Consider the following 70,463-nt stretch of genomic DNA (forward strand, 5'->3'; position numbering starts at 1 on the left):
TCCTTGATGTGGGTATTTTTAGCTTAGGGAAACAATTTGCCTGCTCGATGACAAAGGACTTATCCCCAAATGGGGTTGGGGCCAAGCCACTGAAAACTCTGTTGGTATTACAGGTAACAGATGGAGAAGCTGTCACTGACATAATAACCAAAACCTTTTTAGGTTCAAGAATGCATTCTCAAAGGACCTCTGGGATTTGAAAGAGTGACTCGGTGCACCTCAACCCACTTCCAGTTTGGGGTAGGAATCCACACACCCCAAGCGCAGAACAAAGGTCTACAGGAAGGCTCGTGGTGGTAAACACATAGGAAGGGGATTTTTATATCACCAGATAATCACATTTGCTGGCTCTTAGCTCTTTCCCCCATGGAGCTCAAAGCTCTGTGCAGAGCCTTTCATCTTTCTTCTGCAAGTAGGCGGCAGGCAATTGTCGCCCTGCTCCTCGCAAGGGTGAATGCCAGTGATCAGGAGCTCCTATTGAGTGAGGCCAGGCCAGACCTCCTCACTGAGACATCCACGTGTGCCCACTTGCCTCCCAGAGGGATGCTGAGGGAGAAAACCAATCTAGCCTTAAAGGAGCCACAAATTCAAAAACAAAAACAAAACAATACTAGCCTATAACCTTCATCCCCCCCCCATCCCAGTAGCCAATGGGAAGACAGGTGTCAATGTGCCCTCTTCCTCAGCAGCAGGTCCTCCTGGAAAATACAGAAGACTGACTTCCTGCTCTTGGAGAGGCATGGGGTATAATCAAGGCTGGGGATGTAACTCAGTTGGTTGAATGCTTGCCTAGCATGCCCAAAGCCCTGAATTCACTCCCTAGCATCTCAGAAGCCAGACATGGTGGTGAACACCTGTAATCCTAGCACTGGGTAGGGGGGGGGGAGCAGGAAGATCAGAATTTCCAGATCATCCTGAGGCTGACCTGGGCTACACAAGATTCTGTTTCAAAAAACAAAACAAAACAAACAAACAAACAAAAAAAAACAAAACCCAAGAAAAATAAACCACCACCACAAGTGAGTGGCCTGCCAAGGCACAGGGGTCTCCAGGAAAGGGAATCCTGACCTGTCAGCTTACAGGTGGCTAGGAGGGAGGTACTTCAATCCAGTCTGGCCTTGGCTACATTCTGGAAGATCCAAACTACCCTTGCTCAGGAAAGTGGAGAAGAGCTACCCCACAGTGCAGTCAGCAAGGGAAGGTTTCAGCTGGGCCCCTGGGAACACCACTTTTGTCCTTTCCCCTTTAGGAGAGTCTGAGAATGAGGTCTGCAAGTGGACCCCAGGGAAATGGTCTTATAGACTGTGGGGATGGGGACAATCATCAGGTGGTCCTGGCACCAACCCGGGCACAAGCAGCGAGCAGGCAGGCTCACCAGGCAGTCTGGGTCCACTGCCGGCAAAGGATCCTTCGAAAGGCACGTCGGAAGTCCTGGTTGAAGATGGTATAGATAACAGGATTCAGAGAGCTGTTGCAGTAGCCAATCCAGAAGAAGAACTGGAAAAGGCCATGTGGTACCTTGCAATGCTGTGGGCAGATGGCCCCCAGGCTATAGCTAAAGAAGAAAGGAAACCAGCAGACCACAAAAACGCCAATGACCACTGCCAGCACAAAGGTGAACCTCTTCTCCCGGCTCAGCTGTGCCCGTCGTCGCCACCACTGCCCACTGGCTGCACCCACAGTCCTGCCCAGAAGCACCTGGCCACGAAGAGTGGCCAACACCCGGGAAGCCTGCGGCTGCTGCAAAGGTGGGCTGCATACCGAGGCAGGAGATGCTGGCAGTGTTTGGGGTTCACGTTCTTCCACCTCCTCTTCATCCTCCTCTTCAGCTCCCTCCTCTGCAGTTGCCCGACCAATGCCCTTCTTCTGGCCCTGGTCTGATCTTGGAAGGGCAGACCAGTTGGGTGGCAGATCCCCGGACTCAGGATCTTCAGGGGTCTCCCCCTCCTCCTCCCTTGGAGACTTGGGGTGTCCATTGGCCTCTCCCATAGAAGACAGAGGAGAGGCCAGGGTTGGCACCTTAGCTGAGGTTGGAGCTCCCCCAGCGACAGGACGGGGCTGCTTGGACTCACCCTCCCCAGAGCCCCTTTTGGCCCTGGCACCTCGGCAGTGGCTGCGTTTGGCAATTACATAGATTCGCAGGTAGACGAGAATCATGATGAGGCAGGGAGCAAAGAAAGATCCGATGCTGGAAGCCAAGATGTACCAGGCCTCTTGGTTGAGCTCACACTGGGGGAGCCCGTGGGGCTCCGGGCGCTGATCTTCCTTGTAGATAAGGGGCGGCAGAGAAATGACGGCTGCAATGAGCCACACAGTGAGGATGATGCATTTGATGCGGCGCGGGGTGCGCTTGGAGTTGTACTCCAATGCTCGGCTCACTGCCCAGTATCGGTCCAGGCTGATAGCACACAGGTGCACGATGGAGGAGGTACAGAAGAGCACATCTAGCGCCAGGTAGACCTCGCACCATGTGCGCCAGAAGTACCAGTAACCCAGTAGCTCGTTGGCCAGAGAGAAGGGGATGATAAGGGTGGCCACTAGGATGTCCGCGGCTGCCAGCGACACCAAAAACAGGTTTTGTGGTGCACGGAGTGAGCGGCTGGTCAACACAGCCAGAATAACCAGTGCGTTGCCGAAAATGGTGAAAAGGATGAGGAAGGTGATGGCCGACGCGATGGCGGCGGTGGCTTGCACCGAGTAGGGCTCTTGGTAGTCCATGGCGGGGCCGGACACGTCCATAGGGATCGCTGCTGGCCAAACCCACGGTCCGCAGGAGATAACGCCACTCTGGCTCCGCTACAGGAGGGGGTTGTTCCCCCGGCCGTGAGGATGGCTCTGGAGCCCCTTAGCCTGACCGAAAGCAGCCTAGGAGGTCCGGGGACACTCGGGACCAGCCATGGATCTCCTACATCCTTTTCCACAGGTGCCCAGCGTCCCTGCAGTCCGTCCCAAAGAAGTTTTCCAAGTTGTCCCACTGCCGTCCCGGACCGGAGGAAAGTCGCGCCTTTGCGCTGCACAAGTGCAGGACGCACAGAACCGACTAGGGAAGCGCAGCCGGTGCTTGGAAAAGGCGCTCTCTCTCTCTTGCGCCTCGCCTGCAGTCAGCCCGCCGCACAGGGGCGTGGGGAGAAGAGCACCGCGGGGAGGAGGGAGGAGACTGGGGGCGGGAACTGGAGGAGGGAAGGAGGCGGGGCTGGAGGTCCGACCGAAGGTGGGTGGAAGGTGTGCTTTGGGGGAAACTGGACCTGCGACACTCACCCTCACTCACCGGTCCCCGCCGCCTTTCTCCTTCCTCCCCGTCGCTGCGCGGACCAAGTCCAGGAAGCCAGGTTTCTGGGGTCTTCGACGTTTTTGGAAGGGTTCTAACAGAAGAGGATCAGGCCGGGAGCTGAGACTTTGGTCTGTCCTAAGGGTCCTTTTGCCTTCTGTCTGCGAGTCTGGTACAGAGCACCCAGATCGGTGGTGGTAGGAGAGAGCTGTGTCGCCTGCAGCAGCCCAACAGCTCTGAGAAACGTGTAGGGGAATGTTGGGTTACAGTAAGCCACATCTCCATCTAGCAACTGAGCCACACTCCAGCGACTGAGAACCTTAGGGGCTGGACCAGAGTGGAGAGTTCCGAACCTCTTTTCCTAAAGCTTCCCCACCCAAGCTCCACTCTGTCAGACTTGAAAGACGCAAGGAGTGCGTCGTGCATCTCTGTGTTGCGGGCGCCCTCTGCTGACCGCAGAGACTGGATACGGGAGTCCTCGCAGGTCACAGAGGCACCAAAAGAGCTGATTAACTCCTGGAGGGAAGCAACTGGTTGCTGGCTCAGTTTCCACCTACTAAAGACAAAGGAGCTAAAGGGGAGAGGGGCAACTGTAGAGACGGCTCAGCGGTTAAGACCGGCTCTTGTAGAGGACCTGAGTTCGGTTCCAGCAACCATAGCAGGAGACTCAAAACTAACTCCAGTTCCAGGGAATGACATGCCTCTCTGTTCTCCATCAGTACCTACACTCACATGCACATACCCAAACAGAGACCACACTTTAAAACCAGTCTTAAAGAAGGAAAATGGTAGAGCCAGGCGGTGGTGGTGCAGGCCTTTAATCTGAGCACTCGGGAGGCAGAGGCAGGAGGGGTCTCTGTGAGTTTCAGGACAGCTAGAGCAAAGGTACAGAGTTTGGAGAGGAGTCTCTTGGTCAATGGAACATGAGAATCAAGAGACCTGGGTCAGGGTTGAGACTTTCCTGAGACTTTCCTCTCCGTAGCTCAGACAAAGCAGATGTTGGTGGCTATGGTGTAGGAAGGAGCTGGCCTTGACTGCTCCAGACATTCATGCAGCCTCTCTGGGTGTCAGTGGGGAGAGAGCTAGGTAAGAAGAAATGAGGGCTGGAGAGTTGGCTCAGCAGTTAAGAGCACTTGTTGCTCTTGCAGAGGACAGATTTCAGTTCCAAGCACCAATATATCGGCTCATAACTGTCTGTAATTCTACATCCAGGGCATTGAACAACCTCACCTGCACAGGCACCTGGCACACACATGATGCATATAAATACATGCAGGCAAAACACTCAAACACATAAAAATTTTTTTAAAAAGACCAACTTTGAACCAGGCCCTCCCCTAACCCCTAGCCTCAAGGAAGTTTTTCCACAGCCTTGTAGTTCCCTTGTGTGTAAAGAGCCAGGCTCCCAGTTCTGAAGGGCACTGTAGAAATGTACATAAATCAATCCCTGAAAATGGAGTCTGTTGTAGAATATTAGTTAAAGATGTGTCACATTTGTTTATGCTGTGGGATATTTGTTCAATGATGCCAAGGTGAGTTGCATTATTTTATGTTGCATTTGTTTAACTCTGTGAAGCTGTTACTTTGCCTGCCTAAAACACCTGATTGATCCAATAAAGAGCAGGATGGCCACTAGCAAGGCAGGAGAAAGGATAGGCAGGGCTGGCAGGGCAGAGAGAATAAATAGGAGGAGAAATCGGGGGAGAAAAGAGTGAGTGAAAAAGGAGAAGGAAGAAAGACTCCAGGGGCAGCCACCCAGCTGCACAGCCAGCCACAGAGTAAGAAGTAAAGAAAGGTATATAGAATAGAGAAAGATAAAAGCCCAGAGGCAAAAGATAGATGGGATAATTAAAAAAAAAAAAAAAGCTGGCTAGTAACAAGCTAAGCTAAGGTCAGGCATTCATAAGTAAGGATAAGTCTCCATGTGATTTATTTGGAAGCTGGGTGGCCGGGCCCCCAAAGAGCAAAGAGTAAAAACAACAACCAACTACAGGGGTCCACTCTCAATCCCCACCTCAGGTGAGTCTACTGGACCTACACTCCTCATGACCACCACTGTGAGAGCTGGCATGTGACCTCTGTGACCCCACAGACCAGGCTTTCACCAGTTCAGACTCAGACCACCACACCCAGCCATTTGAGGCACTTAGAGCAATGCCTCCTCATCTCAGGCTGCCCTAACACCCAGCCCTCCAGTTAGGTGGGACTACCACAACCAGAGAGGGTGGTGACATGTAGGCCAGGTTAAAAAGGAGATCCAGCTTCACCTGTCCCTTTGAGACAGCAATCTTGAGGCAGGTCTTACTGATACACACTTCCCATATGTTGGGTTGGGCTTGGGCCCACAACCACAGGGGATGAAGAGGTCCTAGTAGCCCCTTCGCTGAGAAAGGGCTGAGGGTAGCCATGGGAGCTTGGGAAATAGCTACTGAGACAAATTCCTGCTAGTCCCAAGGAGACATGGATGACCTGCCTTTCCATGTTCTCCAGCCACACTCAAACCAAGAGACTTCCCAGACAGCTATGGGCATCCGATGGGATGTTTTATGGCCCATTATTTTTAAAGGGCCAGGTCTTTAGGATGCTGCAGGAACAGTAACCATGGTTACCCTTAACCCCACTTTACCTCATTTCCACTGAGAAACATTCATCTGGTTCTCCCCTGAAGGGCAAATCTAAGTCTACCAAGTGTCAGGCCATGCCGGGCACTTATTGACCAGTCAGGCATCAGCCCAAGATGGCCACAACCGGGGAAAGATGTCCTTCCACCCTACAGCTAGGAGGGCAGTAACTTGTCTCAGCACCAGGGAATTCCCCAGGATGCATATGCAACCAGCCCTTTCCTGGGCTTTGTTCAGCCAGAGACCCACCATTCCTCAGTAGGCCCAGCTCACCCTTCAAGCTCTGTGCACAGGTTCACACTTGGCTGTGGTCTAGGGATTTGCTGCCTCACCCCCACCCCTTGTTGTTGGTGAGGAATGGGGGAAGCCTGTCAGTGCATGGCAGACACACAAATATGCTCAGACCCAGTGTGCCTATGGTGCCCCAGAGTGACATTCTTGGAAAAACAGATTACAGGGACATATAGGTGACATTTTTTTTGAGAAGGGCAAGATGATTGTACCCAACTGGCCATGAGAACCTAGGGAGATGTGTGACATCTCAGAGCTGAGATGGTGGCCCTGAATCTCCTGGGTGGGGCCTAGCAGCTTCTAGCACTGCCCTCCCTGACCTAAAGATCCCTGGGGGACTGATCAGACCCCCTTGTTGAGCTACACACTCTCCCTTCCAAGAGACCTTATTTCCAGAACACTCTATGTGGTGACCCTCCCTCCAGACTCCATTCCTCCAGCCACTTCCTCACACTGCTCACACAGCCTTTGCTCCCACTTGGACAGCCTTCCTGCCACCCCACCATACCCTCCGGCTGCTCCCAGCTCCTGGTCCCACACACATACTCTTGTTGATGCATCTGCAGCCTGACCTGCAGAGCCCACTCCTGTGACTGACCAGGTGCCAGGCCCCTTTCTGTGTCCTCTTAGGCGAGGAGCATGAACCACACGGTGAATGTGATCCTGCTCACCCCACGTGGACTATGTGGCAATGCCACTGACAGTCACAGCACAGCGAGATTGCTGTGGATGTCTAGCATATACTGCTCAGCCACCACAGCCAAAGGCCAGCAGGTGAAGGGCTGATGGTGCTGAGCTCTAGAACCATAGTTTTAACATACAACACTGTCCAGTCCTGTCTCCCTCCTTTCCTGCATCTAAGTTCTGCATGAGTTCCACCAAATAATGGCACCCCCCAGATGCTATGGCACATCTATCCTGCTATCCCCCTGAGCCCCAGGACCTTTGCGCTTACCCCTTCATTGGCCCACCCATGTGATATAGTTGACTCGGACCTAACACATCCATTTCCCCCAGCCCTACCTCTCCCTAGGTTCAACTTTCAGGGTTGCTGATCACCTGGCTTCCCTCCTCATTCCTGCTGCCTCAAACCCAAAAATATGCCCAAGGTACCCACCTTTGTCCAATCCCATAGCCCCCTTCACTCTCTTTCATGACTACCATGGCCAAGTCTCTTTGCTTCCAATCTATGTCCCATGGAACATCTAGAATGCTTTCTTAAGCCTTAAGTTACATTTTGTTACTCCTTAAGTTACATTTTGTTGCTCCAGGCTGTTCTTAGGAGAAAAACCTGCCTCGTCACTCCCTGGTGTGTCCTTGCCTGCCTCACTCTACTTAATATGCTGGTGGCCAGAAACCCCTTGCTTCTTCCTGCCCCAGGACCTTTGCACTGGTGGCCCTACCCTAGCATTTTCACAGGTAATCCCTAGGCCTGTGCACACATTCTTACAGGGGCTCTTCCTAACCAACAGCCTCTAAGTGTTCCCCAGTCCCTGCCATTTATCAATTCAAGATGGCTACCTATTGGCAAGTTATTTTCTATCCCTCTCCCTACCTTGTTCATGGTATCCCTGGTGCCTAATGGACATTCTAAGTACCTGTTGAATAGGTGAATCCAGTAATGAGCAACACCACATAGCTATGTTAGGGAGGTGGCTAAGCCACTCTGATTAGCCTCCAGGCTAATGAGCTTCAAGGCCTGGACCACTGTGCACGCTGCAGAATGGATCTTGTGGAACATGCCATTACTCAGAGCTGGCATGAAGACCAGGCTCTCATGGACATGTGGCTTCCTGTGGTGAGGAAGCAAAGGACAACTTTGTCCCTGATCCCCCCCCCCAGAGAGATTCTGAAAACTGGATTTGGAGATCAAGAGCTACAACTTAGAGAGGCTCATGACAGCCTTGTGTTGGGAATCTTAGAGTAGATCCCCTCCTCTGCCAGTGGGGTCCTTGGGAACCCTAGTCCAGTGCCATATGCCTGGTTTGGACACTGGGTGTCTCAAGGCAGCTGTATTTTTGATGCTGTCTGATCTCCTACTGGGGCTATTGCCCTTCTGAGAAACTCTCCCAAGGCCCCAATTTCCTATCACAGCCAGACCTCACCACCTCCTATAACCAAGGCCAATAAAATGACAGCATGATCCTTTCACAAGATTGATAGATGCCCAGCACTGGTCCTCAGATTCAGGAACCAGACTCAGTTCTGAAGCCTCAGCTAGACTGGGCACACAGCAGCAGAGTCCTCATGGCCCCTGAGGCAATCTCAGCATGTGACTTCTCCAGGAAGATGGCAAAGGCCAACCTTCAGGATGCTAAACTGCTGTCTCTGCTGCCTGCTCTCATCTTGAGCCAGTCTACATGCCTCTGAAGGCTGGCTGGTTCTCGAGAGTGGAGTGTGACCTTCCTGTGACTCCATATAGGCACTTGGGGTAAAAAGACCCTTAGTTGTTTTTGTTTTGTGTGGGCAGTTCCAGACAGGGTTTCTCTGTGTAGCCCTGGCTGTCCTGGAACTCACTATATAGACCAGGTTGGTCTCAAACTCAAGAGATCTGCCCGCCTTCTGCCTCCAGAATGCTAGGATTAAAGGTGTGAACCACCACCCAGCTAAAGGCCCTTGTACACAATCAGCAGAACACATTGCATGAATCAAACACCCAACTTTATTTCTGCCTTCTGCCATATGAATGAGGCTTGCTTCCCCACTAGTTCAGAGTTTTAGTTCCCCTCTCATCCCAAGCAGGGCTTCCCTGAACTCCCAACAGTCTCCTGGAGAATGGGGGGCTCCTGGCCCACACCCTAGTATCTACACACTTTCCTTGGTCCTAGAAACCTCATGGAAGACCGAGGAGTGAGGCATGGCTGAAGGACAAGTGGTGTGACACACCCCCCTCCTCAACCCAGTGTCTTCTACGCAGCACCTTGTGGGCAAAGCAGCAGAAATGGTGATCTGATGTGGGACTGAGGTTCCAGTCTGCTGTGCAGGGACTGGTGGCCTTGCCAAGGCCCCCATCATGAAGACCTAAGGAGCCACCTCTGCTAGTCCAGTTTAGCAGGAAAACAACTTGGCTCTTTGCCTCCTGGATACCAGGGATGAATCCCAGATCTTCAGGACATCCTTAAAAGCCAAGGCTTAGTGGACAGGAGGGTATTCATAGACCCAGTCACAGGGCCTTGCACTGAGACCATGCCCAAGGCAACACTGGAGCCCATGATGGGAACTAGTCCTCAGCTGTAGAATTCCCAGAGGCCCTTCAGAACTGGAACCTTGCTCTTCCCCACCACTCCCAGGATCCTGCCTCCATCCCCAGCTTCTTCCAGGGTTAAGGACAGACCTTGGGGGCCTCTCTATCTCTAGAAACTTCACAGGGGATGAGATGTGGTGGAGAAAAGACCATGGGAGTGACCTGAGTCTTCAAAAGTGACCAGTGCAGGGGATAGGAGGCAGGGATGATGCCCAGAGGGGTCAAGGACTGGACAGAATATCCCCTCCCCACCTGGGGGCAGGTGCTCAGTGTCTGGGCACCTCTCTGAAGGGAGTTCCAGGTGCGCAACCTCCTGGAAGCAGAGCTAGGCTCTCCATGGCATCTTGGATAGGTGCTGGCTGGTCTCTGGTTTGGGGAGATGGAGTGGGAAGTACAGTGGGCACTTGGGCTGCCTGAAACTGCTCTAGAGAAATACCGTCTGCACCTGCTCCACGCCCTGACCTTGGAGAGACATCTAGCATTTGGGGTGGTCTTGCCAAGGCCTCCATACTGAACTTGCTCTGAGCAGGGTGCTCCCATCCTTGATGGCTGTCTACAAGCCCAGGAATAATACCCTGGCCTTCAGTCCTGGAGCCACTGGGGGCAGAGCTTCTAGATTCTTCTGACAGTGCCTCCAGAAGTCTTTGTAGATGTGATAGAGAAGCAGGAGTGAGGCTTCTTCCATAACTGTAGGCCTCAGACCCTGAAGCAGGAGAGAGAAGTTAGGTTCCAGAATCACAGAAAGCACATAGAGCATGGCCACAAGAATTAATGCTGGTTTGGCTCTATGTAAGGGGATATGGAGCCAGACTCCCTGAGATGATAGCCCATGAGGTCTCCGCTAAGGCACAAACTCTTACATTCCTACCACACACCAGTACAACTGTTGGGTGTGATGGTCTATGCCTGTATCTTTGTATTTGAGAGGCTGAAGCATGAGGGTTGTGAATTTGTGGTCAAGCCTAGGCTGTGCAGAAAAACCTTGTCTTGAAAATGAATAGGAAAAACAAGGACAATGGAGATGTGTCATTTCTTCCTTACTGGGCCCCTTGGGTCACTACTCAAAGATCCACCTGGCCTCCTACCCACATCCCAGCAGCCCAGTTGGGTTGCTCTGTTATCCTACTGACCCAAGCACTACACTACAGCCTTCTCCTACCAGGTCCTTCTTTGGGTCACTCTACAGCCACCTCCCACCCCCACATCTTAGACATCCTCTGGAACCCTTCCGTTAAAACCAAGGGAGAGGACATCAGAAGCTCTGAATGGTCTCAGATCTGCACACTGCCAGGAAGAGCCTCTTTGCTTTCTCTTTGCTACCACACCAGACCATGACTGGCACACTACTTTGTGGGAGAACACTTGAGCTTCACGGCTCCCCTTATCTGCTCTGGTAGACCCCACTGCTGCCTCCTTGCCCGGTCTTTCCTGCTCACACATCACAACCTCACATTCCTCCACCAGTGTGCAGTGACCAATCCATGCTGACTCCTTTAACCAGTGATCCTCCGGCTGCCTGGCTCTGCTGGTCTCACAGCCCATGCCCTCTCTCTGAACACATCAGCGCCAGAAGCCACAAGAGATGAAGCCTTCATTCCTAACAACGCACCTTCAAACAACAGTGTCTCTCCCCTCTCCCGGCTTTGCTGCCTACCCCAGTCGCCACCATCCCTTTGGACACATCCCCCGCCACCATCCCTGTCACAAATCCTTGCCACACCCCAGTCCCAGCACCATCCTAAGTCCTGCCATCTCTACCAGGTTCATGTCCCTCCCACTGCCCCACCAGCAGCCTCACTTCACTGTGGACCCAAGGCCACACTCGGTATCTTCAGACCCGCATGTGGACTCAGGTCCACCTCTGTTGTCTTCCTTTACCTTATGTCCCTGTCTGACCTCCCTCCAAGGGCAGACCCTCTCAAGTTCTAGCTGAGCTTCTTTTCTCTTCCAGCACCTGCCCCTTCTCCACTGTTTGGGCCACTATTTAAACACCCAGACTTGGACCAGTCCTAATTGTGTCCCAATTTTCCACTGTTTGTGATAGAGCTGCAGATTGACCTGCAATCCTCTCACCACAGCATCTCATTCTCTAGTTTTAACAAAAATTAGGAAACATTTGATATATGCATGTATACACACACTCACACACATATATATGAAAATGACATTAAGAATGATGTGAGCTGGGCATGGTGGCACATGCTTTTAATCTCAGCACTGGCCAAGGCTGGCAGATGTCTATAAGTTTGAGGCTAGCCTGGTCTATATATTGAGTTCCAAGCCAGCCACCACTTTAGTGAGACCCTGTCTCAAAATAAAGAGGTGTGTGTGTGTGTGTGTGTGTGTGTGTGTGTGTGTGTGTGTGCGCGCGCGCGCGCCCGTGCACGCGTAGCAGCGGCGGTGGGGTCCTATTACTAAGAATCTAAATATTTCCAAATGATGTGAGGAAATATTTCCAAATGATATAACCAACTAAGAGATATCATTGAGTATTTTTTTTTAAATCCAGGCATTGTGGCACATGTCCTTGATCCCAGCACTCAGGAAGCAGGGGCAGAGAGACCCGAGTTTGAGGCCAGCCAGGTCTACAGAGTTCCAAGATAGCCAGGACTACAGAGAAATCTTCACAAAAAGGATTTCTAAGTCTAATTCAGCAAGGAAAACCCAATTCAACTGAAAATGAGGTTAAGGATCTGGGTAGACACTTGCCCAAAAAGGTGTACAGAGGACCAACCATCTCACAGAGGCTGGATATGGTTAGCCATTAGAGAAACACCAACTGGAGCAATTGAGATACTTCCACACCCACTGGAATAGTCATAATCAAAAGCATAGACTATATGCTTTGGCAGTTATGCAGAAACATCAGTAGCCACCTACATAGCTAATGGAGTTTTTAAGTGACTCAACTGCTTTGGAAGACAGCTGAGTATAGAGTTACCATGGAGCCCAGAAACTTTATGCCCAAGGAAGATACCGACTGACAATAGCATATTCATAGTAGCCCCAAAGCAGGAACTGCTCAAATGTTCATCAGCTAATGAATAAATAAGGAATGTCATTTGGCAGAAAAGAACTGAGGTTCCATGGGTGCTATAGCAGAGATGAAGAGGAAGGTCATGTTAAGGGCAGTAAGCCAGACACAAAAGTCACGTAGCTCCATTTATATGAATGTCTAGACAAGGTAAATCCACAGAGGCAGGAGGTAGATTAGTGATTAACTGGGGCTGGTGGGGAAAGAGGGTGGGACCCGGGTGTAGAATGACCTAAAAATAAAATCTGGGTCACAGGCACACAGCAGCTTCACAGGGTATCACACGGTCTTCCAGAGGGTCACAGCAATTTGCGGCCCTGTCAGTGGGACACAAGCATCACTCTTTGCCCTGTAGCAGTATTTGATATTATCAATTATCACTGACATTGTGGACTTCCGCTGAGTTAGAGAGAGGGAATGGTGTTGTAATTGCTTCTCATTTGGTTTCTTCTGGGATTCCGGTTAACCACCTCACACATTTTTCTAGCTGGTATTTTGACTTTCTGTTTACAGTTCTTTCTGAATTCAGAACAATACTAGCCATGCCCAGAAGCATCTCAACTTTGTATTTTAGGTTTGCTTGTGGTGTCACTTGATATTATGGTTAAGGTTACTGAACGTTTATTAATCTTGTAGTGTTAGGGCTATGTGTGAAGAAATTCTTCCCCATCCCAATGTTATACAGACTTCTCACTGTGTGTCTTGCTAAACTTTCTAAAGTTTCTCCATGCACATACAAATCTTCCGTACCCTTATGGTGTGTGGCGGTAGATATCCAGATACCATCTAGTGCAGTGGTTCTCAACTTTCCTAAGTCTGTGACCCTATAATATAGTTCCTCATGGTTGGGGGTCACCACAACATAAAATTATTTCATTGCTACTTCATAACTAATTTTGCTGTTATTAATCATAATGTAAATATCTGAAAGGATTGTTCAACCCCAAATGGGTCATGAGCCACAGGTTGAGAGCTACTACGCCATCCTTTCATAATCAAGGTCCTTCTTTGGAGGATTTGCTTTATTTATTATTTATGTATTGAGATAGGGTCTCACTATGTAGCTGTGACTGTCCCAGGACAGTCTCACTGTGTAGACCAGACTAGTCTCCAACTCAGAGATCCACACCTACCTCTGCCTCTCCAGTGCTGGGAATGGATTAAAGGCATGCACCACCATGCCCACTAGGTTTCACACTTGAGTAGGATCCATCTTACAACTTTGCACTCTGTTCCCACAGAACTTTTGTATCTCTGCACCCATCCCATGCACTTAGAGCTACTTTATATGCCCTGCATTCAGAACGCATACAGGTATTTATACATTTGTGTGCCCATTTCTGTACAGTGTTTGCTTGTTACTGATCTATGCCTAGTGACAGTTTTTGGCTTCTGTTTTCTAAGCACCAGAACTTTGTGTCGTCTTCTTGCCTTACCACAATGGCTAAGACCTCCATTTCAACACTGAATAGATATACAATAGTGGGAAACTTATCTTGGTCCTAGATTTAATATTTTGTCATTAAAAGTTGTTTCTACTCCAAGATTTGGTAGGTGTCCATTGTCTAGGTTATTTCTGTTTGCTGAAGGGTTTTTGTCACTAGTGGGCATTAACTCTTTTTCAAATGTGTTTCCAAACTCAGTTATGATGAAGGCATGGGGTCTGACCACCTCTCCTTACCTACTCACCATCTCTTTACCCTCACACTTCAGCACCATTCCCTAAATCAAGTCTCTCCCCCTGTCCTTACCTCTCCTGTGGGAGTCAGGAACACTCTGGGTGCAGTTATATAGCCTGCAGACTCGGGTGATGTCTGAGGCACTCAGGTTCCATCGCTGGCCAATGGCCACACTGGGGGTCCAGAGTGGTATGATGGTGGGTTGCCCACGCCAGCTGAAGGCAAACCTGGAACCCAGGGGCAAGGCCTATGTCAGGATCACGGGGGGTGGGAGGGGAGCTAGGAGGGTAATGCAAGGACAATGGGTGGGGGTGGAGGGCAGGGAGAGGTGGTGGGAGCAGGAGGAAGGGGCAAGAGGGGAAAGGGAGGGTGCTCACCTCCCATAATGCATCACTGACGAGTAGTCATAAGGTACTAACATATTGCTACTCCGAGACTTGATGAAGTTGATTTCAAAGCCTTAAAACACAGACATACACACACCTTTGTAGATACATAAAAGGAAGACAGGCAGGCAAAGAATAGACAAGAGAGAGAAGTGGGCAACTTCTAGAGTCACAACCCATGTAAATGGAAGAGTCCGACTACCCTGCGGAGCCTTCTTGGCTGCCCCTGTTTTAGGCACACCCTTGCTACCTACCCTACTTGACTCTGGCAGGAATCCAGATCTATACCAAGTGACATGGAAGCAGGGGGCACCTTGTGGCCAGGCAACCATGACATCCTACAGGCTCTGACTCCTTCTCAATTCACCAATCTTTGCAAACCTGCAGCACCCACAAAGTTATGGCTCCTACCTAGCCCTTGAGCTAGCTTCAAAGATATGCTGTCCTCTCCACTCAGGAGTGTGGTGCCTGACCCCTCAGTAGCCAGACCATCTTCATCTTCCTGTCTTAAACTGCAAAGCTGCAGACATGGAGTCCAGGAGTCCTGTCATCTTGGCCACCCCTGAAAGGGCCGCTGATCCTTACACCTTTGCTCCCCAACCCCTTTCCACACCCAGCAGGCCATGTCCACACTGTCTTCTTCCCCCAAGATCAATGCAGCCTCCTTACCCTAATCAGAGCCCCAAGGAGTGCCAATATCTATCTTCTCTTAAAGAACCTTTATTAGCTAACATAACAAGTGTCTAGCTGGGCATAGTGGCACTTGGGAGACAGTGGTAGGAGAATTTCTGAGTTTGAGGTCAGCCTTATTTACCATAGTGAGTTCCAGGACAGCTAAACTACATAGTAAGCCCAGGTCTCAAAAAACAAAACAAAACAAAACACAAAATATGATGTATCTAACCTGCCAAGGCTCTGGGCTCAGTCCTCAGCACTATGGAAATACAATATATACATATATTAAAAGAACATACATAAAAAGATGATAGTGAGTCTCCTACACAACTCACTTCCTTGAATTTCTACCTCACAATCTCCACAAAAGTTAATCATGGGTTAATTTTTATGCCCTGGCAGAATTTATGCCCATTAGTGCAAGTATATTCTCACTTTCCTATCTCTGAGGGAACCATATTTATCCCATTAGGATAGCTGAGCTTTTGTAGGCACTAGGAAAGAAACCCCCAGTTAAAAATCAAACAAGTGCCTTACCACTTTGCTACATTCCCTAGTAGTTTTGTTTTTGGAGCCAATTTGATTGTTAGAACAGGTTGAGTCAATTTGTGCCGTTTTCTAACTCTAACTTATGCTTTTACCTTAAACAAAACAAAACCTTAAATGGGCATGTTTGTTCTCTTTGCTTTTATGGATGCCATCAATGCCTCCATACTTTCCCTGAGCCCACCCTTACCCTATTTAAACCACTGGTTTTAAAAATAGTGCTTGATTCATTATTTATTTGGTTTTTCTAAGACAGGGTTTCCCTGTGTAGCTTTGAAGCCTGTCCTGGAGCTAGCTCTTTTAGACCAGGCTGGTCTTGAACTCAGATCCACCTGCCTCTGCCTCCAGCGTGCTGGGATTAAAGGCATGTGCCACCACCGCTTGGTGATGATGGCTTATTTAAAGTCAGAGTCCATGTAGACCTGCCCAGTCTCACACTTGGAATCTTTTGCCTCAGTCTCCCGAGTGCTAAGATTACATAGTTTTCTTTTCCTTTATTTTTTGAGAAGCCCTGAAGTTCCTTTAACCCCCAGAACTAAAAGTATTTGACTGCATCTCCTGAGGGGAGTAGTCTGGGGGGTGGGTTGTGCGGGTGGTCCATTATTGGCTTCTGCTTTATGTCATGATCAGGTGTTTGTATTGGCCTGAGTTTCCAAAGCTAGTGTTTCTCACAGCCTGTCATAGGATGAGTGCTTACAAACACCCAGGAGAACCTGGAATCATGGTCACCCGCTCTACCTCCCCAATCCCATCTGTTTGTCATTAGTTACCCAGCTACCTCCAAAGCATCACCTCTGGGGCAAGTGTCCCACTTATCACCTGGCCAACCCCAGAGCAGCGGAAGCGGCCCCTCCAGCTCCCCACTGGCAGGTGGCGCTGACTCCTCCAAACACACTGTGGAATTTGCCCCTCCACAGCTTCCCTCCTGCCCAAGGCACTTGTTCTCGCCACTGACCTGAGCCCCACCTGCATCCCTGCCATCTGATCCCTGCACCATGCCCAGCACATGTGCTGACACTGGCATCAGAGCCCCTCCCTCCATCAGCCTTGGTTCTGCAGCTTCCGGGGCACTCAGCCACATGCCCACTGATGCCCATCTTATGCACCTCAGCCTTTCACTGTTGTCCCCTTGCTACCCACCCCCATCTTTCTTGGCTCAGGATCCCCAACTGACATGTAGCTCCTGCCCCAGGATCACACACTAACATCTGCAACATGGCAGGTCGCTGGGCACTCTGAACAAGTCATAGGACACTGTGGACCTCACACCCAGATGATTGACAGTGGCAGAGAGAAGTGAGACACAAAGGAACTGACTGATGTCCTTCCTTGGATACAACTATAGAGGCCCAGAGCAACAGCCACAGGTCCACTCTCCAATGCCAGAGAGGCAGGAATCCCACACTTGCCTCATGAGAAAAGGACAGAGAGTGTGGGATGGACTCTTCCAGGGGAGGTAAGCAACTCAACTCCAGCCCTAGCCTGAGGCCTCTGTCCCTCGGGGTCCCCTGGGCCCAGTCTAGCCTGGACACCAGCTAACTTACCTGGGAGGATCTCATTCCAGTTGACTCGGATGTAACGGTCCCGGTCTGCCCGTGAATGCTCATGCCAGAAGCCAAGCACATGCATGAGCTCATGTAGGACAATGCCCCGGCCCTTCTGGAGACAAGTGGGTGCCAGAGACACCACCTGCATCCCCCCGCTGCGACCCACACCAGAGAAGCACCTGCAAGACCGTGAAAGGGAGTGGCTTGGTGTGAGAGAGATGGGTATCAGTCTAGAAAAGCTAGCCGAATAGATGTTTCCTGTGCTCTAGAACCCAGGATGGATTAGTCCCAGACTTACTGTCCCATCTCCCAGGTCACCTGACTGCTTGGCCTGTAAAGAGGGTGTCACCTGCAGCTTTGTTACTACCTGAGCTGCCAAAAGGTGGGACCTGACATTCAGGCATGATAGAGCAGGTCATTATATGAGCAGACCTATGTCACTAGCTTCCAGCCACACCTTGTCAGGCTCCACGAAAGTAGGATATAGATATTATCACTACTCCTACCTCAGAAGGAAGACAGAAAAGGCTAAATTAGGTGACTGATCTGGACTCAAGTTTAGCACATGAGTGGCAGAACTAGTACCCCAACATTTGCCCAGACTCATACCACAAGACCTCCAGGAGATGAGGGCTTTGTAGAGGAGGGTCCTGTGCCCAGTGGTTATCCCCCACCCACCTACCATGAACGAACCATTCAGGGTAGACTGGGGTTAAACCCAAGAAAACAGTCCCAGAAATAGGCTTAATAGCACTATGCACACTAAGGGATGAACAGACCCTTCCCACACACGCCACACACCAGGAGCATTTACCCTGACATGGGAAGGATGGAAATGAAGTCTCTGTGGCCCTGGTAGGCAACAAACCGGATGCACGTGAAACGTTCAAATTCAGCAAAGGCCTCCATAATGACTCGGCGGCTGGACTCATCTGGGAAAGACACACACCATGGCTAACCCCCTATGGAGGTCCCATAGCTCTTGAGGACCTTTGAAGTCTGCATGGGGCCTGGGACCCTTCCAAAACAGTATTCAGAGAGGAGGAGAGGGGGGAGAGGGCAGAGAGGGCGGAGAGGGTGGAGAGAGTTCAGGATTGTGGGGATAGTAGCTTTGCATAGCACTCTCGGTGCAAGAGAGGGAGTATGGTGTTGCAGGAGGCGAGGGGCTGAAACTCCCTACAGCATCCCTGCTACATACAGGAGGCGGCCAGGAAATCCCAACTCAGCTCTCACTCACCATACTTGCTGGAGAGCAAGAAGGGGATCTCCACAACGCCACCAATACTCTTGGGCCATTTGTTGTTGGTCACTGACAACAGGTGGAAGGGACTCTGAGGCGAGAAGGCAGCTCAGAGTTAGTGGAGGACACAGGCCACCTAAGTGTCTGCTCCCTAGGGTGCCATGCTTCAGACTCTATAAAGATGTGAGAGGCAGGACACTGAGGTCTTGGGAGTGAGAAAACCATTAGAAGAGTGATGGGAAGTCAATGGACTGAGAATTCAGATAACAGAAGTTGCAACGTATCCTACGGAGTAGATAAAGAGTATCTAAGGTTGGTACCCCAGGAGGCCTGGCTCAGAAGCACCTCCTCAGAACAGGAGTATGGCTAAGCTTCCCCTAAGAACAGGAAGGGTCCTATTCAGGGTGACACCCTCACAAATCTTCCCATCTTCCATGAACCAAACTGGCAGAAGGCCCTACCCACTCTAGATACCAACATGATTTAATTCTGCTCTAAGGGTTTCAAATGCCAGGTGTATATTCATCTCTAATGGATAATCTAAACTGCCATGCCTATGAACTCCAGCACAGCCTCAGTAGCTGTCAATCACATCTAAACAAGAGAAATAGTCTTGCTTTCCACAGCTCATTGTCATATTCAGCAGCCTTCTGCCCATACAATATGGTGCTACCTCTCCTAAACAATGTGTCTTCTTTCTGCAATGCCATTACCATTCCCATCAGCCTCCTCCCTTCTGACTCAGCCCTCTGTTCGTCTCTCCATGTTCCTCCTTGCTCTGGCTTCCCTAGGGGGATCTTGACAGCCATCCAGGACTCCCATGTACAAGTCGTTCTGGGCTCACATCTCCAGCCAGCCAAGTGCTTCCTAAGCACTCCCCCCTGGGCAGGCTGTCAAGTGGGGGTTTAAGAGCTTGAGTCCCCTCTTCCAAAGAGTCCTATTAGGAAGACTAGGTTGTCATTTCAGCTGTCATCACTGTCAAATTCATGACCTTGAAAGTGGCACCTAACCACTCATACAGACCTAGAAGGTTTTGAGTGTTCTCTCTCAGCTCTGTGGCTGATCATGCCACATGTGCACAACTCACCGGCCGAATGATGTCACCTTCAACCAGGAAGCTGCTTTCTGGTGTCTCCTCTGAGATAAGCCCTGGGAGGGAAAGGAAGGGATGTGTGTCACCTGTGACTTCCAGAACACAGACAGACCCAGCAATATCAGCCTCTATGCCTTCTACTTTAGAGCTAAGCTTCCGTAAGTACCAAGGCTAGGTGACTGCTGAGTTCCCGCCTACAAATGTGTGTGAGGCTTCTGTGTGAGGCTTCTCAACCTGCTGGCATCCTCGACCCCTGTTCCAACACAAGGCATGGCTCCCTCAGCACCGGTGATCCAGTCCCAGCTCCAAGTCCTCTGCTGTCAGGATCAGCCTTCTCTTCCATCCAGGCTCACTCCAGCCCAAGCCACACTCCCCAGAACATGTCCTGGTCTCTCCTGTCTTATCTTGCCCCCGCCCACCAACCACTTCCCATTATTTATGTCACATTCTGGACCCTTGAAATAAAGGAACTAAAATTACAAGTCATAACCACAGGAGGAAGTTGAGGAGGGTAAATACTTTGTCTCAATTTGCTTTGGCTTCTTGTCTTTCCTCTAGTCAGGGAGCCTTCTGTAGCTGACTGCTGGCAAGAGAAATCTCAGGGAGACCCATGAGGCAATGAAGAAACCACAGAAGGCTTGAGAGGTGTGCAGGAGCACTGCCTGATCTCAGAGCTTCAGACCACAGATGGCAACACAGACTAGTCGCACCCCTTATGAGTCCTCCTCAGGTAAGAAGAGTTACCTCAAGATGACCTCTAACCAAGGCTGCATTCTTAAATCTAAAATGCCACTCTCCAGGACAGTGGTTCTCAACCTGTGGGTCACGACTCCTTTGGGAGTCAAATGACCCTTTCACAGGGGTCACCAAATACCTTCCGAAAACACATATTTGCATTATGATTCATAATTGTAGCAACGTTATAGTTATGAAGAAGCAACAAAAATAATTTTGTGGTTGGGGTCACCACAACATGAGGAATTGTATCAAGGGGAAGCAGCATTAGGAAGGTTGAGAACTTTCCAGAATGATCCAAACCTGGTATAGTTGTATGATATTAACAGCCATCATAGCCATCACTCAGCAGAACAGCTGGGGATAGCAGCATTTCCCAATAAGCATCAGATAGGTAGGGGCAGCTGTTAGCAACTACTGTAAACCCCAGCATGGGAGAAACTTCTCCATGGCATTGAAAGTGACAATAACTGAGTAAGGGTTGGTGGCCATTTGAGCTTCTAACCAGCTCACCAATAATAGGAGCAGATCACACTGGCCACCACTTACCCTAAGCCAAGGTTACCTCTGTTCCCCCATTCAGCCCATGATGTCTCCAATATCCAAATTCATCTTCATTGCTACCAGCTTCAGCCCAATGGTCTATATTCCTCACTGTTTTAAGACTCCTAGACAGGGAGGCCCTGAGCCACTGGCTTCTTTAATTTCTCTCTCTCTCTCTCTCTCTCTCTCTCTCTCTCTCTCTCTCTCTCTCACACACACACACACACACACACACACACACACATACACACATACAGGCTAGGTCACACCTATACACTGGCCCTCTCAAGAGTAACCGACATGAACTGACATGTTCTCAAATATCTACCGATAATTTTGCTCAACTCCTAAGCTGAGAGCTCTCTCTCTCATCTGTGTTTTTAGAGACAGGATTTCACTGTATAGCCCTCGCTGTCCTAGAACTCAACTCATGCACCAGGTAGTGACAATGAGGGAGGGCTGGCAGGCTACCCAGGCCCAGAACCAGGGCTATGAGCTGGCCCACCTCAGCATCTACTTCATCAATGAACTGTTGGAGCAGGTGAAGGGGATGAATCTACAGATCCAAAACATCAGGATCTCCATGTCACAGGACAACAGAATATTTAAGAGCCCCAGAGATAGCCCATCATTTATGGTGTAACAGAAGTCAGAGACCTCAAAACCAGACCAGTGAGTGACTCATAAAAATGAACACTTACAAGTAAAGATGAATGGACTAAGGGGTAGATTGTATGACTCAACTGGCCACACTACTGCTTCCGTTGTTGTTTGGTTGGTTTTGGTTTTTCTTTTAAATTTTGTTTTGTTTTGGCAGTGAGGTTGCAAGAGCAGAGGGTGGATGAGTGGACAGGGAAATGAGTGGGATCAGGATGAACGATGTGAAACCCACAGAGAATCAATTAAAATAAAATAATTCACCAGCAAAAAAACAAACAAACAGAAAAAAGGACTTAATCATGTCCTCATGAGCCTTGCACCTCTTTAAAAGTCCCTGAAAAGTGTCAACCTTTTCTGCATGCCCACACTCAATGTGGCTTTTGTCAGTATGACCTAGTGGACTCACCTTGGTTAATTGCAGGGATGTCCTTGTCCTGAGATACCTGGTTCCCTTTAGGAGTGAAGCCTTCTGGGACACTGGTACTGCAGACTCCTCCTGAACACCTGGGTGCTGAGGGTGCTCCCAGGATCAAGCCTGGCCAGACAGACAAGTGCAGACATAGATGCCCCAGGGCTCCATTGGTGAGCTAGGACAGCGGGACACGGGGAAGCAAAGCCCAGCCCCTTTCAGGAAAGGCCTCCGCTATGCACCCCTAAGCCTGCCTGGGCTTCCCACTCAGCTCCACCGCAGCAAGGTCTTATGCCTTCAATGAAGGAGAGCCCTTTAAGGGACTAGCATTTGGCTAGGGCAGCACATGAGGCAAAAGGAATGAAGAAAAGAGGCAGAGTGGACTCTAAATCTTGAGGTGGCACCAGATTCAGGGCTAGCCTCAGACCCTTCTCTTCAGCTTTAGGCTAGAACAGAGCCTCTACCTTAAAACAAGTAGGTATGTGGTGTGACACTTGGCAAGCTACGGTTAGGTGGCACATCTGTTCCTACAGGGGTTGGGAGGCCTCCTCCATGGTCCCCAGGAGCTTGCTTTCTAGGCACACCCGGGGAGACCTCCATGTGGAACCATGAAGCTCATGTAAGACTATTTTAACCTATAGCCACCGCCCCTGACCGCCTCCCAGTGCCGAGCTAGCTTACCCGGCAAGGAGAACAATACCAGTATCCAAGGCCACAGGCCTCCCATGCTTCCCCACGGTGCTCTCAGCAAGCAACGTACAGAACCATAGCAGGAAAGGGCACCCTAAGCGCAGGCGCTTGATCACCGTCCATAAATAGCGGCTTCTCCAGCCCACACCTGCAGCCTCTCAAGCACCTCCAGGAACAACCTCCCAATAGCCACCACCTGCAGACCTGCTTCCTCCAACCCAAGGACCCTCCCCCAGGCCTGAAAAAAAAAAGAAAAAGAAGAAGAAGAAAAAAAGAGCCTTCTGGACCACAGTCCCAACCACCTTGGCTGAAGTGGGTTAAAAAGTGGGCAGGCCACACAAAACAAACTTCTTGGCAGCTGTGTAGCTGAGATACCCTCCTGCCGGCAGAGGGCGGAGACGCATTGTAGTGAGGTTCATGGGCGGGACTGAGACCCCAGCACTAGAAGTGACCGCTTTTCCTGTCCCAACACCTACTAGGGGACTCAGACACAGAAAATCTGCCTGAGAACTCGAGGCACCCTCCCCTGAAGTATCTGATGATGGAAGATGTGGTCACTACACCTGTAAAAGGTTTTCTTTCTTTCTCTTTTCTTCCTTATTTTTGGGTGGGGGTGGGAGGGGAGTGTGACAAGTTTCATTACATAGCTCTGGCTGTCCTGGAGCTCACTATGTAAACCACCAGGCTGGGCTAAAACTCACAGAGCTCTACCCGTCTCTGCCTAACGAGTGCTAGGATTAAAGCCATGTGCCACTATGCCTGGCTATAAGCTTTTGTTCAGAAGCCGTATAAGGAAAGTACAGTCACAGGCTGCAGGACTCTGAAACTTCAACAATGAAGAACACCCAGCAAATTAGCACCCAGGGGCACCTGCCATGGGCTGGGGGTGTTCATGACACATAGGCAGACAAACAGACCCTTTTGGACACTCAGATCCTCACATGGATGTGGTTCTTCCAATGCCACAGCCCTGGCCAGGTGGTGGTGGCACACGCCTTTAATCCCAGCACTTGGGAGGCAGAGGCAGGTGGATCTCTGTGAGTTCCAAGGCCAGCCTGGTCTATAAGAGCTAGTTCCAAGAGCAGGCTCCAAAGCAATACAGAGAAACCCTGTCTCGGGGGGGGGGGAGAAAGAAAAAGAAAAAGAAAGAAGAAAGCCACCGCCCCCTGACCTCCTGATCAGCTGAGGCCCCTTCCCACTTCACTGATTCAAAATGCAAAGCTCCTCAACTCTCTTCCTATTGGTTACACCTCACGCATAGATCTCACCTGCGTTGACAGTCTGGAGCACACCAACAAATTCACCCTAGTGCCCAGTGAAGAAAAGCCAGAGCCAAGGGCACGGGTGGTTGACCACACAGGCCTGCTGAACCTGGGGCCAACATTTCTCAAGGAAATTGAATTCAAAGCCACAAGGAGAGGATATAAAGGCAGATGCCAATGATACCTGAGTAGGGTGTCAGTTGACTGGTTTTGATGCATCCAATGAGTATGCTAGTTAGCTTGATTGAAAGACTCATTCACAATGCACATATGTGTCAGAGCTTCCCATGTTCAACCTTAAACGTTCAGGTTTTGGGGGGGGTTGCCATAAAAAAAAAAAAAAAGACACGAGTTGTCATGGTGGTTCACACCTGTGATCCCAGAACTTGGGAGTCTCAAATAGCAGCCATGAGATTCAGACTAGTCTGGGCTGCATAGTGAAGGCCTGTCTCAAATATATATAATCAAGTTAAATGTGCTTAGTAAAAGCATCACCATCACATTGCTTGGGTAGAAAATCTCATAACCGGTCAAACAAGAATGTTGTGAACTGAGATGGACTAAGCAAGCTGCCCACAAAAAGACAGTACTGGTGGACGTGAGTCATGGGGATGTACGGAATCGGCTAGTGCCGGAGGGATCTGAGAGGTTTGCAGCAGCTCAGAGCAGCTGTGCCGGCAATTCATTTCATGAGCCAGTGTGGCTGAGCCTTGGCCAGTGAAGCTGTCTGCATCGAGCAGAGGCTAACACAGAGAATCATAACGGTCAGTGTGCCGAGAATAAGTGACTGCTCATCTTTACATGGCACACCCATGTCACCCTGCCGCTCCAAGGTACAGAGAATTTCTGATCTCAGACAAAGGAGCAGAAAGAGAGTTAAGAGCCAGCAGACAGGGAGGCGAGCTGAAAAATGTTGTCTTCTGGACATCACATGGCCCTGACACTCAAACTTGTAGCAATAGAGGTGACCTGTGCAAGATCGAGCCAGTCAAAATTCCAGCACGGATGACGATGGGGCTCTCAAGGTCTCTAGCCAAGCAGCTATTGGCAACTGATGCTTGTTAGAGTTATTTTTCTTTGGGGGTGTGCCTGAGCTCCATTGGATGACCCCACACCCATGAGCATTTGGGAAGGACTAATGGGACTTAGTGGGTTACAAAAGAGAAAAAGGACATGAAGTGGGGGGACATTGCGGGGGACTGGAGGAGGGAGAGGTGAATATGATCAAAACATATTGTGTACATGTATGGAATTCCCAAAGAATAAGAAGTGCATGTTTTTAAAAGGAAACAAATGCTGTATGGCCCACTCATTGGGATCCCCAGAGTCACCAATTCAGCAGAATGCAGAGGCCACTTGGAGGAGGGTTTGGGAGTTAGTATATAATGTGTTCCCATTTTCAAGATGGAAAGTTCTAGAGAAAGTTTCTGTGACTTACCTAACACTACTGAACGCTTAGACTGGTAAAGTTGATAAGGTTTGTTATTTTTTTTTAACCTCACAATTAAATTTTAAGGAAAGATTTATTTGTGGTGGTACATGCCTTTAATCTCAGTTCTCAGGAGGCAAACTCTCTCGTGAGTTTGAGGCCAACCTGGTCTATATACCTAGTTCTAGGCAAGCCAAGGCTACATAGTTAAGACTGCACCCCCACAAAAAAAATGAAAGAAAGAAAAGGAAAGGAAGGCCACTGGTTAGGATGGCAGGAATAAACACAGGAAGATAAGGAATGAGGTGAAGCTGGACAGTCATGCTGTGTATGCGATGATGTTGAGGACTCTGTGGCCCTGGGGTCCCTTACCCACCCTGAGTTGGGCATCAAGAGCACATGCAGATCCAAATAGAAACTGGCACAGGCCTGGAGGAAGGCTGAGAACAACCCCAGCCCCTGAGTACCTTACCCCAGGGCAGAGAGAATGGGGCCTAGAGACAGGTTGCATACCCTTCATTTGGCCCCAGGAAGCTAGTGCCCTCTGTTCAGGGTTCCAGACAATGACCTGAGTGTCCTCAGTCAACACACACCTGCCCATCACACATTGAGAAAATGTAGTTCTCAAGGAAGTGGAGTCTGATCAGGGCTTCCCTGAACTGTCTGAGATCTAGACAAGAGTCTGCCTCCCTGAATCATCCCAGTTAGCCACAAGCTAGACCCTGTGTGGGGAAGACCCCAGGACGGAGCAGTGAAGAACATCCCAGGCATGAACTTGAGACCAGACACTTGCGCTATTGCTCTTTTTTTAAACAAAACACTGTTTTTATTGGCACATCCTCAATGTTCTATATAAATATAAAGTGCTGTTTCCAAGGCCCCCCTCACTGGCCCACAGGGCTGGGAGGAAATCAGGGAGGGAGTGTTAAATGTCAGTCGAACACAGATAACTTTTCAGCACCAACTGTGGCGAGATACACACATACTTAAACACAAAAGCAAGATGTCAGTAACATGACACACACGCATGGCTCCCCTGGGGAGCACAAGGCTCGAGCTTTGGGTCATGGGGTGTGCACCCCTAGACATGGTTCCTGTTTGTCACAGCTTGTTCCTTGAGCCCTTGGTAGCCCAAGGGCTTTAACATAGTGGGGTTAGAGTCCAGTTAATTTCTGCCAGAGTTGGGGAGGAAGAGCAAATATACTATCTGCCCTGGTCCCCTGAATAAGGGCCAGCCCTTAAAACCCCAGCAGATGAGCACCATATCAGAAAAGCCATCATCCTGGCTTTCCTAGCACCCCAACTTGAGAATGAGGTGGGGAGCGGTGAGCTAGACTAGAGAGGAGTCCAGAAGTCCACAGAAGCTTCCCCCAGGAGTGGGTGAGAGGCAGCACCGTGGGACCAGGCCAGGGTTTGACTCAGTGACATAGCACCTGGGTCTCAAACTTCAGCAGCTGCCCCATGAAACTGAAGTTGGGGGAGATGACTCCCCGACGTTGCTTAACAAAGTCAAAGGCCTCATCCAGCCGCACCCGGTGGCTCTGAATCAGGTATGCCAGGCAGATGGTAGCTGAGCGGGAGATCCCGGCTTGACAGTGCACCAACACCCGGCCCCCGCTATTCTTCACTGAGTCTGAAAAGGAAATGGGAAGGAAGGCGTCAGATTGGAAGGTAGACAGAGGAAACAGGACCGCCACCTGCTCCCTACAGTTCCCAGGCCCCTGGGCTGCGGTGCCCTTACCAATGAAGCCAATAGCCTCCTGGAACCAGGCACTAATCTCCACCATCTGGTTATCTTCTACTGGAATGCTCTTGTAATGGAAAAGCCCCTCAAAGTGGTTGGGGCAGCTGGCAGAAACATTGAGAACGGCTGTGATACCGCAGGCCTGCAGCCCCTGAAGGTCTGAGGAGTGGCTGCAGCTGCCCAAGTACAGGTAGGGCAAGATTTCCACAGGACCACCCTGGAGGAGGAAGGGGACAGTGGTGAGACCTCAGCCTCGGCCTGGAGGGCTTGAACCCTGAGTGAGGAGCTGCCTAGAAACAAGACGAGCCCTAGGCCAGAACTTACGTTCAGACACACATATGCCACTCATGCCTTAATGTCTGTATGAGAATATACACATTCACACTATTTGCAGATCAAACACGCACGTATGCCCGCACGCACACACGCGTACTTGAACACCCCCCCCCGGCTTTCCCCAGAGGCAAGTATGGACAATGGAACTACATAGGAAGACAAAGAATTCTGATTTCAACTTACCTGGTCATAGATGGGACCCCTAAGATCAGAGCTGTTATTTTCTGCCCCGGCAGGAGATAGTGCCTGGGCAGGGGTTTCAGAGCATAGATCAGGACAGCATGCCTGGAAGCGTTGGAAGCCACCTGTGTAGAGAGCAAGAAAGAAAAGGCAAGGTTAGCCAAAAAGCTGAGGCTCAGGGTGACAGGTGCAGGACGCGGGGTGCAGGGCGCGGGCTCACCTCGCAGGAAGCACACGGCTGTGGATCCTGCGCGCATCTCGTGCAGCAGTGCAGCTAGCAGCAGGTGAGCGGGGCCGTCGGGCGGGAGCTCTGCCACAGATGCGCTGCCTTCGTCCAGCACCACTGCGCGGACCAGTTCCCCGCGACCCAGGCGTGCCCGGAGCGCGCGGTCTGGCAGGAGGCAGGCGAGGGCGGCGGCGGGGGTACCGCGCGCACGGCGCCGCAGCAGCGCGTTCCAGGGCACGGGCCTCGCGGCGCGCACGTGGCTCCGGCAGAAGGCCAGGAACGGTCGACAGTCGAGTAGCAGCGTGCCCTCGGCCTCCCGCGGCTCCCGCAGCAAAGCGCCCAGCGCCGCACACTCCAGCTCCTGCGCTGTCTCCAGCCTCATGGCAATCGGCATTGCAAAGCCTCTTAATCCCCGTGATCCTCTCCCTGGTCTCGCCCTTCCCCTGCTCCCGGGGCTGCGACAGTGTGGCCGGAACTGTCAGCTCTGGGCGAGCCTTGTCGCGCCTGGGCTTATGTACTCAAGGGCCGGCCCCTGGGGTTACCATACAAGGGTAGAGCAGGAAGGCGCCGGCGCCCGCCCCCGCGACTTCACGTGGGACTCGGGCTGGGCCGCCCCAGGGCCCCCGGAGCGGACGAAGGGGGGGTCATCTGGAGGAGGGACTCGAGGGGGAAGAAACTGGGGACCAGACCGTGACAAGTGTCAAGAGTCTAGAGGCCCCACCCACGTCTCCCCAGCTCGGGTGCTCCCCGATCCGCCTGGCCTCAGGCTGCTAAGTGCTTGGGAACTCAGCTTCTTGGCTGCACAGGGCCTTCGAGTTACTGGGGTCGTAGGCTTCCTCGCTTTTCCCATTCTCTCCCAGGGGTTACATTCTAAGAATTTCGTTAACAAAATTACCTGTTGCTAACGATGATGATACATCAGAAGGAAGCACACCATCACGCCACTTGTGTAATTTTAGAGGCCTTAGGAAAATGCCTGTTCCCTTCTACCCCAGTCAGGTTTTGCAAAAAGTTGTCCTGGCTGGAGCAGCCCCTTGCAGCCAAAGCCCTGGTATGGGGGCATTATGGGGGGAGGGGATCAGGGGCCTGTGACGAGTTTCCATTTATGACTGGGACTGCTTCTTTCCCCAGAGGCCCAGGGAAACCCCCAAGGGCCCAAAAAGAAGCACTTCCCATGTCACCGGCAGGGTTGAAGGGGAACTCTGCTGACGATGCTGGGCTCTCCCAGGGCCTAGCCAGGCCTGGTGGGAATTTCAGGGGAAGGAGAGCCACTTGCAAAACCTACCCCCTTCCATCCCCTAAAGCTGACACCCTCCTGGGACAGGCCCTGGTGGTCCCACACCAAGCTTTAAGAAGGAAGAGCCGTTTAACCCACAGCCATTCTGCCCTCCCCCACCCAAGTGCCAGCCCCCTCCTCAGGGATGTGGTGATGCCCAGCTGTGCATGGGCCCTGGGGGCTCTTGGGTTGGGGATAAGAAATGTTGGTAGGTGGCTGAACCCCATCTGAAGCAGACATGGTGGGTGGGGACAGTGTTCAAACCCAACCTCCCAAACCCTTATTCCTCCATACCTTTTGTAAGAGCCTTCCAGCTTCCCTACAGACCCAATGTCCCCACTGTCTTGGAGGCCTACAGCTAGGACCTGTGTGACCCCCAGCATGTGGTACAGTATATGGGTGCTAGAGCAAAATATTGTACTTTTCCTCTTTGTCTGGAGCTTGAATCTTGTAGGGGATACAGAATGCAAGGGAGAAGCCACAAGGACTCCTGGCCCTGGTGTCTCCGTGGCACCATCAGGTAGGTTGGTTCTAGGGCTGTGAGGCTGGGCCACAGCCTCGGTCCCTTCCCACCAAGCCAGTCTGGAGGCTGATACAGCAGAACTAGCAGCCCAGCCAGGGAGTCTGGACCGTAGATCCCTGAAGCTGATAGGGGTGCTTATCCTTGGCATCAGCCTCACAGATGACTTAATGGCTGATTCCAGGGACAAATTACAGAGCAGAAAGGGACTATCGTGTCTAGTCCTGCTGACCAGAGTCACCTGTCATGCCTAGAGCCACAGCCTTCCAGCTGTGGAGAAGAGGGAGGCCCTGCCAGCTGAGGTCCCTGTAGCAGGAATGAAGTCAACTTATCTTAGTGGGAAACTCCAGCTTGCTGATTCTAATACTGGACTCAACTGCTGGGCTTCCTTGCAGGGTGACAGTGTGTTGCTGAAAGTTTCTTAGGTCAGTCCTTGCATCTCAGCCAGTGTGGGCCTGTGACACTCTCCTTGGAGCTGGCCCCTTTTTAGCTCTGATGTACACAGATGAACTCAAGGAGGCCAAATTAACCATAAAAGAGGGGCTTGCTTTCACCCTCTGCTGGATTCACAAAGCAGGGGAAATCCCCACCTTCAATATGAGGGTGAAAGTCCAAGGCTGGGGTAGAAGAGCCCACATCCCTCCACACCTGTGTTCTGACTAAAGGTCCCCCTACCAACCCTTGGATGCTGCCACAAATGAGTCATCTGCAGGACGTCTGGCAACCTTTGCCACCTTCTCAGGACCCTGCTCTCCAGAATCATTCACTGGGAGCCTTCCAGGAGGAGGCAGGACTCTGGATATACCCTGGGATGGCATGAGGGAGGTCCCAGGCAGGCTGGCTGCTCCACAGGCTGCCCTTGTACCGCATCACTAGACAGAAAGTAATCACACAGCTGTTGGTTACTGTTTAAGGTTTTTCATGCCTGGCTCTTATTACGGGTCGGACCTAACAAGCGAGTTTGGGGCTCAGGTTCTATTTGTTTTTCTTTCTTCAATTAAAACCGTGTGGGACTCAACTGGAACAAATGATGATTCTCTGTGTTATTTTCTGTAACCATTTATTTGGATGGCTGCTTAGACGTCACTGGCTTTCTGCCTTTGGGATTCCGGTTTGTCCACCCAGCCTGCTCGCAGGATGGGTTTCCCTTCCACAGTCAGATGCTCCTGGCTCTGCCCAGATGCCCTTTCTCTTCCTCCTCCTTCCAAGCCTAGCCTTGAGCAGATGGCCCAGGGAGGAGAGGAGATGTGAGAGGCTGGGCTGAAAGGCTTGAGCCAGGGTAGTTATGAAGGTGAGAGTGTCTGAAGAGTGAGTCAGAGATGACGTCAGCTTTCCTGTGCCAGGCCTCCCACCCGGATGCTATGCTGCAGCCACCCCCACAGGCTCCTGCCAGGCAAAGACCCGAACTCCAGGCCCTGAGCTCAGCCACCACCACAGCCTGGCTGGCACTGTGGGGAGGAGGCAGGGAGGGTCACATGGCCATCCTGTCTCCTGTTGGGGAAGGTGAAGCAGGAAGCCCCAAAGATCATGCTAGCCACAAGTAGACGGGCATGTGGTAGCAGAGGCTGGCACGATCCACCTGTTTGTCAGATGAGTTTACGGGAACAGAAGGACATGGACAGCTCGACCAAGGAGGCTCCCCTGGTTCTGCTCTCCCCTGGATATGGGCGAGAGGAGCCTGCCACCTGAACTTTGTTGTGCCCAGAGGCAGCATCTGCATAGATCACTGAAGAACTCCAAAGCACACATCGAGAAGTCCCACCTTTTCAAATCCCTTTCAGTGACCCGAATCTGTGGCTGGCCGGCCTCAGGGTCCCTGTGACCTCTGCTCTTCACTGAGGCTTGGGTCCCGCATTCCCTTCTGCATTCACTCACTGACTCCGTAGCACACTCTGTCCTGAGAACTTGTGTGTCAGGTCCTGCTTTGGGAACTGGGGATCCAGCAGTAAACCCCTAGTGACACCTTCAAGGAGCTGACTTCATCATCTCAGTAATACTTACCTTCATGATCATGTTGTATTCATGGCCAGTGACACTAGTTATCCACTAGAGTAATGATTATCTTTTCCTTTTAAAATAAATGCTAGGGTTGAAAAAAAAATCAAGTCAACTTAGGAAAGCTATTAGGTAAGGCCCAGACAGTTCCCAAACACTCTGTAAGTCATGATGCAGATAGGAGACGCCAGAGTGGGAACACCTTGCCCTAGAGGGCAGCATCACAGCCTCTACCAGCTTTGTGCACTGCGTGGTTCAGGGGATCCGGCTCGCCCCGTGGCTATGGTCTCCCATAAAGACAAGAGCATGAGTCACAGGGCAAGGAGGAGCCCCAGTGGGCAATAGTGAGTATCCCCATGGTCCTGTGTGCCTGGACATGGCTGGAGGAGAACCCCCACTCCTAGGGCACCCACCCCCAGCATACATTGGGCTTCCCATCCCCCAAGCAGTAAGGCAACCCCACTCCGTGCTGGAAGTCAGAGACAGTGGGGAGGGAAGAGCAGGCTGTGGAGGAAGGCTGCCACCAACAGTATAGCTTCACAAGCAGTTAATTCTCAGAAATATGACTACACTAGGTTCCAGGGTGACCAGAAGATTCCTGAGGGTCTGCCATGACCAGAGCTAGGTGCACTGTGGCAGAGTGAGACAAAAAGGACTTCTAGGTCCTGAGGAGTTAGAGACTTCCAGGATCAGAGATCAAGGGGCATCTCCTGCCAAGGCCCATGCCAAAGCCCTTTCTTTTGGCCAGCAAAGGGCAGGACCAGGTCTCCTGACCCCACCGACGTTAACATGACTTTAGATCCTGGACATCCTCATGGGCTTCAGTGGTAACAGGAGCCACAGACATCAACATGACCCTTGGCCATATGAGGACCCACTCATGGCCCTCAGCATCTGAAAGGATCACAAGCTTCAACGTGGCCTCAGGTAGTTATACGTGCCACTCACATCAGCATATGGCTCCCCCAGGCAGCAAAGCCTGAGGACGCCAGGCAGCAGCACAGACTACATATGTCCCATGGATCTCAGACTTCATCGCAGCCTGGGACAGCAGCATGAGCCACCGATACCAAGATGAACTCTGGTGGCATTACAGGGCCAGTGAGCATTTGAGAAGGTCCAATCCAGAAAGGGAACTTTTCCTCATCCCCCACCTCCATCATTGCCCAAAGCCAGAGGACGCTGCAGCCGGGCGGCAGGTTTGGGAGATGAGTCTGGGTCTGCATAAGCTCCAGGCTGTTGTACCCCATCCTGCTGACCCTCCTGGGTGACAACAGCACATAGACCTAAGCCCTCTTCCACCTGTCACTGTCATCACAGCCTCTCTCCATAGTGCATGCATCACTCAGTTTTTTCTCTTTGCCTTCTCTCCATCACATATTTGTTCATTGTAGTGGTGCCCACCCACCCTGGGCCCACAAATACGTTAGCCTTTCTGCCCTCTCTAGAGAAAGCAATGACTAACCATGTGTTGGGAGTCTTACAGGCATTGCTACATGCAAGCTTCATCTCCTTCTCATCTATTCTCTTGGAGATAGGGAAACTGCAATGGCTTCAAAGCATCTACACAAAAGTATGTCTTGGCTACTTTCAATGCTCCATGCAGCAATGTTTACAATAGCAGTTCTCAACCTGGAGGTTGCAACCCCTTTGGGGACCAAACAACCTTTTTACAGGATTGCCTAAGACCATTGGAAGATAGATGTTTACATTACAATTTGTAACAGTAGCAAAATTACAGTTATGAAGTAGCAAAAATAATTTTATGGTTGGGGGTCAGCACAACATGAGGCACTGATTTAGAAGGACCTAAGGAGAGGTGACTGGACCAAGAGAGCAGAATGGCTGGGTGCCTGTATTGTGGAAATGAGTTCAGCCACCACTAAAGGAAGATGGCTCTCTACTGATGCCCACCCTTGGAGTTTTTAAACTGTCTTCTTATTCTGTCCCCCCCCCTTTTTTTTTTTAATTAATTGCGCAGCCATTCCAAGGCATTCCAGTGGAGGTACCAAGCCCACTGCGTTGACTAGTCTTATGTTATCTTGATATGAGCTGGTCGTTAGAAAGGAGGGAGCCTTAATTAAGAAAATACTTCCATAGTCAAGTAGTGATGGCGCACACCTTTAACTCCAGCACTCAGGAGGCAGAGGCAGGCAGATCTATATGAGTTCAAGGCCAGCCTGGTCTACAGAGGAAGTTCTAGGACAAGCTCCAAAGCTACAGAGAAACCCTGTCTTGGAAAATGGAGGGTGTGGGGGGAGGGGGAAATACCTCTGTAACAACAGGCTGTAGGCAAGCTTAATTGGTGACTGATGATGTGGGTGGAGATGCCCATGAGCTGGTGGTCCTGGATTCTATAGGAAACCAGGCTGAGCAAGCCATGAGGAGCAAGCCAGTAAGCAGCCCCCCTCCCTCCACGGCCTCTGCATCAGCTCCTGCCTCCAGGTTCCTTCTCCGTTTGAGTTCCTGCCCTGACTTCCTTCATTGATGGTACAGGGATGTGGAAGCATAAGCAAAATTAACCCTTTGTTTCCAACTTGCTTTTGGTCAATGGTGTTTCATTGCAGCAATAATAAGCAGGAGAGCCACCCAGACTTTGGGAATACTGACTGGAGCCTGGATTTTAACCATTAGACTTTTCTGCCTCTACAAAGACTCTGCAGGGCCCTGCCTTTGTCCTGCATTCATCCTTTCCCCAGACACACACCACTCACATGCCTTTCTTCACAGTCATAACTACTTTGGGCTTTCCATAGGCCCCACCCTGTCCCACTTCTAAAAATGATCAGATTTAAACCCCAAAAACCATCAAACACCAGAAAGAGGATTACACCAAACATGCATGAGGGAACCCAAGGCATTGAGAACTGTATACTTTTCCCAAGCTCTCTAAGTCAGTAGGCAGTGGAGCCATACTTGGATCCTAAGTTTTGCGCCTCTCCTACCATGTTCCCAGAATCCAGGCCCTAGATCCACTGCCCAGGTCCTTCCCTCCGGGTGCCCTGCTCTGACCACAACCTCTTCTCTAAGTCCTGGCCACTGGGGGCCCCATCCTGGAGGTGTCAACTGTCTCAGTTGCAAATATTTCGAAGCTGTAGACACACAGGCCTCTGCTCCCCACAAAAAGTCCATTGTGCTCCATGCCAGAAAACAAAAACAAAATCCACTGCGCCCGTCTAGTTTGGGGATTGAGGCATCTCCCCGGCAGCTATGCTTACACACAGGACTTGGTCCTTATCCCCAGCATGCCTCAGGCTCCAGGAAAGAAGTGTCCTTAGGTCTAGAAAGCAAGCTCCCCACCCCCCAAGCATATCAGTGAGTGCCATCATCACTTCTATGAAAAGCCAAGTGTCCTGGGTTCAAGGGCAAGTTCATTCACTCCTCTTTGGTGACCCTGGGTATACCACTTACCCCAGGTCTCCTCATGCCCAGTACTCATGGCTCACCAGGTATATTTATGGGGTGCCAAGCTCTGCTGTGGGTGCTGGGGATGTGACCATGAATAAGATAGACAAGGCTACGATCCTCTCCGGGGTGACGTTCCATGCGAGCCAGAGACCGGACTGTGACTACATCAGTAAGATCGTGTCAGAGCAGCAGAGACTGAGCTAAGAACTCGGAGGGCAGGGAGAGAGCAGAGGGTTAACGGGGAAGTTTCCGCTGAATGTGGTCTTCAGCTATAACTTGGAGGAGGACAAGGGGCCAGCCGGAGGGGGCAGTCCAGGTAGAAAGCCAAGCAGAGGGGTCAGGGAGCAGCTGGCTGGCGGGCCCTTTACTTCCCTGAAGATCTGATCCAACTGGAAGGCCATTGGGAGCCCTTGGAAGGCTCTGACGGTACAGAACCAGCAGAGTGGCACTTAGCGGTGAGAGGTGAACCGGTAGGGAGTAAAGTGGCCACAGAGTGAGGTCAGATGCTAACACAGTGGTTCAGGGACAGAGGACAGTGACTTCAGCCTGGGTAGCGAATGAGAAGAGCCAACAAGAACTTGGAGCAGACTGGCAGGGGTAGCTGTGGGAAGGAGTGAGGAGGGCCCTTGTAGTGGTCAGATTCCTAGGGCATGATGGGGCCGAGCCTCTTGTCCTCACCCCACTGAGCCTGAGCCCAGCCAGAGCCCTGCTGCATGTGCACCCCCAACTCAGACTTCTAGGACTGGGACACTCAAAGAGAACTGGCAGTGACGGGGGCGGGGGTGCTGGACACAGAAGGACATGGGGACGGGGCTCAAGTTAGGAGCAAACAGCTTGGGGGGGTGGTCCCCAGACAGGAAGCACCTGGGAGGATCAGGTTAGATAAGATGTTTCCTGCAGGTGGCACTTCCTGAAAAGGCCCAGCCATTCTCCCCAGACACTGTGTGTGTGTGTGTGTGTGTGTGTGTGTGTGTGTGTGTGTGTGTGAGACATGTGCCCATACACAGATGTGCTCATAGGCTCACCCACGTACCCTGGTGCTCACACAGCCCTACTGGCGCGCCTGTCCCCCAAACCCACAGTGCTACACAGTCAAACTGAAACACCTCTATCACTGATGGGCACTCGAACACACCCACCATAATGTGGTCTCCCAAATGCAGCACAGCCCACAGAAACCCTGCATCAGCAATTTCATCACGGCCTCAGGTGTCAGACCCCAGGTCCACAAGCCACCTCCTCAGAAACTCCCTCCCGTCCTGCAGCCCACCCACCACCACCCCGCCCACTGGTCCCCGAGACAATACACTCCCTACGTGTGCCTGCCCACCTTTAACATGGAACTTGTCCCTGCCTAGATGCAAGTCCTCTAGTCCACTCCTCAGCCAGCTGAGGAGTGACGGTCCCCTTTCTTCACCGGTCAGTGCCACCTTCTCTGTGCTGTGCTGCCCAGGAAGGAGCAAGCTCTCAGACTCTTAGGGACCATTTCTGGGCCTGGTTGCTGCCCTCTCCTCACACAGGTACTGACACCCACAACAATACCACACACACCATCACATACACCTCATTCCATCATACCCACATGTGTGCCAATTACACACACACACCACATTGGTTAACACCCCTAACACACAACCTTCTCACATGCGCACACCTCCATCATATCAGTGCTGGTTTGAGAGGGGATCTCAACTTGGGACATCTCTAGGTGGGAGGAAATGGTTCATGACATTAGTCTTCGATCTGCAAACTTAGCAGTAGGGCTCCCTAGCCCTGGCGTCAGGCACCATACTGGTGCCCCAGGAACATTGTACTGCCAGCTGGAGATGAGCATATCATTATAGCAATGCAACCCTGAAGCCCTCCACTCTCTGGGGTGAGGCAGTCCAGCCAGTGCTGTGGTGGTACCATACTATGCCACATATTAGCAGGACCTTCTGGAGCACTATGGTGATGCTCAATTACCCTCTGTCCCCTGCTTCCTTTATTCCGGGATGTACCTGCTGGCCACATGGCCATCTGACCCTGCCCTGCTCCTAGCCTTTCATTTACAGCGGGGCCTAAGGAAGGAGCAACTGCCTCAGTATCCCAATGCAGACAGGCAGGAAAAATCTCTGGAGACGTGGCTCCCAGTGGCCAGACTAGGCAGGAACTGTGATGACTTACACCTAGCTTCTGGGACAGAACCCACAGGAACTAGGCACACCCCATGTGCCAACCATCACAAGGTGGTTGGCTGGGACTGAGATCTCCCAGGAATGGCTTAAGACAGGGAGGGGAAAGCCTCAGGCCTCAGGATGCAGCCCCAAAGACAACAGTCATTAGGCCAGAGCCCCATCCAAGGCTCCTCCCTGCTGAGGTAGAGGTGTGCCTGGTTTTATACAACGCTGGGAATTGAACACAGAGCTTTGTGTAAGCTACAGGCAGAGCATTCTACGAACTGAGCTATACTCCCAGCCTGTGCACACTCTTTAACCGGAAAGCAGATTACTTGACACCATGGTGTGAAACCACCAGAGACTGGCCACCCACACAGGCTGAGTATGTGCATCCAAGTGACAGAACAAACTGTTCTGAGGCCAATATGAGGTTGTAACAGAGAGATTTTTAAACCAACTAGTCTGTTTCATAATTAACCAGGCCCTGTCATCTCCTAACCAGATTTTTTTTTTTCATAACAACATTGCACTATGTAGCCCAGACTGGCCTCCACATTCTCTACCATCTTGCCACAGCCTCCCACGTTCTGGGATTGCGGACAAATACCACCACTCTTGGCCCTAACCAGACTATGACAATGGTTCCTCATGCCCAGGCATCGGGCGCCTGCCTCCCTGTTCCATTCAGCTTCCACACTACCATCAACATCATTTTTCTAAGAAGGACATCTGGCCCCGTGGAGGCCGGCTGGTACTTCTGAGGGGAACTTGAACCCCTCAGCAGGACAGTCAAGGCTGTCATCTCGTCCCCCTTTTCTGGTTCATGTTCTGTGCCAAAGCCAAACAGCTTGCCCTACCATGAAGCTCCTTGGGTCCCCACACCCCTCTTGCTCACAGCAGCACTTTTCACTGAAGAGCCCAGATAGAATAAATGCCCCAAGCTCCCTGCTGCAGTCTAGCACCCATACCACCCCCTCTGGGAACCCTCCCAGTCTGCCATAGCACAGAACGGTGACTACTTCTTGAGTGCCTAGTCCCCAGGACTGTGAGGCCTTCAGAGCCTTCACCCCTGACGCAAGGATGCACACAGCTGTCACCTCCCCACCCCGTGACCTCTTCCATCATCATTGCAGGTACTGTTTTCAGGCTTCCTTCACGGGAGAAATCTGAGACCCAGAGAGGCAAATGAGTCATGGCCTGCTGAGACCCGAGCAAGGGGCTGTCCCTCCTCCCTGTCCCTTGGCAGGCCTTGGCTCCTCCTCCCTAGTGTCAGTCAGCATCCATGCTCTAGGAAGCCACCAGCGCGTGGTTCTGGTGGGAAGGAGGGACTCGTCATCACTGGGGAGCCCCAAGCTTGGCTTTAGCAAGCCCATCTTCCCATCCAGGCCCCCAGGGGCCTGAGAAGTGGGAGAAAATACAGGAAGAAGTGGCTTACTGGGTAATGGGCCATGGGACGAAAGGATGCCTGGGGGTGATTCTGAAGGCACCCAGAAAGTGTTGTCCAGAGGCCTGAAAGCTCTGAAATAGGCCCAGGCAGGGCTCACCACACCCAACCTTGTAGGGCAGGGGGAGCTTCTGGGTACTAAGTCCAGCCAGTGTGGGTAACAGATCCCAGCAGAGAAGAGGTTCAACAACCCGTCAAATGAGGGAAACAGAAACTGCTCATGAATCACCAAGAAGGCACCTTCCCTTTCCAGCCAATGCTGGGACACCCCTCTGATGAGTCATTGTCCCCTCAGTCTCACTGAGGAAGGGACCAAAGCGGGGCCACCTCACCATATGGCTGTGAAAATTTACCAGTCCTTGCCATCCGGGAAGGCATTTTAGAAACCACGGGGAAATAATTTAAATAACTAATAGACAGCATATACCTGAATTCAAGAAAGTCAATTGACCTGGGGATGAGGCCAGCAGCCATCTCTGTGGAGACCCCAAGCTTGCCACTCTGCCCAGGCCCAGGACTGCCTCTGCCCTGTGCATCCTTTTCTTGGTCCCTCAATCTCCTGGCCCCTGCCCCCCTTCGTGAACCCTGAGGCAAGAGAAGGCAGTCAAAGAGAAGAGAAAGGAAGCCCTCATGGTTGTTCACCTTCAAACCAGGCAGGCAGGATCCACAGATACCCAGTGCCCCCAGCAGCCTAGCTGAGCCTTCTTTGTAACTCTTTTTTGCTGAGTTTGTTTTCTGGGAGCAGACACACTAATGTGCTTAAAAAGGCCTGGGACCAGGAAGAAATCTGTCCCAGGCTGTCAGTCACCTCTTCCTGAAAGAACTTTTTCAAGATCAGCTGCCTCACACATACTCAATGGCAGTTTACCCCATCAGGAGACTGGACATGACAGGAGTCAGACTCCACCCGGATAGTCCCATCAGAGCAGCCAGCCAGGTTTGTCCCATCTTGCCCCACACCTTGGGGAGCTAGGTCAACTCAGGGACATCTGTAAGAGCCAGGATTATGTGGAAGATGGGGGTGTGGGAATGGGGCTGTCTACTCTGCCCTGGGTCCCATTCCTTTCTGGTGCCTTCAATTCTCTCTCTCTCTCTCTCTCTCTCTCTCTCTCTCTCTCTCTCTCTCTTTCTGAGTGTGTGTGTGTGTGTGTGTGTGTGTGTGTGTGTGTGTGTGTGTTTGTCTCTTTCCCTCAACAGGGTCTCTCTATGTAGCCATGGCTGACCTAGAACTTGTTCGGGCTGGCCTCAAACTCAGAGATCCTCCTGCCTCTGCCTCCTGAGTAGTGGGATAAAGGTGTTGTGCTACCACGCCTGGCATAACTTCTCTTTCTTCCCAAGAGCAGCATACAGCCTAGGGTGGGGACACTGTTTAAGGATCAGTCAGCTCCTCAGCTTTGGGAATGTGCTGTATGTACCAGTTGGTTGTCTCACACTGCCTCTCCCCAGACCCATTATCTTCCTGCTCTAGACCTCAAGACCCCGCTGAGTTCTCTTCTCTGCTTCCTAAGGGTTCTGCCAGGAGGCTTGGGCAGGCAGAGATGAGAGAGAGATTTGGGCTAAGGTGCCAGCCATGGACCCTACACTCATGTAGCAGTAGCTGGCTTTCATGGGGCTGTAGGCTCCTAGCAAGGAGCTGGCTTTGCATGACCCCAACTCTGATGTCCCTCTGTCCTGACTTTCCTGTGCCCTTCAATGTAGGAATGCTCTGAGGGGCAGCACAAAATGCCCACGTCATTTTGGATACATTTCCACCCACAGCTGGAGACTCACTCACCACACTTTGCCCAAACAAGTCACAAGAGAACTGGTAAGGTGTCTCTGTGGGTAAAGCACTTGCCACACATGGCTGATGGCCAAAGTTCGACCTCCAGAACCCATGTAAATGCTGAAGAAGAGAGCCAACTCTGAAAAGTCGTCCTCTGACCCCCACAATACACCTGCCCATGTTCACACACACTGATAATAGACATTTGTGTGTGTGTGTGTGTGTGTGTGTGTGTGTGTGTGTGAACTGAACTACAAGGTCAATACATGTGCTTTACCAGTGAGGGCATCTCTTCAGCCCCAATTGATAATACCATCTTTAAAAAGTCATGACAGCCCAAAATCCTGCAGCAGGCTCTTTCCCACACCCTTACTGAAACACCATCATTTTCCTGTATTACATGTCCTCTCCTGCTGTGGATAAGCCTGGTTTGTTCTGCCACCAATGTGTCCCTGGTCATCTTTGATGGCGGAGCCGACAGACATCATCTCCAGCATGGTTCCTGCCTCATTCATCCTTCCTCCCCCAGCATCCAGAATTGACTTTCTAAAATATATTTCTTATCATTCCTCTGCTTGAAACCTGTCCGCTTTCTATTGCTATAACAGAGTACCCGAGGCTGAGGAACTTATAAAGGTTAATGTTGGCTCATGATTCTGGAGCTCAGGAAGCCACAAGGGCTTTGGTCTTCTTCAACTCATGGTAACAAGCAGAAGGGTTAATAGGTGTGTGAGAAAGGAACTGAACTCCCACCATAGCTAACCCATTCCCACCAGGAAGCCATTCATGACGGCTTCCATGACTCACATACTTCCCAAAGACTCCTACTCCCAACAACACGGCCCTAAGGAGTTAAAGTGTCAGCACACTTTGGGGAGAAGGAGTGGGACCCTCAAACCGCAGTAGAGAGATTTCCTTCTTTGACAGATACTGAGTTTCAAGCATTAGGTAGAAGTTCAAGCCGGCAAGGAGGCTCAACTCAAAGCTCCCAGGAATGGGCTCCTTCCACAGCATATGGCACCCATTTCCAAGTCTGCCTCGAAGCCTATGATGCCTGCTGCAACTCCTGCTACCACACTTGACATTTCAGCCAACAAAAGAGAGAAAGGAGCAAAGGAGGACCTCAGGAACTTTCAGGAAGGGACACTGTCACTTCTGCTTATAGTCCAATGTCCAGACCATAATCACCTGGCCACACCTGGTTAAGGAGGTCATGCCATCCTGTGCACACAGCTGTCTGCCCAGCAAGCTTGTGACAAGACCTACAACACTTAATGCCTAGCAAGATCATAGGAAAGGGGAGTCTCAGAACACTAGACATCGTAAAATGAAATATAAAAACTTAAAAATGCCCAAGCCCATCCCACTGATGAGTGAACTCTCCTTGAAGGAGAAGCAAGATGTAAAAAATAACTATGGTGCCCTGTTTCAGGGGTGCTGGCCTTTCATGTGAGAAGGAAGGGGCGTTGAGGAAAAGATGAGAAAACATAACTGCCTCTCAGGAAAGTCCAAGAGAACTGTCTAGCAAATATTAGAACTCATGAGAGAAGTCAGCAATGTCAGCAAAATTGAGACCACACATGAATCTTTGCTTTTCCACACCCTAGAAAAATCAATGAAAAATTATCAAAAAAAAAATGTTATCTCTAGAACACTGAGGCAGAGCCCCAAAGGAATGTGTGAGAGCTGGATGCAGAGAATTCCGCAGTGTGATTGCAGTGTGACAGAGCTGAGGACAAAGGCAATTGTTTCATGACCATTGTCTTACTCTTAAAGATAAAGCACTTAGCTGGGCATTGCTGGCGCATGCCTTTAATCCCAGCACTCGGAGATAGAGACAGGCGGATCTCTGTGACTCCAGGCAAGAGCAGTTTCTTGTCCAAATGGCTATCCCTGCCATATTGAAGGCAAAAGAAAACGTGATTCTTCGATGCCCACCTTCCTCTCTGACATAATTGGTGTTACCAGGAGCAAAACTCTAATAAACCACTTTAAAGGCCATATTCTATAGGTCTTTGGAAGGTTTTAAAGAATACCTATCCATTTGAAATATGTCTCTGTATAGCTAGAAAACCTAACATAACTTATAAGTTTTGACTATTATAGGTGACTATCTATAATCTGTATTTAATTATATGTTACATTTTAAAATCATCTGTGTAAATGCAATACCTAAACAAGAGCAGAAATATACATATAACAAAATTGACCTTAAATTTGTATCAATAAACCAAAATCAATACCAATTCGGAGTATGCAATTCCTATACTTCCTTTTTTTCTTTAGAAAGAGATTAACCGTGATCATTAACCATTTATAGCCAGCTGTTGCTCAGCTCCTTCCTCAGCAGTCGAGCAATTCAAAGACAACACAATAACATGCAGTATCCAGACTCTGTATATTTTCCATCTTTACATTACTCTTTTTTTATATTACTCTATTTCTTTTTTGTTTGTTTGTTTATATTTTTTTGAGATAGGGTTTCTCTGTGTATTTTTTGCTGTCCTGGAACTAGCTCTGTAGACCAGGCTGGCCTTGAAATCACAGATATCTGCCTGCCTCTGCCTTCTGAGTGCTGGGATTAAAGGCATGTGTCACCATGCCCAGCTACTCAATTTCCTTTTTAAGGACTTTCTCCACCCTTTTTCTTTCCTCTCCCAGGCCTGCATATATTTAAACACACTGCAAACTGTTTTTTCCCCTCTGAATCAGTCTTTAATGTATATCTCTATCTTTTTCTGACCACATGAATCTGCTAAACAGCAAGACTAGAATTAAAGCAGCAGCTGGCTCTGTCCCCTTCTTTGGCTTCTTGGTAGTCTAGCTTCATGGCAGAGATGCTGGCAGGAGCCGTACTTATTGCCACAACTCTGCAGTTTTTAGGTCTGTGCCACCACCAAGTAGCATGCCACTGGCTGCTCATAAACACCATTTAGATGTTTGGTAGCAGGGCCTCTTAAAAGAACCGTGTGGTTTTTGCAGCTAACACCGAGTCAGGAAGACTCTCTTTAAGGAGGCATGCCTCTGCTTGCCTCAAGCAAACAGAGCTCACCCGAGAAAATGCTGCTACCAAGAAGTCATGCTTGACTCTGTTCTTTTGTGTACAGAATCTCTTTTTAAGCTTTTGTCGGGTTTCACATGGAAATACTTGGCAAACATTTGGGTTTGTAGACAGACGTTTCTGTCCTGCAGCCATTTAGTTCCAAATAAACATACAGAGGCTTATATTAATTATAAACTGTTTGGCCTGTTCCTCAGGCTTCTTATTGGCTAGCTCTCTCATATCTGTTGATCTGTGTATCTCCACGTGGTCTTGGCTTATTGGTGATGCCCAGGCCTCTTTCTTCTTTGTCAGCTACATGGTGTCTTCCTGACTCTGCCTACTACCTTTCTCTGTCCCTGTTTGGATTTCCTGCCTGGCTAAATCCTGCCTGTCCATTGGCTGAAACAGCTTTATTCATCAACCAATAAGAGAAACACATATTCTCAGCATACAGAAGGACATGGCAAAGTAAAGATGTGAGCTAGCCCTAAAACCATGAAGAAGACTTGTGCATGCTGTGTTCCTAGGAGTGTAGAAGCCACAGGCCAAAAGGGGCAAGAATTCAGTTTACCCCACGGAATGAGATGAGTGTGTCACCCATCAGGATGGCAGGCACACAGGCACTGGACAGGGCAGGCAAATGAGAAATCAGAGCCCCCTGCTGGGGCTTTTTTCCCAGAAAGCAGTTTGGTGAGGCCTGTGCTACAGCCCCTCATCTGGACACCAACGCTGGACAGGAGGAGACTCATGTGAAGACGTCCAGCTTAGCATGGTCTGTGTTGGCGAAAACAAGAAGCAATTTTATAGTCCTTGTGAGGTTCTATTTGAGAAGATGATGAGGGCCACCAAGATGATTCAGGAGGCAAAAGTGCTTGCTGCCAAGCCTGAGGGTCTGAGATCTACCCCCAGGGACCCACGTGGTAAAAGGATAGCACCTGGTGGGTGAGAGCCAGTGTGCGCACACCTGTATATGCACACACAACAATACTAATAGTGGTAATAATAGAGATAATGTTGAATTCATACCTACTTAATGCTTAACTTCCTTCCCTGGGGGAGACATACACAAGGTCTACCCCTCTCCTAAGGTCTCACCGACAACCTGAGGCCCCATCCCACCAACGTTCACTCTGGGGAACCAATGAATTGAGTGGGCTTCCTTATACACTGTAGTTGAGGGGTTGCTTACAACAGTGTGTCCCCCCCCCCCCGCCCAACAGGCCCACCTGGAAAGCCTTTACCCAGCAGGGATGAGGTCCTTCTCTTAAATGCATAGATGAAGCACCCCCATAAACTCTGGTCCTTCCAGGATACCACATCGATTAAGGCAGAATTGCATATATTACAGGTAGTAGGGGCTGACTGGCCACTCCAGTGTCGGTTTCATGGCTCTCCCTATCCCTCCATGAGAGGGCGTAAACAGTCTGCTGGGATGATCATTTTGTAAGAGAGCAAAGTCGAGCTCCCCAATGGAGTGGTTGCTTGGCTCATAGGATGGTCATTCAGACTACTGATAAAAAAAAAAAAAAAAAATCAAGCCAAAGTGGAAAAAAGATGCTCCAAATTAAGGTCGCAGTCTACAATGCTGTTTCAGAAATGAATGAATGAATGAATGAAAGAAATAGAAGAGAAAGTGCTGCTAGGGGGAGAGTCTGGTGATATGCCAGGTGGGAAACCATGGTCCATCAGATGGGCTGATGGTGACTTGGAGAGCCATGCCAAGCCTCCAGGGGCAACCCTTCAGCTGAGAGGAGAGGCCAGGTTAGGAGGCTGAGGCTGTGTCACAAAAAAAAAAAAAAAAAAAAAAAAAAAAAAAAAAATCCGAGGTCAAAGGCGTGGGCTCTTGCTGGCAGAAAGCCCCTATGACACAGACCCACATGCTACAGGCTCATAATGTCCCCTCAGCTTTACACACACACACACACACACACACACACACACACACACACACACCAGCTCATCCTCTGAGACCCCTCTTTGCGGATGTCCAGGCTGAATCAAGGCCCTGGCCCTGAGCCAGCCGGAGCCCATCCTAGGCCTTGTTCTGCATCCACCCACCAGGCTCGCTGACATCAGGGAGTGGGCCTGGGCAGTTCTGCTTTCCTGCCCCAGCTAGCGCCTGGAAGTCACTGTTTCCCATCCATCGGATGGGTGGGCAGCCCACTCTGCCTGCCTTGTTTCTCCTTCCTGTCAGGTTCACACTTGAGTACCACGCTTCCCCCATGGAGTCAGGAACACTGGTTAACATTTAATCCCATCTCTCTGAAAGGTCACATCCTGTCCTCTTACCAGCCGCCCCCAGCTCAGGGGTCAGACTGTGCCCGGAAGGGAGCCAGGCAAGGCTGGGGGGACTGGTAAGCAGCAGGATATGATGACACCCACACCGCCCAAGGTCTTTTTTCCACAGCTAAGAACACACCATGCCAAGTGGCTGCCTCTGTTCAAAGCCACCTTGACTCTCACAGGCCCTCTGCTCACATCCTGTTTCCGACCCTCTGACAAAGCTGGGCCCCACGCCCTGGGCCCCCACCTGGCCTTCTGGGTTTTCACGTGGCTTTTCTGAGGTGAAGGCAGGCCACAGGTCTCTTGTTTTTAAGCTTCTTGCTGGCTTGAGGGATTTACTCCTGAGGAGGTAGTCTCAAAGGTGTCTAGTGTGGCCATTTGGGGGTAGCCTCCTCCTAGGCCACAGCTCAGGTTAAAGAGGAGTGAAGAAAGAGACAGCTGACCTGAACAGGGGCAGCTCATGGACCCTGATAGCTGGGAAACCAGCATGGGACCCACCCAGATTCCCTGAACTTGGGTGTCAGTTAGGAGGCCTGAGCAGTCTAAGGGACCTCTGACAATGGAACCAGGATGTATCCCTAGTGCAGGAACGGACTTCGGGAGCCCATTCCCCATGGAGGGATACTCCCTTAGCCTAGGCCCTACCCCAAATGACTTAACAGACTTTGATGATCCCTCATGGAAGGCTTCACCCTCCCTGGGGAGTGGATGAGGGATGGGATGGGCGGGTCTGTGGGGAACATGGGAGGGAGAGGGAACTGAGATCAATATGTAAAATAAGAAAAAATATTAAAAAATAAAGGTTTTACCTATCCAACTTTTTTCAAATAAAACTGAGAATTGCCTTTTTCAGATCTATTTTTTAAAAAAAGAGGAATGAGGAGGACCTGCAGGAGTGGCCTCCTGGTGTGAGCCCAAATAAGGGAACCCACAGGGTGGACCAGGGGGGTCTTTGAAGCCCCAGGGCAGGAACCCCCAAATCTACCTATGCCTGCTTCTACCACACAGTATCCGTCCCTGCTCTCCCCTCAGGCCACTGCGGAGTCACTTCTCTCACACACGGGCCTTTGACTCAGTTCAAAGAGACAGGAAGGGGCCAGAATGACTGGGAACAAAGGCCTGATGTTGTCCCAGGAGGCCAGGCAAGAGCTTTGGCAGTGCGGTCCTCAGGCAGCAGGAGGCTCTATCCTTGCCTTCCCTGTCCCCACTGGCTGATTTCACCAGGCCCTGTCAGGGCCTGAATCTCTCTTCTCCTCAGCTTCTCTCCTTCCAGGTCACGGAAGGGCAGGAGAAGCTGCCCTGACTGGGCTCAGGCCTGTGTTGAACACCCTGATTGTTGACAGTCTCAGACTTCCTCCCTTGCCAAGTGCCTCCAACAAAACTTGTGACTACAGCTCACCAATGAGCACGAGATACAGGCTGTTATGCGGATGGGGTTTCTTATGGTCTCCTGGTGGCACATCCATAGGACTCCAGCCTGTCTCAACTGAAGAGCTCCATGTGTCTCTCAGTAGGCAAGACCATTCTCTATGTCCTTGGTCCATCTGTCTGCAACACCCATCTTTTAAATCACATTGAGGAGTGACTGTCACCCACCATCAGGACACTGACCTTGTTCCCAGCTTCCAATGCTTAGACCTGTCTAACTTGCTCACTCTACCTTCTAGCTCAGAGCTAACACATGCAGGTCAAGCCAACCATCCTGATGAAAGACTGAATTCTGGCTGCTGTTGTTTTAGGAGCTTCTGCCCACCCCCATTCTCCCCTGATCTTGGCCTAGTAGATAAGGTTATGGCCCACACCCTGCCTCCTAACATCAGCAGATCCCCGTGTCTAAGCAACTCACCTCAGGGAGTCTTGATCTTGACCACAGCAAGGCCATGGTCATCATGTTTACCTGCTTTAAGGAGAAGAAACCTGAAACTCTTAAGTAAAAGCTTGTTTTGTTTTGTTTGTTTTGAGACAAGGTCTCACTATGTAGCCTTTGCTTCCTGGAACTCAATTAGTAGACCAGGCTGGCCTTGAATTCACAGAGATCCACCTGCCTCTGCCTCCTGAGTGCTGGATTTAGAAATCGAGGGCCACCACACTTGGCTAGATTTCTTTTTTTTTTTTTTTTAAAGATTTACTTTGTGGGGGGGTTGTGGGGGTTGGAGGAGATTTGAGATAGGATATCTGTTTAACCCTGGCTGTCCTAGAACTCACTTTGTAGACATAGAGCAGACTGGACTTGAACTCAGGATTCACCTGCCTCTTCCTTCCAAGCGCTGGAATTAAAGGCATGCATGTACCATTGTGCCCACGTAATATTTGCTTTTATTTATAGGAGAAATAAATTTATAAATTTATAATTTATAAAATAAATTGCACACACACACACACACACACACACACACACACTCTCCATTTGTGCCCAAGTGAGACTCAGAAGAGGGCATTGGGTTTCCTGGTGCTGGACAGATTAGACTGTCACAATTAGTGTCCTCTCTTCCTAGATAGAAATATTAGGTACAAGACTTAAACTTAGCTGGGCAATACTGGTGCATGCCTTTAATCCCAGCACTTGGGAGGCAGAGGCAGGCAGATCTCTGTGAGTTTGATGCCAGCCCAGTCTACAGAGCGAGTTCCAGGACAGGTAACACAGAGAAATCCTGTCTCAAAAAAACAAACAAACAACAACAAAAAAAAAAAAAAAAGAAAAGAAAAGAAAGAAAGAAAGAAAAGAAAAAGAAAGAAAAAAGACTTAAACTTTCCAGTTTAGGACAACTTCGTAGTAATGTTATGCCTTTGCCCTAGGACAGCACATGTAGTCCATGTCAATTGCTCTATGATGCTTCACTGGCAGTAGGTCTTAAATTGTGTATGTTTTTACCTTTCCTTCTCCTAGACCATACATGATATATTTGCTGTCATTGTGTATAGTTTTGTATCAAGCCTAAATCTTCTTCTTTAGAATAAAAGGGGAATTATAGTGATATATTCACACACACCCCGCCCCCATACCTAAAGCACTGACCACACCTTTGGGGCATGGTCACAGGTGTAGATGTGACCGGTTAAAATGAACAGGATTGGGGCTCAGAGACCCTTCAGGTCTCCAAGAGCATCAGGGTGGCAGGGTCTGCATCCTTGCAGCTGGAGCAATGGGACAGTCACTTGTTTCCTGTGTAAGTTGCTTTTCCCCAAATAAACTACACTTCTTTCTATAATGAGTCTAGTGAATCCTAATTCCCATGCCAATACATGAGTGCTGAGAACCTAACTCAGGACCTCTGGAAGAGCAGCAAACACTCTTAACCACTGACCCATCTCTCCAGCCCCTAGATGAAAGTTTGTTAGGACACAAAACACAACATAATAGTAAAAATAAAAGTAAAAAAATGACATTAAAAAATCCAACAGTGGTGACCTTTAATCCGCTGGGAGGCTGAGGAAGGTGGATCTCTGAGTTTGAGGCCAGCCTGGTCTACAAAGTGAGTTCCAGGACAGCCAGAGCTACACAGAGAAACCCTGTCTGGGGGAGAAAAAAAGTAAAAATTGATGAATTGGTTTACCTCTGAATTGAAATCTTCTGATCTAGAAAAAGACCATAAAAACTAAAAAGTCAAGTCACAGACAAAAATAAATATTATTAACACACATACATGCAAAGGACATGCATTCAAAATACATCAACATACAACCCAACAATGAAGGCAAGCACAGGTTGTGGTTAGGCAGCCCCTTAAAGAAAACACAGAGACAGCAGACAAATACACGAAAAGACATCTGATGTCATTAGGCGTCAGGTAAGTGTGAATCATACAGACCTAGACTGAGATACAGAACCACAGTGAGATACCACTTCATACAAAACAAGTAATGATGTGGGGCTGGCAGGAGAGTATTTCTGGTATGAGTGTAAAATGCTACAGTTGCTTTGGAAAAAAAAATTGGTGGTTCCTCCAAAAGTTTAACCATATGACCCAGCAATTCCACACAGTTACAAATAAGAGAACTGTAACCATAGGTCCTCACACTTGGACATGAGTGTTCAGAATGGTATAATTCATAGCAGTCTCTCTCCCCCTAAAAAGCAGAAATAATCCAAATGCACAGCAACTCAGGAATGAATAAATTAAATGTAGCATATTCACATAATAGAATATTACATGGCTATAAAAAGGAATGAAGTACTAACACATGGTGCAATGTGGATTACCCTTGAAAACGTTATATAAGCTAGGCACAAGTACCACATGTGTGGCTTGTGTGGTGTGAATGAGAACGCCCCATGGGCTCTTATGTGTAAATGCTTGATCCCCAATTGGTGGAACTATTTGAGGACTGGGAGGTGCGGCCTTATTGGAGAAAGTATGACGCTGGGGTTGGCTTTGAGGTTTCAAAAGTCCAGGCCTTTCCCAGTCAGCTCTCTCTTTGTCTGTCTATCTGTCTGTCTGTCTGTCTCTGTGTGTGTGTGTGTGTGTGTGTTCATACAGATTTCTAGAAAATGCACTCAGGCTGCCTAGTCCTCTCTCTCTGTGTGTGTGTGTGTGTGTGTGTGTGTGTGTTCATACAGATTTCTAGAAAATGCACTCAGGCTGCCTAGTCCTGGTCTCCTTCATTGACCTCACAGGGGGCAAAAACAACAACAGCAAACCAATCCTCTGTTGACCAGGAGAGATGACCCAAGGCAGAGGACTTGCATAGTCTATTCTGAGGAGTTCGAGGCCAGCCTGGGCAACAGAGCAAAATGAAAATTAAGGGACAATATGAAAATCCCCTCAAGCCCCCAGACTGAGCTTTCTTGTCCTTGTGTTTTGCCTGAGTGGCTGTTGACAGCCACCATCATTTGACATCTTGAGAATTTTCTACAAGTTCTTCATTTCCTTTTTTCATTCTTTCAGCTCAGCTGTTACTCACCTGAACTTAGCTGCTGATGGTCCTTTTCTCCTGCCTCCCCCACACTGTTTTCTTGCTTATGTGCATGTATGTATTCCTGAGTACAAGCATGGATGTTTCCAACTGACATTTTAGTATTTGAATGCACAGCCAATAGAGGTGGGACTCCAGTGTTACCTCCTGTCTCATCTTCCTTGACAACCACTGAGGGATACACCAAGAAAGAGAAGTTGGGACTTGCAATTCATGGGCTCTGGCCTTTTGGCAGTGTGGTGGTTTAAATAAAAAAATGGCCCTGGCAGGTCTGTGGTGGTGCAACACCTTTAATTCCAGCACTCAGGAGGCAGAGGCAGGTGGATCTCTGTGAGTTCAAGGCCAGCCTGGTCTACAAAGTGAGTTTCAGGACAGGCTCCAAAGCTACAAAGAAACCCTGTCTTGGGAAAACCAAACAACAAAAAAGAGGCTCCCACAGGCTCCTATACTTGAATGCTAAGTCACCAGGGAGTGGAATTCTTTGATAGGATTAGAAGGATCAGGAGGTGTGGCCTTTTGGAGATAGTGTGTTCTCCAGGCTTTGAGGTTTCAAAAGCCCATGCCAGGGCCAGTTTCTCTCTCTACCTGTGGATCAGGATGAAGCTCTTAGCTACTGCTCCAGCACCACACCTGCAACCTTGGTGATAATAAACAAAAAACATCTGAAACTGTTAAGCAAGCTCTCAATTAAATACTTTCCTTTTTAAGAGTTGCCGTGGTCATGGTGTCTCTCCACAGCAACAGAAAGAACAATGATTAAAACAGATGGATTAAGTCAGAACATCTGTGATCACCCTCAAGTGACTTTCATCAGAATTCCTGTGGAGTCCTGGAGGGTACCTAGGTTTGCACAAGGTCCTGCCTCTCCCCAAGGATATATGAGTGTTTAACAGTTGCCCAATTAAACTCACTAGTTTGCCAAGCCGAACTTGGGTGGAATCCTCTCATGTGACTCAAGCCCAAAGACCTGAATTCAAGTCTCAGATCCCATGATGGAAGGAGAGTACCAGTTCCTGGAAGTTGTCCTCTGGTATTAACATGCTTGCTGTGGTCAAGTGTGCCCCCTAATAATATAATACACTAACAATAAATACAATACCTTTTGAAATAAAATGCATCCTAGGTGCATTAGCAAGGCCTGCTGGTTGTCTCCCTGGCCTAGTAGTTATTTCGGAATGGGTTCATAAATGCTCAGAATTTAGAGTCTACATCTCAGAAGCTGGGATGACTAAATTCTGATTGTCAGGCTATGAAAAGAAATGGTGGGCACTCAGGAGATTGTGCTCATATCAAGAGCATGTCATTGTTTCCCTTGACCCCAACCCAGACGGGAAAGCTGGCAATGAAGCAGGGGCCATCTGGGGACCAACAGCATGGTCCTTTCCTTGTGGAAACAGATGGGGTCCAAACCTGAATGCTATGCAGAAATATAACCAGGGGAAAACAAGACGGATGAGATGGATTGGACACTGTCTCAGCACACTGTAAGGACCTGAATTTGAACTCTGCAGGTCCACTCATATGTGGATTTGTCATTGTTGAGATTTTTGACAATTAAAAAAAATTACAGATAAAACCTGTAGCCTAGAAACACTGAAAATATTAAGGAAAAAATGTGGGAGCTGCAGAGATTGGGCAGCGGTTAAAAGCACTTGCCACTTAATCATGAAGATCAGAGTTCAGACCCAAACACCCAAATCAGGTTGCTAACGCCTGTCATTCAAACTAAAAGAGCTCTGATGCCCTCTCCTGGCCTTAATGGGCACCTACACTCACACACTCACAAGAAGGAACACAGATGTAAGAAGTTACGCAGGTAATAGTATCAATCCTTAGTAAGATAAACACAAATAGCTAAATGTGGAGGCACACCCATTAGTCCCAACATTTGGAGAACGAGAAAGGCAGAGCTCTGTGAGCTTGAAGTCAGCCTGGTCCAAGAGTTCCAGGCCAGCCAAGGCTACATAGTGAAGATGAAGACCCTGTCTTAAGAAACAAAACAAAAAGATATACACAAATCTATTCTAAAAAGTTGAAAGTTCGCCAGATAGTGGTAGTGCACACCTTTATTCCCAAAACTTAGGAGTCAAAGGCAGGCAGATCTCTTTAAGTTCAAGGCTGGCCTGGTCTACAGAGTGAGTTCTGGGACAGCCAGGACTACACAGAGAAACCCTGCCTCAAGAAACAAAAAACAAAAGAAGCTGAAAGTTCTCAAACTTATGCAAACAAATGCAGAACATGCAGTGTCATAAGCATCCTGCATTCTTTAAATTATCTGAATTCTCTGTGCGCGCGCGCGCACACACACACACACACACACACACACACACACACACAAAATTAGGTCACCTGGAGCTGCATTTATATAAAGCTGTGAGCCAGCTGATGCAGTGCTTTCAACTGCTGCGCCATCTCTCCGGCCCTCACCCTACATTCTGTACTGTGAAAGCCTCATGGACTCCCTGCTATTTATTACCCTAAGCAGCTTACTCAAAAAGACACACTAGTACAGTCAAAAGATCTCTTCCCCAAACTTTCCACATGTGTGTTAACACACAAGATGTATTCACCAGCTGTTACCAGTTAAGGCCTCAGCCAAATGCAGGTTCTTGGTGAATCTTGGAGTCAACCATATGGAGGTCAGTGTCTTCACCTCCAAAGCTGTTCCCAAACTGTGGGGTATCATTTAATCTTCACAGCACAACATAAACAGCCTCTCACTCTTTTACTGATGAGGAAAAAAGGTCTAATTTGTCCACGGTCATGCAGCTGTGGCTCCGGCTCCAGAGCCCACACTTAAGATGTCTCACTAATGTTTCCAGATTTTGTTCATTAGGACTCTTGGGAACGTAAAACAGGATGCTGGGTCCCACCCAAGTGGGGAAACTGATTGCACCCCAAGGGAAGGCAGAAGCCTGAGACTGGGTGACCACAGAGCCACAGTGGACTGGCTGCACTGTATTTCTTTATGTCCTTTGACATGCAACCATAATCCTAACCTGTACAGCACAGCCTTAAGACATGAAAATGTATTAACCATCTAAACGTTCTAATATTACTATTTTTAAACTCTCACCCTGCAATTTTAGGTGCAGTTAAGCTATGTCAGATCTTGACTTAACTAAGTTCATCTGTGGCCATAACCATACTTCAAGGAAAACATCTTTAACAGTACACAGCTGGGAGTTCTGCTTCCACGGGATATGGGAATGGGATGTCTTGCATTGAGACCACTTTACCTACAAATTAATTTTTAACACTTTTATTGGAAGTGATAGATACTAGATTTTTCTATTTTCACTATCTGAACCCTATCACCCTAAGGACAGAGACTAGACACTTCTGAAACACAAGACTTTTAGAAAGTGTTACTGGTGCATGCATGTGTGAGTAGCAGCCAGGAAGTAGAGGCAGAATTACTAAGTGTTTAAGGCTAACCTGATCTACACAGCGAGTTCCAGACTATCTAGGCCTAAATGGCTAGACTTGTCTCAAAATAAAGCTGAATAAACAAATAAACTTAAGTTGCGTTTTAATCACTGGTTTAGTCCTGGCTGGCCTAGAACTCACTATGTAGACCAGGCTGGCCTTAAACTCTCAGAATTTCACTTGCCTCTGTGGTGATATATTATTTGTGATTTATTAAAGCTTGCCTGGGGATACAAAAAGCAAAGTCAGCCACAAGCCATAGAAGTCAGGCACACACCTTTAATCCCAGCAGCCAGAAACTAGATGGTGATGGCACACACCTATAGGCTTAATAGGTAGATGGATCTCTGTTTTCAAGGCCACCCAGATCTACACAAGACTGATCCAGTCCTAAAGAGAAACCGCTCACATAAAGATGATCTCTGCATCAGGAATTACATGCCTTTAATCCCAGCATTAGGAGGGATTATAAGACAGGAGTAAGGTCTCAGATTCGAGCATTCATTCTCCAGACATTGAGGATAGGAAGACATTGAAGTCTCAGGATTCTCCAGCCATGATGAAGAGAAGCAGCATTCTGAGGTTTGGTAAAGTCAGGATTGCATTTCAGTCTGAGGTAGAGTAAGAGCTAGTGCCCAGATGCTTTACTTTTCTGATCTTCAGCTTGAAATTTAAACCCCAGCATCAGTCTCTGGGCCATTTATTTTTCCTGTTACATGCCTCTGCCTCCGGAGTGAACACTGTGATTAAAGATGTCACCACGCTGGGCTCCCAAATGGTATTTTAAGACTGTCCCTAGAGTGCCCTCTACCCATGCCTTAAAGGGATGGTGTGTATGTGGAGGTTTTGAGACAAGTGACACCAATGCTTCAGGCACAGAAATGCACAGGTGACCTCATGGGCAAACTCAAGCCAGGTGGAACATTGTAGATGTTAAAAAGAACAGCTACATTGGATGCCTCAGAAGTCAGTGCCCCAGGGAAGGAATCTAAATTTAAGCTATGTCATCAGATATCTATGGAGGTCAAGTTAGGTCAGTGACCTGCATTCATCATCACTTCCTGTGTGACCTTGAGCAAGACAATTAATTGCATAACTGCTGATGGTTCTTTGTAGAATGGGGCTAGCGGCACACGAGCTTAGAATAAAGCATGAAGCACACTGCCAGCACACCAAGCTTAGAGATGACCATAGATGTCAGCCAATTCTCAATTCACTGTAAACCAACACTGTGACATTACTATGGAAGTACACAGTTTAGGGCACGCCACACTAGAAAACCAGCTGCTACAGGGAACTCACACAGAGCTTCTGATGGTTGGGGACAGGGTGGAGATACCTGCATAGGCTCTGGGAGTTTGGAAAAATTAGCAGGGGTAGACAAGTTTGAAGTGATGTTACATTACAGAAGGTAGACAACTGTTCTAGATTAAAAATGGACAAAAGTTGGCTCAGTGGATTAAAGTGCTTGTTTCCAAGCCTGACAACCCACATGATTGAGGAAGTGACTCCTGCAAGTTGTCTTCCACATTCATGCATGCTGTGGGGCATAGGATCCCTGCTGTGGAATAACCCTTCTGTACCCTGTGAGGATGTGTTGCTTTCTTGTTAATAAAAAGCTTATTGGCCAATGGCTAGGCAGGATGTTGAGGGCAGAGAGAATGCTGAGAAGAAAGGCAGAGTCCAAGGAAGACGCTGAGACACAGAGCAAGCAGGATGGGAAGTATGTCCATGAGGTAAATGAACCTCGGAGAAACACATAAGTTAATAGAAATGGGTTAATTCAAGTTGTAAGAGCTAGCTAAAACAAGCCTAAGCTATTGACAGAGCTTTCGTTATTAGTAAGAAATCTCTGTGGGTATTTGGGAGCTGATCCCAACGAAAAAATTCACTACAACTCCACCACAATAAATGCCAAAATCTTTAACGGGTAAAAAGGCAAATATAACACATGATAGAGGATGTTGGGAACTGAAAGCCATTTAGGAGTCAAACAGGGAATTTTTAAATGAGCTGCATTATAGTGGCGCCTTGCCTGTGAACCTGTAAGGATGGCCACATCCTCTTGGGTGTGGCTTCAGGTGGGACAGAAGAGGAAAGCATGAGGCGTGGTCTCTTTCTCATGAGCTCACTCTCTTGGGTGGAGTATCTGATTGGAAGGGTGGAGAAATGATGCAGCGGCTTATTGTTCTGTGCAAGTTTTCCCCAATAAAAGACCCATTTATCATTTATCTTGGGCAAAGTGAATTAATTAACCCTCCAATTCACTGCATTATTAGATGGTGACACTACTAGGGCCAGCACAATGGCTCAGTGGGTAACAACACTGACTGTGCAAGTCTCCTCACCTGATTTTGGTCCCTAGAGCCCAGACAAAAGTAGCAGACAGCTGGCAGTGGTGGTGGTGCACACTTACAATCCCAGCACTAGGGAGGCGAGGCTTTGTATCGCCCATGACCTGCCCAGAAAGGACAGGGCCCAACATCCTATGTCAACACTGCGATCAGGATGACAAGGAGCCCAACATGCACAATTCCCCCACTGTGTGGTCAAAGATAAATACTCTTGTGTAGCAATCTTTATGTATTTATTCACACATTTGATAAAAATGTCATAGTTAGGAGCAACTCATTATGAGGACACAAGTAACTGTACAGAGTCAAATCACCGAGGGCAACCACAACTGCTTAATACCTGTGCCCCACCCAGCACACACAACACACTCACACGCATTCAACTACAGGTGCTGAATTCAGATAAAAGGTTTCTGTCAAGTCCTGGGGAGAAGAGAGAGATGCTCACTGAAAGATACTGGGGTTGCTTCAATACATCTCTCTGCTCTGCCAACACTTGAGAAGACATGAAACATTGGGGGAGTTAGTTGTTTCCTTGGCACAGGACTGAGTAGGCAACAACATTTTTTTTAAAAGGGTTAAGTTCACCTTGGGTTTAGTTTCCTTTTTCAACACCATAACAGGATAGCAAGCAGAAAAAAAAGAAAAGAAAAAGAAAGAAAAATTCAGCTATATAAACTCCAGGGAAAAACGGGGGGGAAAAGATTTAAAATCAACTTGATCCCTATTCACCATAAAGAAACCAACAAGGCCAGGACTATATCATCTGGTTGTGATCTTATTCAAAGTGTGTGTCTTACTTCTATGTCAGCTCTGGAGAGAAATGTTTTAGAGGCTCAAGAGGGTCACATGAACCATATCCCTACCATATTGGTACAATACAAGACTTCATCTGCTGGCCCACATGGCAGCTTATAGTTCTGAAAGTTCTGAGGAAATGGTGCAACCACCACCCATTACCTTTAGCCCTCCAGAAGGCCCAGTCAGTCTGCAGTGGGAAAACAGTGCTAAGAAGGAGTTGTGCTCAAATCTGCAACTCCATTTTGTTACTAGGGTTAAAAAGAAATCCAGTTATTTTTAGGTGAGACGTTTGGTGCGTACTTCACTGACCCTATCAAAACACTGATAAATAGCATCAATAGAAAGCTACTGTCTAAAGGGGTTTGTCTCTGGTGCTCCTGGCAAATGGGCTGAGGCTACGGCAGAGGCAACAACCCAGCAAGCACAGCCCATGAACACAGAAAAAAGCCAGTTAAGATGAAACCTGCTTTGAGTCAAATGAGTCAGTGTCCTAGTATTTTGCAGGGGGAAGGATCCCTTGGTACAACGTCATGTCTCTAATGATACAGCAAGGTGAGGACAAGGCACTTAGCTCAGCCAGTGTTCACATCACCACAGGATTGTTACCAAGAGCATTCCTAGTGACCCCTTAGTGAGAACCCAGGATCAACCACTTTCCAAGTGACATACAGAACCAGGGATATCCAGGGTATCCCTGCATAACCAACGGTGGCATTTGGAATGTCAGCAAGGAAGCTTCTCGGAGGAGGCAGATGGGAGCCATCCCCTTCTGCCTAAAGTGAGAGGTTTGTTCCACATTAGCTTAGCATAATACTGGATATCACAATAGTTGGCCTGAAAACATGACGGCTCCATGATGTCATGGTCCTCTGTTTGGTAAAGGGCAAGATGGCTCCAAATGAAATCTAACTCCAGTTATAATTCTCTCGAACTGACAGTTACAGAAGATGTCTTCTAACACATGTGACTTGTCCCTGTCCTGCAGCAGAGCTGAGGGAGCAAGGCGGGGCCGGAAGTGCCTGTCTCTCCTTATCCCAAAGGCCTTTAAGCATACTCAATCCGAGCCGGGCCACGGCTCCCCTCACTCTTCCGCTCAGAGGACGAAGCAGTGGTCTTGGCCTCACTGCTTATTTCCAGAGGCTTAGCCGAGATGTAGTCCTTCACTTTGATCTCCATGTTCTTGGCTTTCAGAGTGGCCATGTGCAGCTTCTCCAGGAAATCTGGCATACCTATTGGGACACAGAAGAACCTATTCAAGCTGCTGTGATGGTCAGTTTTCTGTTACCCTGACACAGGCTATAGTCATCTAGGAAGAGGGAATCTCAGTTGAGAAAATGCCTCTCTAAGACTGGCCTCTAGGGAACTATGGGGAGCATTTTCTCCATTAATGATTGATGTGGGAGGGCCCAACCCACGGCGGATAATACCATACCTACCTAGTCAGGTGGTTCTAGGCTGAACAAACCATGGAGAGCAAGCCAGTAAGCAATGTTCCTCTATGGCCTTCACTTCAGTTGCCTGCCCTAACTTCTTTTCATGATGGACAAAAACTATAAGGTGAAATAAACCTTTACCCCCCACAAGTTGCCCTTTTTTTTTTTTTTTTTTTTTTTTTTTTTTTTGGTCATGGTGTTCATTAGAGCAACAGAAAGCAAACTAGGACAGCTGACATACAAGTTAATAACAACAGGCTCAAAACTAGAGTGTATTCTTCCCTGTGCACAGGCTGTGAAAGCTACTCAACTCTGATCTTTTCATCAAGCTGCTGACTTACCAAATGTCTCTGTTAGGTGATTAAAATGTCATTTAGCTAGGGCAGTTACACAGAGAAACCCTGTCTCAAAAAATAAAACCATGCTGTCCTTTAATCCCAGCACTCCAGAGGCAGAGTCAGGCAGAGCTCTGTGAGTTCAGGATCAGCCCAGTCTACAGAGTGAGTTCTAGGACAGCCCCAGGGCTGTTACACAGAGAAACCCTGGAGTTTAAAGCCAGCCTGGATTATACAAGATATTCTCAAAAACAATACAAAAGAAAACTCCAAGCCAAAATAATGAAACTCATGTGCAGACAAGGTATTAGAACTGGGAGAGGTGATATGGCTATGACATGCAGCCCTAGGTGACTAACTGCCCCACAACTAAGTCTTGATTTTTAACAGATGTCACCTAGGCTGGCCTTGATCCTACTGCCTCAGCTCCTGTACCCACTACTGAGATTACAAGTATGCATACCACCAACCTAACCATTCAGCACTACTGAGCAAAAAATCTAAATACATCAATGACCTAAATTCATCAATGCTTATATGGAGGCATGGAAGGAAGTGTCTGATAATCTTTCCTCTGGGTAAAAAGAAAATAATCCTTTCTGGAACCCCTGTGCTGCTTAACCCTTCAAATCCTACCTAGAGGCTATAGTGAAATGGGAAGATAGTTCAAATCTCCCCCAACATGTCTACAAAATGGTAAGTGCCAACTTTCCTGTTGCCACTAAGACAGAAAAACAAATCATTCAGCTAGGTTCAGGCCCCCTGTGCATGCCCCTACTTACCACTGGAAACCATCCAACTGACACAGTAACGAGGGAACACTGTCTGAGGATTGTCACTGTATGTCAGTAAATAATCAAAGCCATTCTGGAAAAGAAAAATAGCAACAATGAGGGCACTTGAATATCTCACAGGAACTTTATATCCAAGACCAGAATTACCATGACCCAATACGGCAGTGAAGAGTACAATACCCTGTGCACAAAAGAAGAAAAAAAAAAAAAAAAAAAAAGTGAAGGCCAGAGGCCGCTGTTCACAGAAAGGCCCCTGATCGTCTTATTCTTGGTAAATGAAGTAAGTTTCCTGTGCCCAAATCACAACAAATAAACAAATCTCTGGTGGCCTCTGTGAAAGATGGATTTACAAGTTAAGCAGAGGGTGCTATGGGGTTAGCTTCTAGTAAAAACACCACACCAAGTCTCTAACAGGTCACTGGCCGAAATGTTAGACATACATTGCTACATCTTGATGTTAGGGAAGCCTCAAGGCTTCCTTGTCTTTTTCCTTTATAAATCTAGTTGTGCATCACTACTATGTTACTGTCCTAAGTAGCTAGAAGTACAATATTTGCTGAATCCTGAAGGTCATTTTAGCAAATCTTCAAACGTAGGAGCAGCCTTGAGGACCCTAGTACAGATATCCAATGTTGACAACTTAAAAAAAAATCTCACCTTCCCCTTCTGCTCTCAATGCTAATAATAACTGTTTACAGAACACTATGCAGCTGGAGCTGCCTTAGGTCCTTGCAGCCTATAATGCACTACCCTCTTCCACTTTACAGATGAACAGCTTGGACACTCAAGTGAAAAGGGGAACTCTGACCACCAGGCCTACATACATACTGTTCTTTGGCTCAGCCCTCTCATTCCTAATACCAAAAAAGATCCAGGATTACTGAGGTGATTAAAGGGTCCTCATCCTGCTGGGTATGGTGGCACATATCTGAAGTTCCAGCACTTGTCAGGCGGAGGCACACAAAGCAAACAAAACACAAAATATCCCAATCCTAAGAAGCCTGGAGCAGTTGTATGCTCTGGGATAGAATAAAGAGCTGATGCTCTAGCCACACATTACAAGCAGAGGCATCAGGACTGATATCTTAACAGCAAATGCTACCCTCCTGCCCCTGCTCAGTATACTATTAAGCTGTTGTTCATTTTCTCAGAATATATTTGAATGTCTGCCATGTCTGGCACTTTGCTAGATGCGACATAGAAAACACATCAGCCCTAGTCCTGCCCTCAAGAGCTTCTGATTATGAAGATAAAGTACCCTAGCTGGTATTGCACTTCGGTGATAGAACTTTTGCCTCAAATGTATGAGGTTCTGGGTTTAATACCCAGTACTGAGGAAAAAAACAAAATGCCCTAATAGAAATCTACAATGAGTGCTGTGAAAAGTATGCAAAAGGAGAAGTAAAGCCACCACAAAGGCTGCTTAAATGACAAAATGAGATCCTGCAAGTCCATCTGTGGGACTAGACAGTTGGCTCTGCAGTTAAAAGCACTTATTCTTGCAGAGGACAGAGGTTCAATTCCCTGCACCACATGGTAACTCACAATAATTTGTAATTCCAGTCCTAGGCAATCTGACACCCTCTTCTGGTCTTCAAGAGAACAGATACACAAGCAGAGAAAACACCCATACACACTTAAACATTCGGTAAAACTCACCTCATCAAATGACTTGTGAGGACGGATGACCATTTGGGATTCATAGGATCTGACCCTGACAAACTCTGGAGACTCTGGCACACTGGGGTGTTCCACAGCACTGTAAGAGGAAGAGGGAAGTGGTGAGCCAAGGCTAAGAGGGGGTGGGCAAGACTCTAAAACACTGACTCAACAAAACCAAGCAGACAGTGAAATAAATGAAATACAACCCAGCTTGTAAAAATAAGTTTCTTTGATAGTATAGTATATAGCTCACAGGTTTTATTTCTAGTTTTACCTTTTAAAATACCAGCATTAAGAAATTCACAATACTTAATCAGTACTGTGCTTGAGAAGCATTAGTAAAGCCCCTGTTTCTACCCTAAACACCTACTCCCACCCTCCTGCAAAAGCTTGAAGTATTTGTTCAGCTCCCCTGGTAGATCAGCCTATTTCCAGAGCAGGGATCAGAGGTGGATAGGAACTGGCTGTTAGTAAGTCTGCAGGGCATTCATGAAGGCAAGCTCAAAGGCACAGATGGGTGCAGGCATGGCTAATGGAGCTCAACAAGGGCTCTAGTAGTTATACATACCGTGACACCAAGACCATCACATTGTTTTCCTCATCCACACTATACCGACGGACATAAACATAATCCCTCGAGTACATCGGATACTAAAGAAAGGATGGGGAAGGATTAGTGTTCTGCATCACAGACTTGAAAGAAATAAAACCAAAGTAAATGTACTCACTGGAAAATGTGTTACCCAATGAAGAACCTCAGAACCACTGACGACATCTCTTTCAATCACCTCCAGCTTGATCACAAGAGCATCCCACTTTTTCCTGTACTCTGTGTCCAGCTGCAAAAGGGAAGATCCAAACAGAGATGCAGAAGTTTCTCTGGAGGCTGGATCTCTGACTTAAGGACATTACGGAGAATTAGTGATTTAACTCAACAGTGCCAACATTTAGAGGCATGGCTGTTTATTAGATGATTCTCTTAAGATTATTACATACATCAAAGGGGATTCTGTGTGTGTGCATATGTGGGTTTCTTCTATCACTCTCTACATTATTTTTATTTCTTTCTTTGTTTGTTTTTGAAATTCTGGGATAGGGTTTCTCTGTGTAGCCCTGCCTGGCTGTCCTGGAACTCATTCTGTTCTTGAACACAAGAGATCCACCTGCCTCTGCCTCACCAGTGCTATGGTTTATTTTATTAAGACAGGCCTCTCTCACTGAACCCAAGGCTCAATGGTTTGAGTAGACTGGCTTGTCAGAAACCTCTGGGGATCCATCTGCCCTCATCTGCCCAATGCTGGGGTTACTTACAAACACATGCTCCCACACTCAGCTTTTACAGGGTGATAAAGGACTCATGCTTGATCAGCAAGACCATTGGACCATTTCCCAAGTACCAAGAGGGAATTTCTTTTTCTAAACGTTATGTGTATGGTGTTTTGCCTGTATACCTGTCTGCACACTGTAGCATGTTTGCCTGGCAGCCATGGAAGCCATGTGATTACTAGGAATTTGAGTTGTCTTGATGAGCAGATAGTGCTCTCGACCCCTGAGCCACTTCTCCAGCCCCCTGCAGGGAGTTTTAAAAATCTTACCAGACATCTGAGGCACATGCCTATAGTATCAGAAATTATTCAAGTAGAGACAGGAAGATCAAAAGCTCAAGGAAACACTGGACTACTTGTCCAAATGGAACAAAAGAACCCTAAAAGACTAAAGATGCAGCTCAGTGGTTAGATTACTTGTCTAGCAAGTTTTAACAGCCATGTTCAGTTCTCATTATCATGTGTGTTCATGCACACACATACACAAAAACTATGAAATAGAAATGTTTGTGGATTGAGACTGTCCAGATGGTTCAGTGGGTAACTATGTTGGCCACCTGTTGATTTTAGCTTTAAGCATTAACTTGGCACAGGCAGTAGTCAGCTGAGAAGGGGAAGTCCAGATAAGACTGGCCTCTGGCATGTCTGTCTGTTGGGGGTTGTCTTGATAGTTACTGACAGGTAGACACAGCCCACTATGGATAGTATCACTCCCTGGGAAGGTGGTCCTGGATTATATAAGAAAACTGGCTACACATGAGACCTGGAAGAGAGCCAATAAATAGTACTCTTCCATGGTTTCTGTCTCAAGTTCCTGTCCCAACTTCCCTCAGTGATTGACTCTAATCTATAAACTGAAATAAACCATTTCTTCCCCTAAGTTGCTTTTGGTCAGGGAGTTTTATCACAGCAACAGAATGAAACTAGAACACTGTCTAACTATGTAAACCTAACAATCTAAAATTCAATACACATAGCACACGTCAGGGTAGAAGGAGAGAAGTAAGCACTCTACATTGTCCTCTGACCTTCACAAGCTATGCCTGTGCTCTCAACCCCACAGTAGCAATTAAAATGTAGAAAGAAAAGGAGCTGTATGGAGAAAGCATAATATATGCTATGTAAAGAAAAGATCGTTCTAAACCACTTTAAACAGAAAAAAGTATGAACAGACCTCTGATGCATTGAAATTCAGGAAGCATTTCTCATCTTTTGGCATCTCAAATGCAGACATATAGTATGCATCAAAACAAAACAACACTAATGTAGGTCAAAGCATACTTGCATACCCTTAGTAGTGGGTATATTGTTGTTGCAGTTCAGGGGATTCAATCCAAAGCACATACTGCACAATGCTCTATTTTCCCAGTCCTGTTTTTAACTTTTTAAGACTATCTCATCAAGTTGACCAGGCTGGTCTTGAACTCATTATATCCTAAGAAGACTTCAGCCTCTCAAATAGCTAGGATAACAGGCCTATTTAGACAGGCTGGCATTATTATAATCAACTAGTCACTAAAAGCTTATCAAAAATTACAAGACTATGATGGCAGGGATGTGGGAAAAGAGGAATCCTACATTGCTAGTGGAATTATACAGTGGTGCAACCATTATGAAAATCAGTATGGAAGTTTCTCAAAAAAAAAAAAATTAAAAATAGAACTACCATATGACCCAGCTACACCACTCCTGGGCATATATCCTACTATATATGTTTACTGTTGCACTATTCACAAAAGCAAGGAAAGCAAACCAAATGAAGATAGTGAACATGTGGTATTTATAAACAATGGAATTTTATTCAGCCATAAGGAAAAATGAAAACTATAAAACTTTCAGGAAGATGGAGTTATATTAAACAAGGCAACAGACTCAGAAAGACGAATGACACATTCTCTTTCATATGCACATCCTAGCTTGTAATGTTCATGTATGTATAAATGTGGGTATGAGTGTATGTGTAAGTCATGAAACCAGAGGAGTCCAGGTCAAAGGAAAAGTTATTGATGAAAGAGGAGAAGATAACAGAATACGTGTGACATCAAAGTTGAAAGGGTTACTAAGGGCAGAAATATACAAGAGGAGGACAGAGGGATAAGGGAGAAGGCAGGGGAGAAAGAAGACCAGCAAAACAAATTATGTTTGAAAATGCCACAAAGAAGCCCAATATTCTGTATATTTATTGTATATTTTGGATTGTTTTTTGTTTTGTTTTCTGTTTTTGAGACAGGGTCTCGCTATATAGTCCTTGATGTCCTGGGGCTCTCTATGGAAACCAGGCTGGCCTCAAAATCTGCCTCCTGAGTACGAGGATTAAAGGTACATGCCATCACATTCAACTGCATACTAATTTTAAAATTTAAAAAATTAAATGTTAAAATGGAACTATCATGAAAAGTTTATTGTAGTTAACACTTTGGTGATCCCACCTTTTTCTCTCACTTCTGTTTTACTGTTTTTTGAGACAGGGTATCTATTATGTAGCTCTGGCTGGCTGTCCTGGAACTAGCTGTGTAGCTCACCCAGGCTGGCCTTGAACTCACGGAGATCTATATCCTCCTGCCTCTGCTTCCTGAGTGCTAAGATTAATGGAAAGTACCACCATAGCCAACTCTTATATTGTCTTTAATTTGCTAATTTGTTTTAACTCCTGGGACAGGGTCTTGCTGTGTAGCTCTGACTATCCTCATATTTGTTATACAACCCAGGCTTGTCTCTAACTTGCAGCAAGTCTCCTGCCTCACCTTCCCAAGTGCTGAGATTATAGGTATTCACTGAGGCAGGAAAGAAAATGAGCTCACCTGAACATTGAAGAACTGCCGAGGCGTCACATCTGTGTAAGTTCCAAAAACTAGAACGACAAGAAGGGGAGGGGGAAGTTTGCCATGCCCTGTCCCCTAAACTGCATTTTAAGCCCAGAGGACTGACAGGTCTCAAAGGCAAGATCAAAACCTAAAAATCATCCCAGGAGCAGCAAAGCAAGGCAGAGACGACATGTATCAAGGAGGAATGTGAAAAGCTTGTCATCTAGCAGAGGACAATTTGGCAAATTTTCTTCCATAGAGCCAGGTCAGAACAGTTTAGAAAGTACAAGGAACAAAGTGCTGCATGCCTGAGCACATGGACACACGTCAAAGGCAGCAGGCATGTCTCACCTCGGTACTGGTAAAGGTGGGTGCCTGTAATTGGGCGCCGCCACAGCTTGAAGTGTTTCTTGTCCATCACCATTTCCCATGGTTCTTCTTTGTCCTTTGATTTCTCATTACCTTCTGCTGGGGTCTTTGGTCCAGGAGGGTGATTCTCAACTCCAGAACTCTGAAATACATTTGACATTTCCTCCAACCGTTTCATCTCATTAATGGACCTGGGAAGACAGAAACAGGTATGTGTCCATAGAATGACATGTCCAAAAGCCTGCAAAATGAGAAGTGTGGTGGGAAACAGCATATTATCACAGTGAGCATAAATAAAGTCTGAATTGTTAAGCTTGAATACGAGCCTAATACTTGTAATTAGAATAATTACTTAACCAGTTCCCATTTCTAAATCTATAAAATGCAGAAAATAATAGTACCTACCTCAAGCTGGTTGTGAGAACATACAAAAAAAGTGTTCAAGACCTGGCCCACAGCCTCCAATAACTTAAAGAATTTTAACATTTATTTTTTTGGGGGTTATTTTTATTTTCCATGCACAGAGTACACATGTGTAGGTGCCTTATTCCTGAGTGACAGGTCTTAAAGGCAGGTCAGAAACTAGCAACCATGCTGGGGAGCAGCAAAGTAAGACAGAGAGGACATATATCAAGGAAGACTGAGAAGCTGAGCCAGCTTCAAATACTAACCACCAAGGATTGTTGTAACTGATGTACTTCAATGTTCCCAACCCTTCAGTGACACAGGGTCTCACTATGTTGCCCAGGCTGACCTTGAACCACTTATCTTCCAGCTTCACCTTCTGAGTATTGTGATTACAGCATACACCAGCTGATAAGACTGGTTTTGTTTGTTTGTTTGTTTTTGTTTTTCTGGCCCCCCTTTTTAATGGACTGTCTTCTTCCTATATTATTTTTCCTCTTTGTTTTCAAATTGAAATATTATCTACATACCAGAAGACTCATCCCTTTGCAGTATACAATTCAGTGCTTTTTATTAGACTATTTGAAAAGTTGGGTATTTATCTTCAGACACTTCCCTCACTCTCCATCCCTGTCAGTCATGAGTGATAGACCCTAAGGCTTCACACACATTAGGTAAACATTCTTACCATCTGAGTTACATCCCCAGCCCCTACATTTACATTTTTAAGGAACTTCCAAACTACTTTATATTTGTTTGTTTACATTGATTTACTGGTAGGGGGAGGGATATGTGCCATGCTCACATGCAGAGATCCAAATGCAACTTGTGGGACTTAGTCCCCTCCTTCTACAATGTAGGTTCCAGGAAATGAACTTGGGTCATCAGGTTTAGCAGCAAACACCTTACCACTGAGCCATCTATCTGGCCCCTAATCTATTTTCCAAAGCAGCTGTACCATTTAAATATCCATGTCACAGACACATGAAAATTCTAGTTATTCAACCTTGACAACATTTATCACCTACCTTGTTTTTGTTTTAAGGCAAGGTCTCACTATGCAGCCTGCTGGCCTTGAACAGGTCCTAGGTTTTAGTAATCCCTCTGCCTCAGCTTCCCAAGGGCTTACCGGTGTCCCACTCTGTCTGTTTAAATTGATCTAATTTACAGGTGTTCATGTGCCACTGTGTATGTGTGGAAGCAAGAGAACAACTTTTAAGAATCAGTTTTCTCCTTCCACCAAGATAGTCTTGTCAATTCTGCTCCTGCCTGGGATTAAAGGTGTGTGCCACCACACTCAACCTCAATAGAGTTTTATAGATTTCAGTTTCATTCAGCCAGGTGGTCGTAGCACATGCCTTTAATCCCCACCCTTGGGAGGCAGGGGCAGGTGGAGCTCTGTGAGGACAGCCAGAACTACACAGAGAAACCCTCTCTCTCTCTCTCTCTCTCTCTCTCTCACACACACACACTCCTGCTCATTTCATTTTCAGATTGTTCAGTACTTACTGTTTAGCCTGCAATCTTGTTAGTTAGTGTGAACAGTTTACTAAGTTTGGCAGTATCTACTGTAGTTTTACTTCTTCCTTTTCAGTCGGGTACCTTTTATCTTTCTCTTTCCTAACTTGCCTGGCTATAAACGCTAGTACACTGTTCAAAAGACGGAGGGAGAGCAGTGGCTTGTCTGTTTGTCTTGTTGCTGACCTTATAGGGAAGGTTTCATTTTCTCAACAAGCTGTGAGCTATTTTTAGATGCTCTTTATAAATCTGAGGAATTTCCCTTTCATTCCCAATCTGTTGAATGCTATTTTCTTAAAGGTTATGTATGAATGCTTTTGCCCATATTTTTGTCTATGTTCCACGAGTGCCTGGTACCCTCAAAGGCCAGAAGGTGGCACTGGATTCCCTGGAATGGGAGTTACAAATGGTTGTTAGCCATCATGAGGGTGCTGGGACTCAAAACCCAGATCTTCAGGAAGAGAAGAGCACCAAATCATCTCTCCAGCTCCAGTAATTTCTTTAAATCATAAAATGAGGTTAGAATTAGACAAATGCATATGGGCAGCGGTGGCACATGCCTTTAATCCCAGCACTCACGAGGCAGAGACAGGCAGATCTCTATGAGCTCGAGGCCAGCCTGGTCAAGTAAGTTCTAGAACAGGCTACAAAAATACAAAGACATCCTCTCTCAAAAAACAAACAAAACAAAACAAAAAAGATTTAGCCAAATGCTACTTCTCTAAGTTTTTTTCCCCTTTCCCAGTATTTGGGAGGGAGAGGCAGATCTCTGTGACTTTATACACAGTGAAGAGACCTTGTCTCAATGTGTGTATATACATACATTTGTGCAGTCCTCACAGAGGTCTGAAGATACCCTACAGCAAGTTTCAGGGGGTTGTGAGGTGCCCATGGTGGATGCTAGGAACTGAATTTGGGACCTCTAGAAGAGGAGCATGTGCTCTTAACCACTGAGCCATCTCTCCAGACCCTTCTTTCTTTTTTGAGAGTCTCAAGTAGCTCAGGCTGGCCTCAAATATATGTACCTGAGGATGATCTTAATCTTTCACTCTCCACTTCCTGAATATTGGGATTACAGGACTGTGCTATCAGATCTGGTTTATATAGTAATAGTAATCAAGCCTAGGCTTTGTGAGTGGTCCCACCCAGCTCCTGTATTTTATTCCATTAATGTGCCATATGAAATTAATTTTGTATGTTGTTGGATTCAGTCTTTTAGTACTTCTGTCCAAAGAGCCATAAAATCCTAAAATGTGATACTATATGGTGTGATTATATAATTACTTGATGATCAATGCTTAGTTATAAAGACATAGATTGGCATAATATCCAACAAAGTGTGATTACAGGCACATCTATGGAGGTAAGGAAAATTCACAAAAAAAAAAAAAAAAAAAAAAAAAAAGCACAGAAAAACTGCTATTATAATAATTTTGGGAGGTTGTTGATGGTGTGGTTTATTTTATTTTTAAGACAGGGTGTCGATAGACTGGCCAAAAACTCCCGATCCTCCTGTCTTCCAAATGCTGAGCTGTAGGCATCTATGCCTGGCTTTATTTTTTAAATATTATATGTTGTATCTTTTATTCTTTAACTCTTTTATCTGAAACATTTTATGAAAATGATTTTTTTTAACATGGTTCTACAAAACTGGTCAAAAGCTCCTGGCTAGGGAGGACATAGACCCTAGGGGGACTCTACTACTCAGTTTTGCTAAAAGATAAATAGTTATGCTTATACCCACTTAGTGCTACTCTCACAGGAACTTCTTTTCATTGTGGGTGACAGCTGACGTAGAGACTCAAAGTGCTGAGAAAAGCAACTTGAGTGCTCTGCCTTAAGTGAGACGTCTGTATCACAAGTTTAAGAAACATTAGACACTAGTCTTTTCTCATCTTCCCCACCTACATGCAAATGTTTCTATCCTCTGCCATTCACTACACAAGGACTCCTACTGCATTCCAAGAACCTAATAGTCTGGATCAGTGACCCCATTCCCCTCAGGGCAATGTCTCCTTTCTCCTTGGATCAGTAAACTCTTTTCTATTCCATATACCTCAACCTGGAAAGACTGTGAGGTCGGACCACAGTCAATGAGAGAAAGATACAGTCGCCAATTGTGTTAGAATACGGGAACGAAGCACACTTCCTGTCCCAGGGTACCTGCTCTTCTCTTTGATGAGTAGTGCACCTTCTTGATGAAGAGTAACATCTTGCTTTCTGTGACACTAGAGTGGTGGTCTCTTTCTTTGCCACTCCCGACTTCTAACACAGAGTTCAGGAAAGTTAAGAAATGTTGTTGTCAACATGAGGTGGCTGCTCTACTCAGGAAATTAACAACAGCTGTGGTAAACCTGCACAAGATCAAGTCAGGCAACATTCCAGCATGGACAGGATGGGAGCTCAGGAGCTACTTGCAGTTTATGGCTGCTGGGGAGAAGCAGGTCGTTTTTTCTGGAGTTGCTCAAGCTCTGGTGAATGGTCTCACAACCATGCACGTGTAAAGAGTGAATTATGAGGAAAAAGTAGTATTTTAAGAGGTTCTAGAGACAGGAGTAGGTATGAACAAGATATGCTGTATACATGTTT

At 48.1% G+C, this 70,463-nt stretch overlaps 4 protein-coding genes across 4 annotated transcripts in view; all 4 read right to left on the reverse strand.

Annotated features, from left to right (window-relative positions):
- Positions 1-1,339: 1,339 nt before the first annotated feature.
- On the reverse strand, positions 1,340-2,835 carry Adra2b (adrenoceptor alpha 2B). The gene has a single exon (XM_051183448.1). The coding sequence runs from the start codon at positions 2,737-2,739 to the stop codon at positions 1,372-1,374; it is 1,368 nt and encodes a 455-aa protein (XP_051039405.1). The 5' UTR covers positions 2,740-2,835; the 3' UTR covers positions 1,340-1,371.
- Positions 2,836-9,524: 6,689 nt separating this feature from the next.
- Positions 9,525-25,113, reverse strand: Astl (astacin like metalloendopeptidase). The gene is made up of 11 exons (XM_051183160.1): positions 25,081-25,113; positions 24,541-24,666; positions 22,810-22,899; positions 21,969-22,149; positions 19,619-19,680; positions 18,529-18,622; positions 18,106-18,223; positions 17,289-17,470; positions 14,515-14,596; positions 14,210-14,364; positions 9,525-10,127 (listed from the first exon to the last, which is right to left on the reverse strand). Exons 1-11 carry the CDS (start codon positions 25,111-25,113, stop codon positions 9,691-9,693), a joined length of 1,560 nt encoding a protein of 519 aa, XP_051039117.1. The 3' UTR covers positions 9,525-9,690.
- Positions 25,114-26,156: 1,043 nt separating this feature from the next.
- Positions 26,157-28,293, reverse strand: Dusp2 (dual specificity phosphatase 2). The gene is made up of 4 exons (XM_051183449.1): positions 27,833-28,293; positions 27,616-27,737; positions 27,094-27,313; positions 26,157-26,985 (listed from the first exon to the last, which is right to left on the reverse strand). Exons 1-4 carry the CDS (start codon positions 28,230-28,232, stop codon positions 26,771-26,773), a joined length of 957 nt encoding a protein of 318 aa, XP_051039406.1. The 5' UTR covers positions 28,233-28,293; the 3' UTR covers positions 26,157-26,770.
- Positions 28,294-56,639: 28,346 nt separating this feature from the next.
- The window catches only part of Stard7 (StAR related lipid transfer domain containing 7), a 20,021-nt gene continuing 6,197 nt past the window's right edge, over positions 56,640-70,463 (reverse strand). The window contains exons 2-8 of the mRNA XM_051183450.1: positions 65,934-66,142; positions 65,580-65,629; positions 62,182-62,292; positions 62,022-62,104; positions 61,451-61,550; positions 59,780-59,864; positions 56,640-58,458 (exon numbers count right to left, since the gene is read on the reverse strand). Coding sequence (XP_051039407.1) covers positions 58,274-58,458; positions 59,780-59,864; positions 61,451-61,550; positions 62,022-62,104; positions 62,182-62,292; positions 65,580-65,629; positions 65,934-66,142 — 823 coding nt within the window. The 3' untranslated portion in view covers positions 56,640-58,273. The remainder of the gene's footprint in view (positions 58,459-59,779; positions 59,865-61,450; positions 61,551-62,021; positions 62,105-62,181; positions 62,293-65,579; positions 65,630-65,933; positions 66,143-70,463) is intronic.

The sequence above is a fragment of the Phodopus roborovskii genome, unplaced genomic scaffold, assembly GCF_943737965.1.
Source record: "Phodopus roborovskii unplaced genomic scaffold, PHOROB, whole genome shotgun sequence".
Taxonomy (NCBI): domain Eukaryota; kingdom Metazoa; phylum Chordata; class Mammalia; order Rodentia; family Cricetidae; genus Phodopus; species Phodopus roborovskii.

What these genes read in the sequence shown, in the direction of transcription:
- Adra2b (XM_051183448.1), bottom strand. Translation starts at nt 2,739, where the DNA reads ATGGACGTGTCCGGCCCCGCCATGGACTACCAAGAGCCCTACTCGGTG.
- Astl (XM_051183160.1), bottom strand. Translation starts at nt 25,113, where the DNA reads ATGTCCCCCCACTTCATGTCCTTTTTCTCTTTT. An exon ending in CTCCGGCACTAGCCGATTCC is followed by an intron (nt 22,900 to 24,540) that starts GTACATCCCCAT and finishes TTTTTTTTTCAG; the next exon opens with GCCTGGGGGAGGGTCCTTGG. An exon ending in AGGTGCTTGAGAGGCTGCAG is followed by an intron (nt 22,150 to 22,809) that starts GTGTGGGCTGGA and finishes CCGCTGTCCTAG; the next exon opens with CTCACCAATGGAGCCCTGGG.
- Dusp2 (XM_051183449.1), bottom strand. Translation starts at nt 28,232, where the DNA reads ATGCCGATTGCCATGAGGCTGGAGACAGCGCAGGAGCTGGAGTGTGCG. An exon ending in GGGGTCCCATCTATGACCAG is followed by an intron (nt 27,314 to 27,615) that starts GTAAGTTGAAAT and finishes TTCCTCCTCCAG; the next exon opens with GGTGGTCCTGTGGAAATCTT. An exon ending in GGAGGCTATTGGCTTCATTG is followed by an intron (nt 26,986 to 27,093) that starts GTAAGGGCACCG and finishes TTTCCTTTTCAG; the next exon opens with ACTCAGTGAAGAATAGCGGG.